At 45.2% G+C, this 72,089-nt stretch overlaps 1 long non-coding RNA gene across 1 annotated transcript; it reads right to left on the bottom strand.

Moving 5' to 3' along the window:
• Positions 1-27,148: 27,148 nt before the first annotated feature.
• Positions 27,149-35,470, bottom strand: LOC134943581 (uncharacterized). Its single transcript, XR_010181622.1, has 3 exons — positions 35,394-35,470; positions 28,285-28,401; positions 27,149-27,768 (listed from the first exon to the last, which is right to left on the bottom strand). It is a non-coding gene; the product is annotated as an uncharacterized LOC134943581 (long non-coding RNA).
• Positions 35,471-72,089: the final 36,619 nt, after the last annotated feature.

Below are 72,089 nucleotides of genomic sequence, written 5' to 3'. Positions count from 1 at the left end.
CCGTCTCCTGATATGGCCGCCCTCAAGGAACCAGCTGATAGGAAGCTGGAAAATATCCTAAAAAGTATATACACACATACTGGTATTATACTGCGACCAGCAATCGCCTCAGCCTGGATGTGCAGTGCTGGGGTGGCTTGATCGGATTCCCTGACTGAAAATATTGATACCCTGGACAGGGACAATATATTATTGACTATAGAGCATTTAAAGGATGCATTTCTATATATGCGTGATGCACAGAGGGATATTTGCACTCTGGCATCAAGAGTAAGTGCGATGTCCATTTCTGCCAGAAGAGGGTTATGGACGCGACAGTGGTCAGGTGATGCGGATTCCAAATGGCATATGGAAGTATTGCCGTATAAAGGGGAGGAGTTATTTGGGGTCGGTCTATCGGACCTGGTGGCCACGGCAACGGCTGGGAAATCCACCTTTTTACCCCAAGTCACCTCACAGCAGAAAAAGATACCGTCTTTTCAGGCTCAGTCCTTTCGTCCCCATAAGGGCAAGCGGGCAAAAGGCCACTCATATCTGCCCCGGGGCAGAGGAAGGGGAAAAAGACTGCAGCAGACAGCCTCTTCCCACGAACGGAAGCCCTCCCCCGCTTCTGCCAAGTCCTCAGCATGACGCTGGGGCCTTACAAGCGGACTCAGGCAAGACGGTGGGGGCCCGTCTCAAGAATTTCAGCGCGCAGTGGGCTCACTCGCAAGTGGACCCCTGGATCCTGCAGGTAGTATCTCAGGGGTACAAATTGGAATTCGAGACGTCTCCCCCTCGCCGGTTCCTGAAGTCTGCTTTACCAACGTCTCCCCCCGACAGGGAGGCGGTATTGGAAGCCATTCACAAGCTGTATTCCCAGCAGGTGATAATCAAGGTACCCCTCCTACAACAAGGAAAGGGGTATTATTCCACGCTGTTTGTGGTACCAAAGCCGGACGGCTCGGTGAGACCCATTTTAAATCTGAAATCCTTGAACACTTACATAAAAAGGTTCAAGTTCAAGATGGAGTCACTCAGAGCAGTGATAGCGAACCTGGAAGAAGGGGACTATATGGTGTCTCTGGACATCAAGGATGCTTACCTCCATGTCCCAATTTGCCCTTCTCACCAAGGGTACCTCAGGTTTGTGGTACAGAACTGTCACTATCAGTTTCAGACGCTGCCGTTTGGATTGTCCACGGCACCCCGAGTCTTTACCAAGGTAATGGCCGAAATGATGATTCTTCTTCGAAGAAAAGGCGTCTTAATTATCCCTTACTTGGACGATCTCCTGATAAGGGCAAGGTCCAAAGAACAGTTAGAGGTCGGAGTAGCACTATCTCAAGTAGTACTACGACAGCACGGATGGATTCTAAATATTCCAAAATCGCAGCTGATTCCGACGACACGTCTGCTGTTCCTAGGAATGATTCTGGACACAGTACAGAAAAAGGTGTTTCTCCCGGAAGAGAAAGCCAGGGAGTTATCCGACCTAGTCAGGAACCTCCTAAGACCAGGCCAAGTGTCAGTATATCAATGCACAAGGGTCCTGGGAAAGATGGTGGCTTCTTACGAAGCGATTCCATTCGGCAGATTCCACGCAAGAACTTTTCAGTGGGATCTGCTGGACAAATGGTCCGGATCGCATCTTCAAATGCATCAGCGGATAACCCTGTCTCCAAGGACAAGGGTGTCTCTCCTGTGGTGGTTACAGAGTGCTCATCTCCTAGAGGGCCGCAGATTCGGCATTCAGGATTGGGTCCTGGTGACCACGGATGCCAGCCTGAGGGGCTGGGGAGCAGTCACACAGGGAAGAAATTTCCAGGGCTTGTGGTCAAGCATGGAAACGTCACTTCACATAAATATCCTGGAACTCAGGGCCATTTACAATGCCCTAAGTCAGGCAAGACCTCTGCTTCAGGGTCAGCCGGTGTTGATCCAGTCGGACAACATCACGGCAGTCGCCCACGTAAACAGACAGGGCGGCACAAGAAGCAGGAGGGCAATGACGGAAGTGGCAAGGATTCTTCGCTGGGCGGAAAATCATGTGATAGCACTGTCAGCAGTGTTCATTCCGGGACTTCCTCAGCAGACACGATCTTCACCCGGGGGAGTGGGGACTTCACCCAGAAGTCTTCCACATGATTGTGAACCGTTGGGAAAAAACAAAGGTGGACATGATGGCGTCCCGCCTCAACAAAAAACTGGACAGATATTGCGCCAGGTCAAGGGACCCTCAGGCAATAGCTGTGGACGCTCTGGTAACACCGTGGGTGTACCAGTCAGTGTATGTGTTCCCTCCTCTTCCTCTCATACCAAAAGTACTGAGAATCATAAGAAGGAGAGGAGTAAAGACTATACTCGTGGCTCCGGATTGGCCAAGAAGGACTTGGTACCCGGAAATTCAAGAGATGCTCACGGAAGACCCGTGGCCTCTACCTCTAAGAAAGGACCTGCTCCAGCAGGGACCATGTCTGTTCCAAGACTTACCGCGGCTGCGTTTGACGGCATGGCGGTTGAACGCCGGATCCTGAAGGAAAAAGGCATTCCGGATGAAGTCATCCCTACCCTGATCAAAGCCAGGAAGGATGTGACCGTACAACATTATCACCGTATTTGGCGAAAATATGTTGCGTGGTGCGAGGCCAGGAAGGCCCCTACAGAGGAATTTCAACTGGGTCGATTCCTGCATTTCCTGCAAACAGGACTGTCTATGGGCCTAAAATTAGGGTCCATTAAGGTTCAAATTTCGGCCCTGTCAATATTCTTCCAAAAAGAACTGGCTTCTGTTCCTGAAGTTCAGACGTTTGTCAAGGGAGTACTGCATATACAGCCTCCTTTTGTGCCTCCAGTGGCACCTTGGGATCTCAATGTAGTTTTGGGGTTCCTAAAATCACATTGGTTTGAACCACTCACCACTGTGGACTTAAAATATCTCACATGGAAAGTGGTAATGCTGTTAGCCCTGGCTTCAGCCAGGCGTGTTTCAGAATTGGCGGCTTTATCCTATAAAAGCCCTTACCTAATTTTGCATACGGACAGGGCAGAATTGAGGACTCGTCCTCAATTTCTCCCTAAGGTGGTTTCAGCATTTCACTTAAACCAGCCTATTGTGGTGCCTGCGGCTACTAGGGACTTGGAGGATTCCAAGTTACTGGACGTAGTCAGGGCCCTGAAAATATATGTTTCCAGGACGGCTGTAGTCAGAAAATCTGACTCGCTGTTTATCCTGTATGCACCCAACAAGCTGGGTGCTCCTGCTTCTAAGCAGACTATTGCTCGTTGGATTTGTAGTACAATTCAGCTTGCACATTCTGTGGCAGGCCTGCCACAGCCAAAATCTGTAAAAGCCCATTCCACAAGGAAAGTGGGCTCATCTTGGGCGGCTGCCCGAGGGGTCTCGGCTTTACAACTTTGCCGAGCAGCTACTTGGTCAGGGGCAAACACGTTTGCTAAATTCTACAAATTTGATACCCTGGCTGAGGAGGACCTGGAGTTCTCTCATTCGGTGCTGCAGAGTCATCCGCACTCTCCCGCCCGTTTGGGAGCTTTGGTATAATCCCCATGGTCCTTTCGGAGTCCCCAGCATCCACTAGGACGTTAGAGAAAATAAGAATTTACTTACCGATAATTCTATTTCTCATAGTCCGTAGTGGATGCTGGGCGCCCATCCCAAGTGCGGATTGTCTGCATTACTTGTACATAGTTATTGTTACAAAAATCGGGTTATTGTTGTTGTGAGCCATCTTTTCAGAGGCTCCTTCTGTTATCATGCTGTTAACTGGGTTCAGATCACAAGTTGTACGGTGTGATTGGTGTGGCTGGTAAGAGTCTTACCCGGGATTCAAAATCCTTCCTTATTGTGTACGCTCGTCCGGGCACAGTATCCTAACTGAGGCTTGGTGGAGGGTCATAGGGGGAGGAGCCAGTGCACACCAGGTAGTCCTAAAGCTTTTTACTTTTGTGCCCAGTCTCCTGCGGAGCCGCTATTCCCCATGGTCCTTTCGGAGTCCCCAGCATCCACTACGGACTATGAGAAATAGAATTATCTGTAAGTAAATTCTTATTTTCAAGAAGTTAGAACACACTTTCTTATGAAGGGCCACCCAAAAGCGATAAATATCATGAAATAAGGGATGATGAAGGACACCTGGAGGAATATAGAAGGATTTAGTGTGAAGAAGGCCACCCGGACAAAATAATGTCTCATCAAGTTTCGAGTCTGTGAATGTGTCCCTTGACAACAGCCAATCTACAGCATATCTAATCATAACCGAGAGAGAATATAGGGCAAAGTCAAGGGCTCCTATGCCATCCAGTTTCCTTAGGCCTTTAGTTTGGGAAGAGCTATCGAGGGTTTCTTGCCCCTCTAAAAAAATTTGGTCATGACATTATCAATATATAACAAATCTTCTTTAGAAAGAGTAGTAGGAAGCATTTGCATCAGATAAAAAAGTTTAGGGAAGAAGACACTTTGAAGGATCGCCACTCATCCCAAGACAGACAACGGAAGTAGTTTCCATGAATCCAACATAGTGACCAATTTCATGATGATGGGTAAAATTGTCTTTTTACAAATTTGTGAGGGATGAAAGTATCTAAACCCCTAAGAGGGTCAATTTAGATTTAGCAATTTTAAAAGGGAAGGGTGAAATTTCAACAAGGGAGGAAGAAGAGGTCACAGGGTAGAGTAAAGGTCAAAGTAAAATGATCTCATGACCTCTGCAATCTCAGAAGGAGAAGTGGTCAGTTACGCAAGGGTTGAGTGGCTGCAGAGGATTGGGTCCCTTTAAGAAAATGAGTAAGTAATCTCCCAGTTTTATCTCCAATCTATGATAGCGATAGTTAACAGAACAAATAGCAGTCACCCTGGGATTGCATGAACTCATCAAAATGGGTTTTGGCCAAAATATATAAATGTTTATTATGGGAAGTGGACCGGCTTTGTACTGCTGAAAAGCTGTTGTCAGGGGTACCCAAAATTCTAAATATTGGTGAATATTTTTTTTATTTGCAGCAACATATGAAATTACATCCCACGTAAGGACTGACTTAGCAGTCATCCAGAATATTAGTTTGTAAATGTACATGGATCGCATCCACATGTTCCAACCAGGCAGACTCCAGACATTTTTTTACATTTATCAGAGGAAGACAAATAGGAAGGAAATTTCCACAGTTCAGGGGCAATAGTTTCTGATGAGACAGTTAATGTAATTATGACAAAGGCATGGTCAAATAATGAGATCAGCTCAATTTGAGCATCAGTTTTTACCTATGGGCTGCAACCCCCCAGGTAAAATCTGCCACCATGCTCACTGTCAGTAAAGCAAGAAGAAGTCCGTAAGACTGCACTGGCTTCACTGAGACTGGCAGTGGCTTTCTATTGGAAGTCCTACCTGCAAGTCACAGGTACTACAGACAGTGCCATTGGGAGGAGTTTCCTCCCTCGGGGACTTCCAGACTGGACTGCACTAGGCAGAGTGCCACATCAGCCCTAGCCAGCTTCTATGAGCTGCCGCAGTCCATAGAAGCCGGTGTTTTTGCATGCAGTCAAGCCGCCACTTGTGCACATGCGCCAGTCACAGCTCTTGTCAGCTTCATCATGCAGGTGCTGTGACCCGGCCAGTGGTGACAGCAACAGCAGGGACCTGCTTACTCCTCTGGTGGACCAGGCAGCGGCAGCATCAGCCCCCCTCCTCCAGATAGGTAGGAGCCACTGCTGGTGACAGTCAGAAATAAGAATTGAGAAAGGAGTACATAATCTATTCTAGAAAGAAAATGGTGGTTGGCTGACAAACAGGTGTATTCCATGTCGACAGGATGAAGGGCTCTCCAGACATCAATGAGCTGTAGGGATATGAGACAAGGCTGGAATACCAAGCTTAGGCAGGGAAGATTGTTTAGTGGGAGTCCCTGACTTGTATAATATATTAGACAAGAGTAAATTAAAATCCCTGCACATTATTAGTTGGAAAGAAATAAAAGGGCTAAGAACTGTTTTGGAAAAACACCTTATAATAAATATTGGGAACATAAACATTGCAAAGAAGAAAAGGATGACCTTTAACTTTAATTGACACAACCACATATCTACCCTCAGTGATCATGTCAATTACCTCTATGGGTAAGGAGCACTTGGCCAGAATAACCACCCTTCTACCCTTTGATTTAAAAAAGCTAGCAGCTAACACAGACCATTGCAGCATTTTGAGTTTTATGATCTTCACTGACAGTAAATGGGATTCCTGAAGAGATGTTAAATCAATATGGCGTTTATTTAAGTAAAGCAGGATTATTCTCCTCTTCACAGGGGAGTTGATCAAACTCACGTTCCAAAACCCTATAGTAAGATCAGCCATCAATTAGCAGAGAGCACAAAAGAGTAAATATAGGCATACATAAAGACATAAATAATATATTAGGCAACACTAAAACATTAGAGCATTAGGAGCAGAGCAATATACAGTAAGTACAGCGAGTACACAGAATAAGGCAGGAAAGTGGGGAAGGGAAGAGGAGGAGGAGGAGGGGGGAAGGAGACACAGACAAGGGAGGGAGTACCATGAACCAGGCATACGATATTCCAGATATGTCCAATCTGATCACTGAGTTGTAACGCATGTCGAGAATCCATCGTGGGGGCTGAGAGAGAGGCAGCAGTCCAGTATCTAGCTTGTGGTAAACCAGAGCAACAGAACGGGAGACCAGGAATAAACGTTGAGAAGAAAACTGTATGAAGACAAGATCACATCAGGTAGGCATTGCCAAGGAATAGATTTATAACAACGCCATAATAGGGAAAGCAGGCATGCATGTGGCAGATGAGGAGGGATCACTGATATCTGCTGACTCGTCACGGGCAGACTCTTTCAAATATGCACTATCATCAGCATGTGAGAGGAAATCCCTGTGGGAAGAGCCGTCATACAAGCATAGGCATGCTGGATACAATAGGCCAAATTTGTGACCCTCAGCAACTAGTTGGGAGCATATAGGGGAGAAAACCATGCAGGCCCTAGTCAATTCCACAGAGTAGTCCTGAAATATAAACAGTTTATAACCCTCCCATTGAATGTCTCCCTTCTTTCTTGAGGCTGACCAAAATTCCATTTTATGCAAGTAAGACAGCGGAAAAGAGTGACCCAGGGACTGGGCTTATTCGGTGCAGGGACTGGGCCAACGCAATGAACACGCTCAATGACCAGGTCTCGGCTATCCTGTTCAATGTCCAGAACAGCAGACAAAGTGTTCCTCACAAAATGAGCCAGTGCAGGGTCTTTACAAAATCAGGTAAACCCACAAGCCTGATATTGTTCCTGTGTGAACGATTTTAAAAATTATCAAGCTTGTTCCGTAGCTGATAATTGTCAGATGTTAACTCTTTAATTGACTGTTGTATCCCTTCCACATCATGCACTACAGAGCTCAACATCGTTTCAGAATGAAACTCTCTCTCTGTGAGAGTTTTAAGCTGGTGAGTGATGTCTCTAACCATCTGAGAAAGGAGGGGGCTCGTGGTTGCTTCAATGGCATCCACCACATCCCCATAGGAGCATCAGGGGAGCTGCATACCTTAGATGCTGCCGAGTCCAGCTCAGCAGTGGTTTTCTTTGATGCAGGGGAGACAGGATTCAGCCCTGTCACCAGCACCATATTGCCCGCCACGTGGCGTTTCTCCTGTTCCGTTGTCTGTGCTCTAAGTGGATCTGTGGGCATCACAAAGTGGCCCATAGGGCTCCATGTCAGTAGCAGTACTGAGCAGAAGGCAAAAGGAGGAAGGAGGCAGGGCCGAAACTAGGGGGGGGCTAGGGGGGCACGCGACCTGGGCGCGGAATGAGAGAGGGCGCCGGCGCCGGCGGTAAGCGGAAACATGCAGTGTAGGACGGCGCAGGGCTGAAGTCGCGCCTCCTCACTCCGCTGCGCCAGGATGCTCCGTTAGAGTCTGCTTCCGGAAACACAGAGGCGCCACTTCACACTCACATAATCATCTGCCAGCAGTGTGTGTGTGTGACGGCCATCTTCAGAAACGGAGAGGACGGGGGCCCTGACTGATCATCACTAGATGTGTGTAAAGGTAGGGAGAGGCGGACAGCTATATATGTATAATATGTGTGTGTGCAGTGTTGTACTTTAACCTAGTGTGTGAGAGCAGGGCAGTGTAACCCTGAGTGAGCGTGTGTGTGTGTGTGTGTGTGTGTGTGTGTGTGTGTTGGAGCAGTGCAGTGTAACCCTGTGTGCGTGTGTGTGTGTTGAAGCAGTGCAGTGTAACCCTTTGTGTATGTGTGTTGGAGCAGTGCAGTGTCACCCTGTGTGTATGAGTGTTGGAGCAGTGCAGTGTAACCCTGTGTGTGTGTGCATGCATGTGCTGGCGCAGTTCAGTGTTACCCAGTGTGTGTCTGATGGAGCAGTGCAGTGTAACCCTGTGTGTGAACTGGAGCAGTGCAGTGTAACCCTGTGTGTGTATGTTGGAGCAGTGCAGTGCAACCCTGTGTGTATGTGTGTTGGAGCGGTGCAGTGTAACCCTGTGTGTATGTGTGCTGGAGCAGTGCAGTGTAACCCTGTGTGTATGTGTGTTGGAGCAGTTCAGTGTAACCCTGTTTGTGTGTGTTAGAGCAGTGCAGTGTAACCCTGTGTGTATGTGTGTTGCAGCAGTTCAGTGTAACCCTGTTTGTGTGTTAGAGCAGTGCAGTGTAACCCTGTGTATATGTGTGTTGGAGCAGTTCAGTGTAACCCTGTGTGTATGTGTAGCAGCAGTTCAGTGTAACCCTGTTTGTGTGTGTTAGAGCAGTGCAGTGTAACCCTGTGTGTATGTGTGTTAGAGCAGTGCAGTGTAACCCTGTGTGTATGTGTGTTGCAGCAGTTCAGTGTAACCCTGTTTGTGTGTGTTAGAGCAGTGCAGTGTAACCCTGTGTGTATGTGTGTTGCAGCAGTTCAGTGTAACCCTGTTTGTGTGTGTTAGAGCAGTGCAGTGTAACCCTGTGTATATGTGTGTTGGAGCAGTTCAGTGTAACCCTGTGTGTATGTGTTGCAGCAGTTCAGTGTAACCCTGTTTGTGTGTGTTAGAGCAGTGCAGTGTAACCCTGTGTGTATGTGTGCTGGAGCAGTGCAGTGTAACCCTGTGTGTATGTGTGTTGGAGCAGTTCAGTGTAACCCTGTGTGTATGTGTTGCAGCAGTTCAGTGTAACCCTGTTTGTGTGTGTTAGAGCAGTGCAGTGTAACCCTGTGTGTATGTGTGTTGCAGCAGTTCAGTGTAACCCTGTTTGTGTGTGTTAGAGCAGTGCAGTGTAACCCTGTGTGTATGTGTGTTGCAGCAGTTCAGTGTAACCCTGTTTGTGTGTGTTAGAGCAGTGCAGTGTAACCCTGTGTATATGTGTGTTGGAGCAGTTCAGTGTAACCCTGTGTGTATGTGTGTTGCAGCAGTTCAGTGTAACCCTGTTTGTGTGTGTTAGAGCAGTGCAGTGTAACCCTGTGTGTATGTGTGTTGCAGCAGTTCAGTGTAACCCTGTTTGTGTGTGTTAGAGCAGTGCAGTGTAACCCTGTGTATATGTGTGTTGCAGCAGTTCAGTGTAACCCTGTTTGTGTGTGTTAGAGCAGTGCAGTGTAACCCTGTGTGTATGTGTGCTGGAGCAGTGCAGTGTAACCCTGTGTGTATGTGTGTTGGAGCAGTTCAGTGTAACCCTGTGTGTATGTGTTGCAGCAGTTCAGTGTAACCCTGTTTGTGTGTGATAGAGCAGTGCAGTGTAACCCTGTGTGTATGTGTGTTGCAGCAGTTCAGTGTAACCCTGTTTGTGTGTGTTAGAGCAGTGCAGTGTAACCCTGTGTGTATGTGTGTTGGAGCAGTTCAGTGTAACCCTGTGTGTGTGCTGGAGAAGTGCAGTGCAACCCAGTGTGTGTGTGTACTGAAGCAGTGCAGCGTAACCCGGTGTTGTGTGTGTGTGTGTATGCTGGAGTACCCAGGGTGGGTACTTAATTTGTATATACAGTATAGGAGGGATGTATTTAATCACAGTGTATTGGGGTAAGTGTATATACAGGTGCATGTATATATATATATGTTTATTTGGGTGGTATGTGTATATTCAGGGGCTGTGTATATATGTACCGTACTGTGTATTGATGTACGGGAGGATGTATTTCTGTATATTGGGGGGGGGGGGGGCGCCAAATGACTGCCTTGCCCCGGGTGACAGAAACCCTAGTTTCGGCCCTGAAGGAGGCATGAGAAGGTTCATCCCGGGGTGCGGTGTGGAGCTCAGGCTGAAGGCGCCCTACTCCATAGACGCCGAAACCGGAAGTCTCTGATTAAAACTTTTTAAACACCTCTTGCATGGGCATGTTTGTGCAAAACTAAGCACATGATGTCACAAGTGCTATATATACAGCACAAAAAATGCAAAATTTCTATACTTTCATAAAAGATCTTTTGCGGTTTATTATATAATTTCTCTTACGTCCTAGAGGATGCTGGGGCCCACATTAGTGCCATGGGGTATAGATGGGTCCACTTGGAGCAATTGGCACTTTAAGAGTTTGAGAGTGTGGGCTGACTCCTCTCTCTATGCCCCTCCTACCAGACTCAGTTTAGAAAATGTGACCGGAGGAGCCGGTCACAGCTAGGGGAGCTCCATAGGAGTTCTTTTAGTTTAATTTTTTTTTAGAGTTTAGGCACAGGGTGACTGCTGGCAACAGCCTCCCTGCTTTGAGGGGCTAAGGGAAGGAGTAGTGTCCGCCCTGCAGGGTCTGAGCCTCTATCTCCGCTGACAGGACACTGACCTCCTGAGGGTATCGAACGTTCGCTGCCACAGGGGATTGCTCACCCCAGCAGCATGCTGCCACCCCATTACAGAGCCTGAAGACTTCAGTGGCGAGTTAGTCACTGGCCCCCCTGGCAAGTGGGGAGCCGGTGTGAAGATGGCGGAAACAGGGTAGGGAGCGCAGTACTAACTGCGCTCCGGGGGCTCAGCGGTACATGGTGCGGCACTGTGAGGGGTGCCCTGAGCCAGCGCCTACACCCTACACTGTCCAGCAAACCTGTTAGGGTCCCAGGATCGCTGCCAGCACAATTCCTCAGGCCAGTAAAAAAACTACAGGAAAGCGGGAAGCAGTGCCATGAAAGGGGGAGGAGCTTCTCAGAGCGGACCCAACAGCGTTCAGCGCCATTTTCCTGCCTGTAGAAGTGCTGACAGGGAGAGCTGTCCCTCTAAGTCAACTCTAGCTATCTTGTATGGTACCAAGGGGTTGTAGAAGGGGGAAAGCTATATATTTGTACTGTGTAGCCTATTAAGGTGCACAGTAAGCGCTGGGTAGGGGCTTCCCTATATCTTAAAGTGCTGTGTGTAGGTTGGCTCCAATCTCTGTGGCTCTCTTGGCATTCTTGGAAGGGAAACTCTGGGGTAAATTTACTAAGCTCCCGATTTTGACCGAGATGCCGTTTTTTCATCAAAGTGTCATCTCGGTAATTTACTAAGCAATAATCACGGCAGTGATGAGGGCATTCGTAATTTTTTGCAAGTCCAAGAAAAAAATTACGAATGAATACACCATCGGTCAAAACGCGGCTGTTTAAGTATGAATCTCGGTAATTTACTAAGAAGTGCAAAGCAAAAAAAAAACAAACACTGCCGTGAAAAATTACAACTCGTAAAAAAGTGCTAAAAAAAAAACAGACCTGCTTTTTTTTTCCGTGATTGGATAGGCATGCAGGGATCCATGAGATCCGTGCATGTATATCAGTGGGAAGGGGTGGGAAAGTTGTTATTTTATTAAAATAAATTGCGTGGGGTCCCCCCTCCTAAGCATAACCAGCCTCGGGCTCTTTGAGCCGATCCTGGTTGCAGAAATATGGGGAAAAAATTGACAGGGGTTCCCCCATATTTAAGCAACCAGCATCGGGCTCTGCGCCTGGTCCTGGTTCCAAAAATACGGGGGACAAAAAGAGTAGGGGTCCCCCGTATTTTTAAAACCAGCACCGGGCTCCACTAGCTGGACAGATAATGCCACAGCCGGGGGTCACTTTGAAATAGTGCCCTGCGGCCGTGGCATCAAAAATCCAACTAGTCACCCCTGGCCGGGGTACCCTGGGGGAGTGGGGACCCCTTCAATCAAGGGGTCCCCCCCCCCAGCCACCCAAGGGCCAGGGGTGAAGCCCGAGGCTGTCCCCCCCCATCCAATGGGCTGCGGATGGAGAGGCTGATAGCCTTTTGTGATAATGAAAAGATATTGGCCCTCATTCCGAGTTGTTCGCTCGGTATTTTTCATCGCATCGCAGTGAAAATCCGCTTAGTACGCATGCGCAATGTTCGCACTGCGACTGCGCCAAGTAACTTTACTATGATGAAAGTATTTTTACTCACGGCTTTTTCTTCGCTCCGGCGATCGTAATGTGATTGACAGGAAATGGGTGTTACTGGGCGGAAACACGGCGTTTCAGGGGCGTGTGGCTGAAAACGCTACCGTTTCCGGAAAAAACGCAGGAGTGGCCGGTGAAACGGTGGGAGTGCCTGGGCGAACGCTGGGTGTGTTTGTGACGTCAACCAGGAACGACAAGCACTGAAATGATCGCACAGGCAGAGTAAGTCTGGAGCTACTCTGAAACTGCTAAGTAGTTAGTAATCGCAATATTGCGAATACATCGGTCGCAATTTTAAGAAGCTAAGATTCACTCCCAGTAGGCGGCGGCTTAGCGTGTGTAACTCTGCTAAATTCGCCTTGCGACCGATCAACTCGGAATGAGGGCCATTGTTTTTAGTAGCAGTACTACAAGGCCCAGCAAGCCTCCCCCGCATGCTGGTACTTGGAGAACCACAAGTACCAGCATGCGACGGAAAAACGGGCCCGCTGGTACCTGTAGTACTACCATAGGTGTGCGCAGGGGGGGTGCCTGGTGCGCACAGGCACCCCCTAATGTCCGGCACCCTGATCTCACATGCCTGATGCAGCGATCGCAGAGCAGGCTGATTACTGTCTCTTCTGCGCTGCACCCTGTCAGGACTGCATTACTGACCGGGCGCCTGGGTTAATCGAGAGTGCCACTGCCACCATCTTTCAAATTCCCAGCTCCACCACCATGTACAAAAACAGCCTGATGTGATGTGATTACGTCATGCTGCTCACATGCCCACCCGTCACACCCACCACTTAAACACACCTCTCTCCTTCTATTCTATGCCAACGCCATCCACTGATGAGGATCAGCATGCAGCCAGCATTCCTCTTAGGAAGACAAATTCAATACTGGCAGGCGGATGGCAGCAGAATCGACACGTCACTCGTTTTTCCAGCAGCGGCAGCAATACCAGTCTGCGACTGTCAGTTTAGTTACTGACTTGTAAGTAAGCTGCTGCAGCTTGCAGGGGAAAGAGAGGGGGAGCCAGACCAGGCTGAGGAGGAGCAGTGTAATTGCAGTGAGTGCCATCAGGGGTGTTTGTACCAATCCTAATAAAGCAGATACATTGTCAGATGTTGTGGTGTGCACCAAACACCCCTGATGGCACTCACTGCAACTTTGTACCAATCCTAATAAAGCAGATACACTGTCAGATGTTGTGGTGTGCACCAAAGGTGGATATTTTATATGCGTTGACCATCAATAGATGGTGCTAAACACGCCCAAAAGGCGGTGCTAGACACACCCCTACGACGGTGCACCCCCTAATAAAATGTGCTGCGCACGCCAGTGAGTACTACTACTAAAAAAATACCCAAAAAAAGACAAGACACACACACCGTGAAAGTAAAGATTTATTACATACATGCACACAAACATACATACATACTTACCTTATGTTCACACGCAGGTCGGTCCTCTTCTCCAGTAGAATCCAAGGGGTACCTGTTGAATAAATTCTACTCACCAGATCGCGGGTCCCAAGCTCCTCGGGGCATCCATTTGTAATCCACGTACTTGCATAAAATAAGAAAACGGAAAGCCGAGCCACGAACTGAAAGGGGCCCCATGTTTTCACATGGGACTCCTTTCCCCGAATGCCAGAAACCCACTCTGACTGATGTCTAAGTGGGTTTCTTCAGCCAATCATGGAGCGCCACGTTGTAGCACTCTCCTGATCGGCTGTGTGCTCCTGTACTGAGTGACAGGCGGCACACGGCAGTGTTACAATGTAGCGCCTATGCGCTCCATTGTAACCAATGGTGGGAACTTTCTGCCCTGCGGTTGACCTAAAGTGACGTCACCGCTGAGCAGAAAGTTCCCAGCATTGGTTACAATGGAGCGCATAGGCGCTACATTGTAACACTGCCGTGTGCCGCCTGTCATTCAGGACAGGAGCACACAGCCGATCAGGAGAGTGCTAAAACGTGGCGCTCCCTGATTGGCAGAAGAAACCCACTTAGACAGAAGTCAGAGTGGGTTTCTGGCATTCGGGGAAAGGAGTCCCATGTGAAAACATGGGGCCCCTTTCAGTTCGTGGCTCGTGTGTCCGTTTTTTTATTTTAATCAAGTACCTGGATTACAAATGGATTTGAAGAGGACCGATCTACACTGGATTTTGTGAGTATAATTTTTTCTACAGGTACCCCATGGATTCTACTGGACAAGAGGACCGACCTGCGTGTGAACATAAGGTAAGTATGTATGTATGTTTGTGTGCATGTATGTAATAAATCTTTACTTTCAAGGTGTGTGTGTCTTGTGTTTATTTGGGTATTTTTTTAGTAATAGTACTACAGGTACCAGCGGGCCCGTTTTTCCGCCGCATGCTGGTACTTGTGGTTCTCCAAGTACCAGCATGCGGGGGAGGCTTGCTGGGACTTGTAGTACTGCTACTAAAAACAATATCTTTTCATTTACAACAAAGGCTATCAGCCCCCCCATCCGCAGCCCATTGGATGGGGGGGGACAGCCTCGGGCTTCACCCCTGGCCCTTGGGTGGCTGGGGGGGGGACCCCTTGATTGAAGGGGTCCCCACTCCCCCAGGGTACCCCGGCCAGGGGTGACTAGTTGGATTTTTGATGCCACGGCCGCAGGGCACTATATAAAAGTGACCCCCGGCTGTGGCATTATCTGTCCAGCTAGTGGAGCCCGGTGCTGGTTTTAAAAATACGGGGGACCCCTACTCTTTTTGTCCCCCGTATTTTTGGAACCAGGACCAGGCGCAGAGCCCGATGCTGGTTGCTTAAATATGGGGGAACCCCTGTCAATTTTTTCCCCATATTTCTGCAACCAGGATCGGCTCAAAGAGCCCGAGGCTGGTTATGCTTAGGAGGGGGGACCCCACGCAATTTTTATTTTTATTTTACACTGTTTAATTTAAAAAAAAAAAAAAAATGAACCCCAGCACGGATCACACAGATCCGGCCGAGATTAATTTTTAAAAAGTCGGCAGTGTTTTGCTAATCACTGCCGTAAAAATAGAAAAAAAAAAACACGAATGACATCGACATCGGAACAAAAGAAAAACCCGAATACGACAGCTTAGTAAATTAGTCGTAATCAATTCAAAAAGTTGCAGTTTTACACTTTCAATGTCATTCGTGATTGAACTTTGACCTTTTTCCGAAAATTACGAATGTTAGTAAATTTACCCCTCTGTCTGCCCTTTCCCTGTGTGTGGAGTGTTTGTTGTCTCCATAAAGCCATATCTAGGGACTCTGTGTCATATGCTGCAGAGGATAATTCCTCTCAGGATGATCCCATTCCATGTATTCAGGATTGCACTGTTTTAGCACAGGTCCCTGCAAGGAAGCCTGAGTGGTTAGCCTCTCTTAAAGGTATGATTTTTCAGATTTCTACTAGGGTTGCACAGAATGAGACTGCAACTCAGGTTTTACAGCACTCTATGGCAGTTTGGTCCGGTTCTGTTCCGTCAGGGCCCCCTAATGTACACTCTCAAAAATCAGATTATGCAAGATGACACAGATACCAATTCAGACACGGCAGACGGTGATGGGGATATGCTGCGGGGGACGGCATCTCTTGCAAAAGGGGTGCAGTTGATGATTGAGGCCATTAGAGATGTATTGAATATTACGGACACAACACCTGAGCAGTTTGAGGAGGCTTACTTTACTGACAATAAGAAAGCCTCGCTAATCTTCCTTGCATCTAAAGAATTAAACGCTATATTTGAAAAATCCTGGGAAACCCGGAGAAAAAATTCCAGATCCCTAGAAAGGTTCTGGTTGCTTTTCCTTTTCCTGAGGAGGATATTCCAGACTCTCAAAAAAGGTGGTTTTACCTGTTCCAGGATCTACCGCGTTAAAAGAACCGGCTGATCACAAGATTGACACTATGCTCAAATCCATATACACGTCTTCAGGGGCTATATTATGTCCTACTATTGCCTGTGCATGGATTTCTAAAGCTATAGTAAAGTGGTCAGGCACCTTACTTGAAGATTCGGATACAATGGATAAAAGTGACGTTGAATTGTTTTTACGTAACATACAGGATTCTGCAGGATTTATGGTGGAATCCATGAAAGACCTGGGTTTGATGGCTGCAGGGATATCTTCCAAGTCTGTCTCAGCTCGCAGAGGACTTTGGCTGCGCCAGTGGTCTGCCGACACGGAATCCAGTAGAGTTGTGGAGAACCTACCCTACACAGGTCAGGCTCTCTTTGGGGAAGCGTTGGATGCGTGGATTTCCACGGCAACCGCGGGTAAGTCACCTTTTCTTCCCTCAGCTGCGCCTGCTAAGAAGAATCCTTTTTCTTCAGGTGAATCACAGTCTTTCAGACTGCCAAATCCAGAAAGACCAAGCCGTCTAACACCTTCTTTAGAGGAGGTCAGGCAAAATCCAAAAAACCTGCTACTACGGGTTCCCAGGAACAGAAACCTGCTTCAGGTACATCAAAATCCTCAGCATGACGGTGAACCACATGCCCTGGAGGTCAGGCTGGTGGTGGCGAGGCTCAGACGGTTCAGCCACGTCTGGGTGTCATCCGGCCTGGACCCTTGGGTGCAGGATATTGTGTCCCAGGGGTAAAGGCTGGAGTTTCAAGAACTCCTGCCTCACCGGTTCTTCAAATCAGGCTTGCCAGCTTTGCTAGCAGACAGGGCTGTCCTACAGGAAGCCACCCAAAAGTTGGCAGAGTCACAGGTCATTGTACCAGTTCCACCTCATCTGCAAAACAAAGGTTATTATTCGAACCTTTCGTGGTACCGAAACCGGATGGTTCGGTCAGGCCCATTTTGAACTTGAAATCACTAAATCCCTTTTTGAGAAGTTCATGTTCAAAATGGAGTCTCTGAGGGCGGTGATCTCAGGTCTGGAGGAGGGGGAATTCCTGGTATCCCTGGATATCAATGATGCGTACCTCCACATTCCGATTTGGCTGCCGCATCAGGCTCTGATTTGCACTGTTAGACAATCATTTTCAGTTCCAGGCACTGCCATTCGGCCTCTCCATGGCACCGAGGGTGTTCACCAAGGTGATGGTGGAGATGATGGTTCTCCTCCGCAGGCAGGGGGTGAACATAATCCCATATCTGGATGATCTGCTAATAAAGGCATCATCCAGGGAGACGCTGTTGCAGTCCATTGTTCTCACAACTCATCTGCTCAGGGAACACAGTTGGATCCTGAATCTTCCAAAATCACATTTGGAGCCGGCCAGGAGGTTGTCTTTTCTGGGAATGATCCTCGACACAGAAGTGCAGAAGGTGTTTCTTCTGAAGGAGAAAGCATTGGTGATACAAACAATGGTACGGGATGTCCTGAAGCCAGCCCGGGTTTCGGTTCATCAGTGCTGTAAATTTCCAATTATTTCTAACAAATATTTAAAATGCCAGCGTCAATATATGTTGTGGATGCAAGGCACATCTTATTACCATATAAGATTAAAGTGCGCTGTACGTTGCAAACACTACATCCCTTAAGAGAAAACAAGTACTCGCACACATTGTACGCTGAGGTCCAACGCTCAGAGAGAGATATATTTGATATTAAAAAGGGTATGCATACAATATAACATATGTACAGTATATCATTCAGTTATAATATATATATATATATATAGTTAGAGTTGCAGTTACACAAGAAGCAGTTGTAGTTACTAATGAATCCATTACAGCCAGCATACATCACCCTGTCCCATGCTCAGTGAACAGTCATCTCCATTTTAGAATCTGCACCAACAGCAATGAAACAGAGCTTCCTGGGTGAGGGGAAATACCTATATACTGTGTATTGGGGGAGGTACATGTCTGGGACTGAGTCTTCTGTTATTGGTCCAGGGAAGGGAGATCTCTCATTCATGATGTGTTATTGGTCAGTTTGAGGGCTTTTGTCCTCGGTTGCTGGCACATGTGTCTTCAGGAAATCCTTTGTATTTATACATTTGGTCATAACTAATCATTGCAATGTGCTACAATCTACTCATAGCTATCAAATTAACACACACATTCTCCTGATCATTTTGACACTAAGCATGATATGTTTAACTTGTTCCATTCCAATAATATATATATATATAATGTTATAAATCTCTTATATAAATACATTATAATGTCTGGTGCTTGACATGTTTAATTTATGTGTTGTATGAAACATGTGTTGAATATATATTTGTGGCTTGTCTGTGTGAATGTGTAGGCTACCATATATCGCTGTGCACGCTGTGTGTATTCGCACGCACAGAGACATCTGTTTGGTGTTTGTATGTTGTGTGTATGTAATATTTTTGACTTCAACAGTGCATTCGCCTTCTGGGGAAGATGGTGGCCTCTTACGAGGGTCTACAGTGCAGAAGGTTTCATGCTCGGCCCTTCCAACTGGATCTCCTGGACAAGTGGTTGGGATCTCATCTACACATGCACCAGAGAATACATAGGTCACCAAAAGCTCTGGAGGGCCACAGGTACGGTATTCAGGACTGGATCCTTCTAACCACGGATGCAAATCTCTGGGGCTGGGGCGCAGTCACTCTGGGGGAAACCTTCCAAGGAAGGTGGTCAAGCCTGGAATCCAGCCTACCAATAAACATTCTGGAACTAAGATCCATCAACAATGGTCTTCTCCAAGTGGCCCATCTTCTGCAAGATCGAGCCATTCAAGTGCAGTTGGACAATGTAATGACAGTGGCTTACATAAACCAACAGGGCGGAACGAAGAGCAGAGCTGCAATATCCGAGGTAACAAGAATCAACCTCTGGGCAGAAAAATATGCATTGGCGCTGTCGGCAGTCTTCATTCAGGGAGTAGACAACAGGGAAGCGGACTTCCTCAACAGACATGATCTCCATCCGGAAGAGTGGGGACTCCATCCAGAGGTGTTCACGGAGGTAACAGATCTTTGGGTGTACCTCAAATAGACATGATGGCCTCTCATCTCAACAAGAAGCTTCGGCGGTATTGATCCAGGTTGACGGACCCGCAAGCTGTGGCGGTGGACGTCCTAGTGACTCCGTGGGTGTTCCAGTCGGTGTACGTGTTTCCTCCACTTCCACTCATTCCAAGAGTTCTAACACTCATAAGGAGAACAAGAGTTCAGGTGATCCTCATTGCTACTGACTGGCCAAGAAGGGCTTGGCATGCAGATCTACTGGATCTACTGCTAGAAGAGCCGAGGCCTCTTCCTCTTTGTGAGTACATGCTGCAGCAAGGGCCATTTGCTTATCAAGACTTACCATGGCTACGTTTGACGGAATGGAGGTTAAACACCAGATATTAGCTCGGAAGGGCATTCCAAACAAGATTATTCTTCCATGAAGATAGAGCTGAGCTCTGGAAACATCAGCAGTTCCTTCCGAAGGTTGTGTCGGCATTTCATATCAACTAACCTATTGTGGTGCCAGTTGCTACTGACTCCTCAATTTCATCAAAGTCCTTGGCTGTTGTAAAGGCTCTGAAAATCTATGTGAAGAGGACTAGTCGTCACAGAAAATCAGACTTTTTGTCCTGTATGATCCCAAGAACTATCCAGCATGCGTATTCTACGGCAGGATTACCGTGTCCTACGTCTATTAGGGCTCACTCTACTCATAAGGTGGGTTCTTCCTGGGCTGCTGCCCGGGGTGTCTCGGCTTTACAGCTTTGCCAAGAGGTTACTTGGTCGGGGTCGAACACGCTTGCAAAGTTCTACAAGTTTGATACCTTGGCCGCTGAGGACCTGAAGTTTGGTCAATCAGTTCTGCAGGAGCCTCCACGCTCTCCCCCCGATTCTGGGAGCTTTTGTACATCCCCATGTTACTAATGTGGACCCCAGCATTCTATTGGACGTAAGAGAAAATAGGATTTTAATCAACTACCGGTAAATCCTTTTCTCATAGTCCATAGAGGATGCTGGGCGCCCGCCCAGCGCTTCGTGATCCTGCAGTGGTTACTTTGTTCAGTAATGCTTTGTAACTTGGTTAAGTAATCTTGGGATATTTTTTATAGAGTAGCTGCAGCACCACTACTCTGCTAGTTACTCTGGCTTCTGAAGCCTTTATGACCTTTAATTTTGGATCAGGACTACTGGTCATATGTTATTTTTCTCCCAGATTGGACTACATCACATTAAAAAAGAAGAACACAATGTTTTATTTTGTATATAATAAAGTAATGAACAAGGATTTTAATAAAAAAAATATAAATATAAATCTCAAAATATTTTTTTTAGAGATATGTGATTTGGTTATATAGGAATCTGAACCCATCCAAATTATGTAGATAAGTACCAAATCGAGTCCCCGTTCAGATCTTCCAAAGGGTCAAAATTAATTGAAATCAGAATTTTGGGTTTTGGATTGCAAAAATTACATGATTTTAGCTTCCATTTTCAAGAAATCCGAAACCCAAGATTCGGATTTTAAATCAGAATTCCGAACCAAGACATGCGAGGGTGGTTTTGCAAACCCAACACCAAAATGCAACAATGAAATTAGAACCAGGACTACAACACAAGACTCCACACACATATCTAGTTTTAATATTGTGTGTTATTTTTTTTAACTAATTTCAGCACAGGGCTGGTAGCATTTTGGTAGGGATAACTCTTTAGTTTTCAAACACTAATATATTAGCACCAGCCCTGCACTGAGATTTTGAGGATTATGATGTTTATTTACTAAGCTTTGTAGAGAGCTAAAGTGGACGTAGACAAAGTACCAGCCAATCAGCTCCTAACTGCCATGTAACAGGCTGGATTTGAAAAATTACAGTTAGGAGCTGGTTGGGTGGTACTTTATCTCCATCCACTTTATCTCTCACCAAGGCTTTGTAAACAGACCCTATTTCACTAAAGCAGCGGGGCCTTCCATGCTTAAGGTCACTCTATTTATGTGGAACACAGCAAAAGAGGTCTAGTGCTCGGACTGTTGGAATATTTGGGAGAAAACACCTGCAATCTTTTAGGTTGTTCTTTTTTTATTAAACAATAGAACATTCATGGTTTGAGTGGTGGTACTCATCAATCACTAACTGTTCTCAACTGTCAAGCACATGAGTTTTCTCTGGATCGGACTAACAGCTACATCACTCAGACCACAGATCAATTAATTAATTGATTAAAGCCTGGCAAATCTAACACGTGTAGTACAATTCTGTGAAGGTGGCAGGGAATTTTAATTTTAACATTTAGGAAACTCACTTGCCTTGCATGAATGAAGTTGTACTGGGTTAATTTTACTTTTTCTGGGTTAATTTAACCCTCTCATGTTACTTGTCTTTCCCTCTTGTTAATTTACCAGAAATGTAGTATGTTACACTACACATAAACTAATTGTAATCGTAATAAGCAACTGGCCTCTTTTGCATTTTACATTGTTTTCTGTTTCGGATTCATAAACCCCTTATGGTCTTTGTCATCTATCCCAAACATCTTCCCTAAAGGGATGAAGAGATGAACCATCTGGTTGAGTCTGGATCAGAGAGAGTCTTTTCCTATTCTGAAAACATTGAACATACGGTGAATTTGTTCAAAGGAAACTAATCTATTATTGAGCAGCTAAATGTTTCTTGTGCATTACTGTAAGGACTTTGCAAACCCTAAATAATTTTGTGAGGGTATGAACACATATCCATCAGCACTAATTGTCCCCAAGAGAGTATGTTTACAGCAGCCTTTTTAATGCTTTTTATTTTCCCATGTGCAATAAAAAGTACATTGCCAACATTTTATTTTAGTTTTCAGCTCATTCAATCTGGGAAGGATGCAACTCTATAATCCCTTTACCTTGATAGTCAATTTTCTAAATGTGATTTTCTGTGTCTATTGCATCATGTCAGCAAACACCTTTACCAGGAAAAGTCCTGGTACATTACTTAGAAAAATGAGTGTGAAGGCTGCATTGATAGAAGGAAACATTGGAAGTGAAATTATGTGTGGTTACAGCACGTTACGAAGAAGTTTTTTTTTTTCATGATATGGTTAAATTACATTTAGATAATTATTTGTATATTGAATAATATACTACAAAAAAAGTACTAACTAAAATCTAAGATTTTCAGAGAATTCATACTTTAATTTATTTTCTTTAGTTCACAATAAGCTTCTGTATGTTTATTTATGTGTTACATACTATAAATATAATTTACATTAATTTCTGCAATTTCTGGATTTTATTTTCTCATAGCTCAACAGTGCATTGTACAAAGTTCTAACTGCAGTGGTTTAGCTAATACTGTATGTTATGAACAAAGTCTAATTTTGCTATACTGCACATACAGTATCTGTGCTGATCCCCCTCGGCTTATCGTTCTTCCAACTAAACAGAATCTTTGTGCAATATTTAGTGTAATTTGTAGTTGAAATACTTGTGCAAACAAAATGGTAAAATACAGTATTATCTCAGACAACTGCTAGGTTTATAACACTACATACTGTACCTTTGAAGTTCTTCTTAATTGACCGTTATTATTTTTATTGCTACATAGCAGGTTACCCCTTATTCTCATTGTATTCCTACTTAAATTGCTAGTATTACATTTATTAATTAATATATAACTTATATTCATGAATATATGACATGAATGGAGGGCAATGTCACAGCTACAACTCGTAGATGTGAAAACTGTTTTTGTGAATGGTGATCTACCAGGCAATGTTTAACCATCCATGTGGGAAGCATGAATTCCTCAAGTTCATCCTAGACATTATGAATTATTGCCTTGAGCTGTGTTGATAGTGATGGCAAAGCAATATGAAGCAAGAGAACATACTCCTCCTTGACATAACTGGCTAGTATGGTAACCTCTATGGAGCAAGCTTTCAAGCTGCACATTTGCAGTTAGGTTCATTTGCAAAATTGTGGTGTGTCAAGATTTTTGCATACTGTAATAAAAACTATAATTGTCATTTATCTGGAGGGATAGGAGAGTTTGGTAATTCCATGTGGCAGGCGACTGAAGGCCTGATTCAGAGTTGCATGCTATGCCAATGTTTCTGCAATTGAGTGATTATTGGCTGACTGTGCCTGTGCAGCAATCACACTGCACATGAGTAAAGGTTCCTTTGCTGGTCCACTCGCAGTGAGAATTTAATAGCAGAGTGATTGACAGGAAGTGACTGTTTAGGGGAGTTGGCAGCAAAAATGCAGTCATGTTATGGTCATTTTGGGGATGTGTATATGCTGTCAGCTGCGATCATGTATACAGAGAAACATGGCATCTGCATCACTACATGTGTAATGTTATTTGAACAGCAACACCCCTATGTTTTACAGCATACAACAGTGTGCTTTTAATTTTTAACAACTGCACCCCTGAATTTTTACAACATACAGGGCCAGCAACACCCCTATATTTTACAGCATACAACAGTGTGCTTTTAATTTTTAACAACTGCACCCCTGAATTTTTACAACATACAGGGCCAGCAATACCCCTATATTTTCCAGCATACAGGAGAGGACAGTGCCCCTGCACCCTGTACAACACAGTGAAAGCCAGTACAGCAACACCCATGTACAGCTGTAGCACATTAAATACCAGAGACAGCCAGGGCAGCAAACACAGCACAGGTACACCACAGTGACTGCAACAGCACCCCTACAGAGCACACACTAAACCCACCCAACGCCACCACCCTCAGAGAGAGACACAGAGGTCTGTCTCCCTCACTCTCCAAGTCCGGAGTGAAAATGGCGGTGACATGCGACTGTTTATTTGGAATCCAAATCTCGTGAGAATCAGATAGCAGGATGATGACGTTTTGCCTTGTTCTGATTTCCAAGTCTCGTGGGAAGTCCCGAGCCGGACTTGGATCCGGGCTCAGAGCGTAATGTTCAGGGGGTTCAGTTCTCAGGGAATCGAACCCGCTCATATTTAGTAAAAGACATATATTATTTTGCAAGTAAAAGATAATAATCAGCAAATAGTATAAGACTTGGGTCCTCGTTCAGCTTCAGTTGCAATTTTGCTAAAAGAGCAAAACTGCCACTGGCTGCAATCACATGCTGGGAGGTGCCCAGCATAGGGCAAGGCCGCCCAGCATGCAAGTGCCTGCCAGCATTGCGATTGCATTGTTCACATCGCTGATTTGTACAAGCCTCCATGCCTCTGCAGCCAGACTGTGAAGGCAGACGCAGGGCGGGCATTTTCTGGGTTGCAGCGGGTGCATGTGAGTGGCTGCCCTAAACCTTCATCCTTTATCATTGCCACTCCTTCTCCTGCATTTTTTCTGCAATGCCTGCGTTTTTCTAAGCACTCCCTGAAAACGGTCAGTTGACACCCAGAAACGCCCACTTCATGTCAATCTTCCTGCGATCGGCCGTGCGACAGGAATGCTCGTTAGACTCTGTGTAAACCAACGATGCTCACTTTACCTGTACAACGTGCCTACGTATTGCGGTACATACGCATGCGCAGAAATGTCAATTTTTAGCCTGATCACTGCGCTGCGAACAGCGGCAGCTAGTGATCAACTCGGAATGACCCCCCCATATAAATATTCTGACCATGTTTATATATTATTTACAGTACATAATGATTGTCAACATATTGTTTATGTTGACATTTTAGTTGTCTACATAAAGTACCTGTTGACATTTTGGTTGTCTAATTTATTTTTTTATTATTATTTGTTTATTGAAAAAATTCCAAATACACAATATACAAAATTAAGTATAAAGTACAACATAAGGGGAATAAGAGCCAACAGGGAATGGTTAATGATAAAAGAAACAGGAAAACAGACCAATATAAAGAGTAACAAACAAATGGGAGGTATGGGAAAGTGAGTAGCCAAAATTATATTTGGGTATCTCCTGGACATATCAGAAATCTTGTTGGTGACCTAAAAGTGACATGTAGGTAAAGGCAAAGGGTGGAAGACATAGAATAGGAAAAGAGGAAAGATGAAGCTACTGTACATAAACAGAGGAAGGAAGGGAGCGAGGGCAGACACACTGTATCGCCACAGTCAAAATATCTGGGACATTAGGTTATAGAGCTGTATCATGTATTATGGAGGTTCTGCCTAAAAGTAACCTGTCCATGGAGACTAAACTTCCATGAAGTGGCCTGGGATATCAAGCAACACAGAGGTGATCCTTTTCCATTCTGTAAATGGACTATATCATATTAATAATGACTTACAGGGAGAGCGGGGACCGGGGAGGATGATTTCCATTTGGAAGCAATATGGCATTTAGCCACAGTCAGATTATTAAATATTGAAGTGGTTGTTGAGTGTGTGTAATGGTCCAGAATGGTAAGGAATGTAATGGAGAATTGGGCATTGGTATACCAGTAATAGATTAAATTAAGTCACACATTTTCCTCCAAAAGGATTTAATGTGAGTGCAGGATCACCAGATGTGCAACAGGGTTCATTGCTGGACACAAAAATGCCAGCATACAGTAACTCTGAGGCAGCAGGATAAATCGAGAGTTTTCCTTTATTCATAAATAAATACAGATCTTAATGACCTCCAGCCTAATTTCAGACAACTTCTCAGGAGTCAGAGTCTTGCCCATGTCTTACAAGAAGGAATTATAAAAGTGGTGGATTTGAAGGAAATGGTAAAATGCCTAATGTGAAATGGAGAACTGAGTCTGTAAGCTAGCAAAGCCAGGGAAGGTTTGCAGAGGTACAATATCCAAATAGAAAAGAATGTTTTGGCATATCCACGAGTGGAATAACCAATGACCAATGATTAAGCCCAGAGGGAACACATGCTTATTCCAAAGAGGAGTTAGCAAGGGATGAAAGGTGTAAAGATGACAGAATTTAGTGCAAAGGTTTTATGTGTGGATAGTGAAGAAGACGGTAAGCAACAAATGAGTGTTCTTAGGGCGGTTTGAGGCTGAGCTCCATAGAAGACTAGACAGGGAGTAGGCGGATAAAATATCAGCATCAATAGTTGTCCATACCCTCTGTACAGGGGAGCATTCCACTGTATACAGTACATGAGACAAAATGCACTGCCCCAAAAATATTTAATGAGCTCAGGCATTCAAACCCAGTGATTTTGCAGGGATAGGTATCAGGAGTGTCTGCCAGAGATAAAGAAGATTAATTTTATCTGCTGCCATATGCCAAGCCACAAAATTAATTGTTTATATTAAGTGGAGAGATCAGATCTGACAGAGAAAACATTCAAGGGAAGTTGGCAGTGTACAATTCTGTGTATGATCTGGTGAGGTAAATCCCTAAGTATTACATTTGTGAGGTTGTTACAGGAATGGGTAGGAAGTATGGAGAAATGTGAGGTCTGCCAGAGGAATATTAAGATCCAATGTTTCAGATTTGTTGGTTTTGACTTTGTAGTTAGAGAATAGACCACAGCAGTCTATTTCCTCAAATAGGCTCGAAAGCGAGCATTGTGGGTTTGTCAAGATCAGGATCACAACAATACAATGTTATCTTGTGATCCGTACTGTTAACGGTGATAACTGAGAAGTTGTTGTGTAATCAGATTTCGGCAGCCAGTGGTTCAATCGCCAAAATAGGATGGGAGAGAATGGATAGCCTGGTCATGGTCCACTATCAATGATGAAAGGATCAGATGATAAGCCATTTACCAGTATGATTGTCTATGTCTTAAATGTTGACATAATATATATATCATTGATGATATAAGAGTCATGAGAATGATGAAAAAAATGAGAAATTATCTCTCAATGGACAAAAATTATTATAAATAAATGGAAAACATAAAATATGGGAAGCATGAATACATATAAATATAAAAGCTAAAAAAATAGACAGATGAAAACAATATAAGAAAATGTGAAAAAAGGCAAAAAAGGAAAAATAGAAAATAAAAAAAAATTATTCTCAACAAATAATACTTTGTAGATATATTATTGATTCATGACAGTAAGAGAATACAATAAAAACAATCCAACATCCTCCTCAAATGGCATTCAATTTAGACTAAAAATGTACCATGATACTGTAGGTGGATTTGGCTGATGGAGAGTGAGTACTACGCCTGTTGGCATGGCATAACTTGCATATCTTGCATGCGTGGAAAGTGGAACATACAGTATAAATAAGTGATTGTATAGTATAGTGCATTATGCATGTTTTGACGATCAGACATGTAGAATTTGTTTGAGAAGGTCATTCCTGCATAAGCCATGTACAGTAAGGGAGTATTCACACAACTGCTGTCCATGTTGTCAAGCAGTTTTGCAGATATACGCAATGAAAGAATGCACACAATTTTCACCAGCAGCATAGACATCATGGTGATGATGATTCAGAGAAAACATGACCTCATCAATTCTCGCTGGATGATTGCCGAGTCACCAGCATACTTGACAATGGTGCTGTTAACACACTCATCCTTATTAGCTGAATGATTGTTCACGTTTGTGTCTCTTTAAAGTGAAGTGATCTGATATTTCGGCTAATGGTCCTTTATTTGTACCATTCATCTTGCTAACTGAGTGATTGCCTGCAAACAGAAATGAAACAATTATGTTGTAATTTCTTCTTTCTACCCTTATATTCAGGGTTGTTTGGAATATATTTTCAAGGGTATTTATTTAACTCTGCAGAAATGTGAGGACATAGGCTTCAAAAGAGCCTGTCCCAGTGAAGGCAAAAGAGTAAAGTGATCACTTACAGGATCACTTTACTTTCAGTTTTGGACCCTAGCAGGGCCGACTCTACCATTAGGCAGCTTTAGGCGGCTGCCTAGGGGCACCGTGCCCTGGAGGGCGCCACTGAATTCGTCTAGCAAAAAATGTAAAATGTATGTGGTCTCCTCCTTTTACACTGCGCTGGCTGCTGCTGCCAGTCTATTCAGGTGCAGCCGTCACTATCAGGCTGTACCACATAGTGCCTCAGCGCATCCTTCATGCCGACACATGTAACATCAAGTCAGGTGAAGGCACATAAGAGGCGGATGTATCTATGACCCCCGAGGGGCACTCACACAGCCACTCCTCATAGCCCTGATGTACTTTACCTCCTCTAGACCTCTGGATCCCAGATCTCCAGCAGCAAGCAGCACCTGACTTCATGTCTGGACCCAGCAGCGTCGCTGTATTGCTGCTGTCATCCTCAAAGGGGAATACTGCCAATGCTGAGGGTAAACAAGAAAATAACTTAAGGTAAGTAAGCCATGGGGGTTTTGGGGGTCCGCAGACAGTACAGATCTTACAGCCCATTGGGTGGTTTGCATTTGCAAACAAGGGTTGGGGCTGTGAGACCTGGCGCTGGCATAAGTTGGTCGCCATTCCAAACCCAACCCCAATTAAATATCCCCAGACCCATATACAGTGTATGTATGTATGTATGTATGTATGTATATATATATATATATATATAAAAATTGAAATTGGCCTCATTGTCCTATACGATTCCTAACATGCTGGCTAGCGTGTATATATAAAGAATAGATGGCACTCAAGGACTTCAAAGTGAAAGCAAAATGTGGTGACTTTGTTACAATATACTTTATCACTTCGAAAGTCTTTGAGTGTTGTACATTTTCTCTGTATATGTATAATGATTCAATTCACCCCAGCCCACCTAGTGGACACCTGCATCTCCCCACCGGGAGGTTGGGGGGGGGGGGGGGTTTGTAGGTTAGGGGGTGATGGGCTGAAGTTTTGCCTAGGGTGCAGCGAGACCTTGCACCGGCCCTGGACCCTAGTGGTGCAAAGTTTTATCCCATAGGTTACAATAGGTTTATAAAGAGCAAAGGAAGAAAGTCCAATCTAGATACTTCTCCCATATTTGAGGTAATCTAGGTTCTAAAACTGATACAGGAGAATTACAATATATGAGGATTGGTTGTCTACCCACAGTCAAATTTATAATGTAAAACAATTAGAGAAAAGAACACTCTTTAGTGTTCGAAGAGCTGTAAGGAAATTGCCTTCAGCTATTTCTTCAGCTGCAGGTAAAAATAAGATTTTACTCATCGGTAAATCTATTTCTCGTAGTCCGTAGTGGATGCTGGGGACTCCGTAAGTACCATGGGGAATAGACGGGCTCCGCAGGAGACTAGGCACTCTATAAGAAAGATTTAGTACTATCTGGTGTGCACTGGCTCCTCCCTCTATGCCCCTCCTCCAGACCTCAGTTAGGATACTGTGCCCGGAAGAGCTGATACAATAAGGAAGGATTTTGAATCCCGGGTAAGACTCATACCAGCCACACCAATCACACCGTATAACTCGTGATATTATACCCAGTTAACAGTATGAAATATAACTGAGCCTCTCAACAGATGGCTCAACAATAACCCTTTAGTTAGGCAATAACTATATACAAGTATTGCAGACAAGCCGCACTTGGGATGGGCGCCCAGCATCCACTACGGACTACGAGAAATAGATTTACCGGTGAGTAAAATCTTATTTTCTCTGACGTCCTAGTGGATGCTGGGGACTCCGTAAGGACCATGGGGATTATACCAAAGCTCCCAAACGGGCGGGAGAGTGCGGATGACTCTGCAGCACCGAATGAGAGAACTCAAGGTCCTCCTCAGCCAGGGTATCAAATTTGTAGAATTTAGCAAACGTGTTTGCCCCTGACCAAGTTGCAGCTCGGCAAAGTTGTAAAGCCGAGACCCCTCGGGCAGCCGCCCAAGATGAGCCCACCTTCCTCGTGGAATGGGCTTTCACTGATTTAGGATGCGGCAATCCAGCCGCAGAATGCGCCAGCTGAATTGTGCTACAAATCCAGCGAGCAATAGTCTGCTTAGAAGCAGGAGCACCTATTTTGCTGGGTGCATACAGGATAAAAAGCGAGTCAGTTTTCCTGACTCCAGCCGTCCTGGAAACATAAATTTTCAAGGCCCTGACTACGTCCAGTAACTTGGAATCCTCCAAGTCCCTAGTAGCCGCAGGCACCACAATAGGTTGGTTCAAGTGAAATGCCGATACCACCTTAGGGAGAAACTGGGGACGAGTCCTCAATTCTGCCCTATCCATATGGAAAATCAGATAAGGGCTTTTACATGACAAAGCCGCCAATTCTGACACACGCCTGGCCAAAGCCAAGGCCAATAACATGACCACTTTCCACGTGAGATATTTCAGATCCACAGTTTTAAGTGGTTCAAACCAATGTGATTTTAGGAAACTCAACACCACATTGAGATCCCAAGGTGCCACAGGAGGCACAAAAGGGGGCTGAATATGAAGCACTCCCTTTACAAAAGTCTGAACTTCAGGCAGTGAAGCCAGTTCTTTCTGGAAGAAAATCGACAGAGCCGAAATCTGGACCTTAATGGAACCCAATTTTAGGCCCATAGTCACCCCCGACTGTAGGAAGTGCAGAAAACGACCCAGCTGAAATTCCTCAGTAGGGGCCTTCCTGGCCTCACACCACGCAACATATTTTCGCCAAATGCGGTGATAATGGTTTGCGGTTACTTCTTTCCTGGCTTTTATCAGCGTAGGAATGACTTCCTCCGGAATGCCCTTTTCCTTTAGGATCCGGAATTCAACCGCCATGCCGTCAAACACAGCCGCGGTAAGTCTTGGAACAGACAGGGCCCCTGCTGTAGCAGATCCTGTCTGAGCGGTAGAGGCCATGGGTCCTTTGATATCATTTCTTGAAGTTCTGGGTACCAAGCTCTTCTTGGCCAATCCGGAACCACGAGTATCGTTCTTACTCCTCGCCTTCTTATTATTCTCAGTACCTTTGGTATGAGAGGCAGAGGAGGGAACACATAAACCGACTGGTACACCCACGGTGTCACTAGAGCGTCCACAGCTATCGCCTGAGGGTCCCTTGACCTGGCGCAATATCTCTTTAGCTTTTTGTTGAGGCGGGACGCCATCATGTCCACCTGTGGCCTTTCCCAACGGTTTGTCAACAGTAGGAAGACTTCTGGATGAAGTCCCCACTCTCCCGGGTGTAGGTCGTGTCTGCTGAGGAAGTCTGCTTCCCAGTTGTCCACTCCCGGAATGAACACTGCTGGACAGTGCTAGTACGTGATTTTCCGCCCATCGGAGAATCCTTGTGGCTTCTGCCATCGCCATCCTGCTTCTTGTGCTGCCCTGTCGGTTTACATGGGCGACTGCCGTGATGTTGTCTGATTGGATCAGAACCGGCTGGTTTTGAAGCAGGGGCCTTGCCTGACTTAGGGCATTGTAAATGGCCCTCAGTTCCAGAATATTTATGTGTAGGGACGACTCCTGACTTGACCAAAGTCCCTGGAAATTTCTTCCCTGTGCGACTGCGCCCCAGCCTCGAAGGCTGGCATCCGTGGTCACCAGGACCCAGTCCTGTATGCCGAATCTGCGGCCCTCTAGAAGATGAGCACTCTGCAGCCACCACAGTAGAGACACCCTGGTCCTTGGAGACAGGGTTATCAGTTGATGCATCTGAAGATGCGATCCCGACCACTTGTCCAAGAGGTCCCACTGGAAGGTCCTTGCATGGAACCTGCCGAATGGAATTGCTTTGTATGAAGCCACCATTTTTCCCAGGACTCGTGTGCAGTGATGCACCAATACCCGTTTTGGTTTTAGGAGGTCTCTGACTAGAGATGACAGCTCCTTGGCTTTCTCCTGCGGGAGAAACACTTTTTTCTGTTCTGTGTCCAGAATCATCCCCAGGAACAGTAAGCGTGTGGAAGGAACTAGTTGTGACTTTGGAATGTTTAGAATCCAGCCATGCTGTTGTAGCACTTCCCGAGATAGTTCTACTCCGACCAGTAACTGCTCCCTGGACCTCGCCTTTATTAGGAGATCGTCCACGTACGGGATAATTAAAACTCCCTTTTTTCGAAGGAGTATCATCATTTCTGCCATTACCTTGGTAAACACCCTCGGTGCCGTGGACAGTCCAAACGGTAGTGTCTGGAATTGGTAATGGCAATCCTGTACCACAAATCTGAGGTACTCCTGGTGAGGAAGGTAAATTGGGACATGCAGGTAAGCATCCTTGATGTCCAGGGATACCATGTAATCCCCCTCGTCCAGGCTTGCAATAACCGCCCTGAGCGATTCCATCTTGAACTTGAATCTTTTTATGTATGTGTTCAAGGATTTCAAATTTAAAATGGGTCTCACCGAACCGTCCGGTTTCGGTACCACAAACAGTGTGGAATAGTAACCCCGTCCTTGTTGAAGTAGGGGTACCTTGACTATCACCTGCTGGGAATACAGCTTGTGAATTGCCTCTAGTACAGCCTCCCTGCCCGAGGGAGTTGTCGGTAAGGCCGATTTGAGGAAACGGCGGGGGGGAGGCGCCTCGAATTCCAGCTTGTACCCCTGAGATACTACTTGAAGGATCCAGGGATCCACCCGTGAGCGAACCCACTGATCGCTGACATTTTTGAGGTGGCCCCCCACCGTACCTGGCTCCGCCTGTGGAGCCCCACCGTCATGCGGCGGATTTGGAAGAAGCGGGGGAGGACTTTTGTTCCTGGGAACCTGCTGTGTGTTGCAGCTTTTTTCCCCTTCCTCTGCCTCTAGACAGAAAGGACCCGCCTTTTCCCCGCCTGTTTTTCTGGGGTCGAAAGGACTGTACCTGATAATACGGCGCTTTCTTAGGCTGTGAGGGGACATGGGGCAAAAATGCTGACTTCCCAGCTGTTGCTGTGGAAACAAGGTCTGAGAGACCATCCCCGAATAACTCCTCACCCTTATAAGGCAAAACTTCCATGTGCCTTTTAGAATCTGCATCCCCTGTCCACTGCCGAGTCCATAAGCCTCTCCTAGCAGAAATGGACAAAGCACTTATTCTAGATGCCAGCCGGCAGATCTCCCTCTGTGCATCTCTCATGTACAAGACTGAGTCTTTTATATGCTCTACGGTTAGCAATATAGTGTCCCTGTCTAGGGTGTCAATATTTTCTGACAGGGAATCTGACCAAGCAGCAGCAGCACTGCACATCCACGCTGAAGCAATAGCTGGTCTCAGTATAACACCAGTGTGTGTATATATAGACTTTAGGATAGCCTCCTGCTTTCTATCAGCAGGTTCCTTTAGGGCGGCCGTATCCGGAGACGGTAGTGCCACCTTTTTAGACAAACGTGTGAGCGCTTTATCCACCCTAGGGGGAGTTTCCCAACGTGACCTATCCTCTGGCAAAAAAGGGAACGCCATTAGTAATTTTTTTGAAATCACCAATTTTTTATCGGGGAAAGCCCACGCTTCTTCACACACTTCATTTAATTCTTCAGATGGGGGAAAAACTATTGGTAGTTTTTTCTCCCCAAACATAATACCCTTTTTTGAGGTACCTGGGTTTATATCAGAAATGTGTAATACCTCTTTCATTGCCTCAATCATGCAACGAATGGCCCTAGTGGACATTAAATTTGACTCATCGTCGTCGACACTGGTATCAGTATCCGTGTCGACATCTGTGTCTGCCATCTGAGGTAGTGGGCGTTTCAGAGCCCCTGATGGCCTTTGAAGTGTCTGGGCAGGCACGAGCTGAGAAGCCGGCTGTCCCGCATTTGGCATGTCGTCAAATTTTTTATGTAAGGAGTCGACACGTGCACGTAATTCCTTCCATAAATCCATCCACTCAGGTGTCTGCCCCGCAGGGGGTGACATCACATTTATAGGCATCTGCTCCGCCTCCACATAAGCCTCCTCATCAAACATGTCGACACAGCCGTACCGACACACCGCACACACACAGGGAATGCTCTTAAAGGAGACAGGACCCCACAAAAGCCCTTTGGGGAGACAGAGAGAGAGTATGCCAGCACACACCAGAGCGCTATATAATGCAGGGACTAACTGAATTATGTCCCCTTATAGCTGCTATAAGTTATACTGCGCCTAAATTTAGTGCCCCCCCTCTCTTTTTTACCCTTTCTGTAGTGTAGACTGCAGGGGAGAGTCATGGAGCTTCCTTCCAGCGGAACTGTGAGGGAGAAATGGCGCCAGTGTGCTGAGGGAGATGGCTCCGCCCCTTTTTCGGCTGACTTTTCTCCCGCTTTTTTCTGTATTCTGGCAGGGGTAATTACCACATATATAGCCTCTGGGGCTATATATTGTGGTTATTTTGCCAGCCAAGGTGTTTTTATTGCTGCTCAGGGCGCCCCCCCCCCCAGCGCCCTGCACCCTCAGTGACCGGAGTGTGAAGTGTGTATGAGGAGCAATGGCGCACAGCTGCAGTGCTGTGCGCTACCTTGGTGAAGACTGAAGTCTTCTGCCGCCGATTTTCCGGATCATCTTCTTGCTTCTGGCTCTGTAAGGGGGACGGCGGCGCGGCTCCGGGAACGAACACCAAGGACGGGTCCTGCGGTCGATCCCTCTGGAGCTAATGGTGTCCAGTAGCCTAAGAAGCCCAAGATAGCTGCAAGCAGGTAGGTTCACTTCTTCTCCCCTTAGTCCCTCGTTGCAGTGAGCCTGTTGCCAGCAGGTCTCACTGTAAAATAAAAAACCTAACATATACTTTCTTTCTAGGAGCTCAGGAGAGCCCCTAGTGTGCATCCAGCTCGGCCGGGCACAGAAATCTTAATTGAGGTCTGGAGGAGGGGCATAGAGGGAGGAGCCAGTGCACACCAGATAGTACTAAATCTTTCTTATAGAGTGCCCAGTCTCCTGCGGAGCCCGTCTATTCCCCATGGTCCTTACGGAGTCCCCAGCATCCACTAGGACGTCAGAGAAACAATGTTACAGTTATGGATTCCAAATACTCATCCAGCTATCAAAATATTTAAAGAGAAACTCTTTTTCATTTTCCATATGGATTGGCTGAAGGCGTCTCTTTAAATAGAGGTCCAAACTAAGAAGTTTTTAGCAACTTGGAAGAATTTCATATAGTTTATTACATTTTCTGCAAAAAAGCTATATCTCAATGTTTTCATAGCACTCTGTGATATGAGACCCGTTTTTTACTTAATGACCCCCCAATTTTCTTTTGACTTTGTATACTATTACATAAGGTTTTTTATAGGCAATGTGCTTATGTGTATCAGTACTGTCATTTTGTGATGACTCTGGAATTTGTAATTTCATATTGTTATGGACTTTGACTTACAGTATATACTTGTATTTTATTATGCTGAAAACTGAATGATCTTCTTGTCACATACTGTATGAAAGCTTTAATAAAAGAAAAATAGTTTAAATAAACAAAATTGTAACTACCTTGTAGTTTCTTTGTAGCCACTAATGAAGAAAATATGCGAGAGTTGGTTATGCTCCCCAGAGTCAGATATACAGTATAATGTAATTCAATTAGAGAAAAGAACACTCTTTTTGGGGGGCACTCTTTATTGTTTATTATTTCACAATAAATAATGCCCCCCAAAAATAGTCTTCTTTCCTCAAATTGTATTACAATAGGTTTATATTGTCTAAGGTCAGTGTTAGCTAAGAAGTCTGAGTTTCAAAAATGTAAGCTTGGTAAACTGCTTCAGACTTCAGTCTCCACTGTGAGAAATGGAACTAGGGAATCCTGTGTTAGTTTGCCTTCTGCTCTAGTGAATTTTAGCCATGTGATCTTACCAACATTATTTAAGTTATTTCGGCATCATTCCCCCTTTTTCATATTTCACATCATTAGTGTTTGCCATAAATATTTGAAAAAAATAAACAAAAAATACGCGTTAATTATTTATTTTTTTGCGTTCTCTTCACCCACCTAAAGGTAACCACATTAATTTGTATTTTCAAACTTGCAACATATAAACCCTCTATAAACTGTTGCTGGTTAAATAAATAAATCCCTGTTTCTATAATAGTGTCTAAAAACGTCAACCAACCCCCATTTAGACAAGTGATATACTGTATGAAATATAAATTGTGTAATTATTATTATTAATAGTATTTGTTCATATAGTTCCAACCTATTCCATTGTGCTATGCAATTGGGGAAAAAAAACTGTAAAAAACTGAGACTGAGTAATATCGGACAAGGAAATAATAATTCTCTGCTCACAAGGCTTGAATTTGATGAGTGCTACATATTGTAAATGGGAACAGCAAGACTGAAAAGCAAAATATTCCTGGTGGGCTATATAATACAGTCGCAATGTTTACAAAAACATTTTAGTTAAGGATGGGATGAGCACAGGAGAAGGGTCTTGTCTGATTTGTGAAGATTTAGGATCAAAAGAAGAAGTAGTGGAGTAGAAAGACTAGAAGAGAGTAAATACTCCATCTTCATTTGTGGGCTCAAATGAAGAGATGGTGTCTTATTGTGACTAGAGAAGAGCAGCAGTAGCGGATCTTGCCACGGGCAAGCAGGACTTTTGCCCGGGGCGCCGCCTTCTGGAGGGCGCAGGGCGCCGCACCAGGGCAAGATCCGCTGCTGCTGTGTGCCCCCCGCTGCCCCCCTGCTGCCGCTGGCCGCTGCCGCTGGGAAGGGAAACTAGACGCGTACGCATCTAGTTTCCCTTCGTGGAGAGGTCCTTTACTGTGCGGTGCGTGATGACGTCACCGCACAGCAAAGTTCCTCTCCACAAAGGGAACTAGACGCTACGCATCTAGTTTCCCTTCGTGGAGAGGACCTTTGCTGTGCGCGATGACGTCATCATGCACCGCACATCATTTCAGTCTGTATAAGGGGGCGTAAATGACCACGCCCCCTGTATGAAGCCACGTCCCCTAATGCCGCCCAGGGCGCCAGAAGCCCCGGAACCGGCCCTGAAGAGCAGGTCCATCTTCATTTGTGGGCTCAAATGAAGAGATGGTGTCTTATTGTGACTAGAGATGAGCAGCAGTAGCAGATCTTGCCACGGGCAAGCAGGACTTTTGCCCGGGGCACCGCCTTCCGGAGGGCGCAGGGCGCCATCCGGAGGGCGCCGCACCAGGGCAAGATCCGCTGCTGCCGTGTGCCCCCCGCTGCCCCCGGTTGCCGCTGGCCGATGGGAAGGGAAACTAGACACGTACGCGTCTAGTTTCCCTTCGTGGAGAGGACCTTTGCTGTGCGGTGCGCGATGACGTCATCACGCACCGCACATAATTTCAGTCTGTACAGTGGACGTAAATGACCACGCCCCCTGTATGAAGCCACACCCCCTAATGCCGCCCAGGGCGCCAGAAGCCCCGGCCCTGATGAGCAGGTCCATCTTCATTTGTGGGCTCAAATGAAGAGATGGTGTCTTATTGTGACTAGCCCGTGGCAAGATCCGCTACTGCTGCTCAGCAGTAGCGGATATTGCCACGGGCAAGCAGGACTTTTGCCCGGGGCACCGCCTTCCGGAGGGCGCAGGGCGCCATCCAGAGGGCGCTGCACCAGGGCAAGATCCGCTGCTGCCGTGTGCCCCCCGCTGCCCCCCTGCTGCCGCTGGCCGATGGGAAGGGAAACTAGACGCGTACGCGTCTAGTTTCCCTTAGTGGAGAGGACCTTTGCTGTGCGCGATGACGTCATCACGCACCGCACATAATTTCAGTCTGTACAGGGGGCGTAAATGACCACACCCCCTGTATGAAGCCACGCCCCCTAATGCCGCCCGGGCCGCCAGAAGCCCTGGAACCGGCCCTGATGAGCAGGTCCAGTTCTCTGAGAACCACACCAACGACACACCCCAACATAAGGGATTTGTGGTGATCAAAGCAACCACTCAGACCTTCCTGCCTACCCCGGATCCCATATCAAGGCAAAACCTCTGGATCGCACTGTCGGATCTTGAGGGTTTGCCTTGGGCGTCAGTCCCATTGAATTCAATGAGCTGACCACTGATTGGCTGAGAGAGGCATCTGTAATGGCTCTCAGCCAATCAGCAGGTCCCCATAGACTATAATGGAGCAAGATGGTGGCCCCAACTGCACTGCCGACACCGCCGTCTGCACTTGTGACACTATCATCCACACTGCCAACACTCCCACATTGCCAACACCCCTGCATTGAGGACACCACCGGCACTTCTGCACTATCAACACAGCATGTACCCCAGCACAGAGGACACCACCAGCCACCCCGCACTGTCCACATTACTGGCACCCTCACAGAGAGGACACAACCGGCATGCCATGCAGCCTACACCAGCAGCACTGCAGTAGACACAGACGGCATCCCAACACTGCTGGCACACCCGCACAGAGGACATAGCTGGCACTCCAGCATAGAGGACACCACAGGCACCCCTGCACTGCCGACATTACTGACACACCTGCACAGAGGATCACCCACACTGCCGACACTGTTTGCATCATCCTCCTCATAAGAATTAGAGATGGACACAGCCATGACAGTTTGGATCAGGCGATTGGTCAAACACCAACTGAAAGCCAGTCTGTGATCACATGATACTCCCAGGCAATCCACAGTCAACCAGGGGTATAAAGATCTTGCAAAAGCACTTCCTGATGTCAGAGCTTTCTTGTCATCTACAGATCTGCAGGGATTCTCTCTGTTAGCTACTTACCTGTGGACTCCTGTGGTGTGTCTTCTTAGCACTCACAGACTCCATCTGATTAGCCATGTCCCAGCTATCCTGCAAACAAGTCCTGCTCTATGATCTGGTTCTCAAGTACTGCAGCTATGTCCCGACTATCCTGAAACTGATCCTTCTCCACAGTCCAGTTCTCAAGCGTTCCAGTTCTTTTTTCCAAGCCACAGTAGCCAGTATCCAGGCTTTCTGCAGTTCTTGTTTCTAAGCCATACTATCCAGTATCCAGGCTTTCTGCAGTCTGTGTTTTCAAGCCACAGTTAATTAGTATCCAGTATCTGCAGGGGATGTAATCAAACTGCTGGCTGAATATGATGTAACCCTTCTGCGGGTTGTGTTTTCTAGTCACAGTTATTTAGTTCCTCATCTTCTGCAGTTCCTGTTTTAAAGCCTCAGCAATCCAACACCACACCGTTTCCAGGCCATCTACACTCTTCAGAAAGCCTAGTGCCCATGAGTAGGAACTATGTGGGGTTTTCAGAGTTGTTAGCAAACCAAAAATATAGCAATTGGGCAAAACCCACACTGTCTGTTACTTGCACAGTTTCCAACCTGCACTTTATTGAACCCACACAGTATCTGACCTACACTTTTAGTAACCTGCACTGTATCTGACCCACACTGTTTTCGGGTTCACTACGGCTGGCCGGCGGTCGGGCTCCCGGCGCCCAGCATACCGGCGCCGGGAGCCCGACCGCCGGCTGACCGACAGTGTGGCGAGCGCAAATGAGCCCCTTGCGGGCTCGCTGCGCTCGCCACGCTACGCGCGCCACACTATTTTATTCTCCCTCTATGGGGGTCGTGGACCCCCACGAGGGAAAATAAGTGTCGGTATGCCGGCGGTCGGGCTCCCGGCGCCGGTATACTGAGCGCCGGGAGCCCGACCGCCGGTATACAGAAGACCACCCCTGTTTTCACCCCACACTGTATCTGATCCACACTGTCTGCAACCTGCACTCTATCAAACTCGCACTGCATCCAATCCACACTGTATCTAACCCACACTGTGTCCGAACTGCACTGTATCCAACCCGCAGGTATGGAACACTATTTTTATGTTTGGGGATATTTTGGGGAACTGCTCAACAAAAAGGCTGATTGATCAGGGCTTTACATCAGTGGCTTAGGGGCCCCAGGAGGAAGGTATAGACTGGGCATTGTGTATAGGCATTTGCTGGAGGCATCCATGTCTGCTGTTGCTATTTTACACATGGTTTAGTTTTTTTTTATAAATACTACTTTAGAGTAATGATATTACACAAGATTATTAGTAAATTTCTGTGTTGACTTGTTTTCTATTGAAAGTACTTGTGAGTTGGTTTGATTGGTTATTGCTAATACATTACTAATTTGCAAAACATTTTTAAACAAAAATAACTGCTGTATGTTTGTGCCACTGCTCTGCTGCTTAGTTTAGCCAGTCAGCCTTTGGCCTATGTTGTAGAACAATATTGTGAGCTGCGAAAAATGACTGAAAATGGCTGAAAATCAAATTTTATTGAGGTTAATACTGTAAGGAAAAAAAAGGCTCAAATTATGTGATTTTACTGTATCTGTTTTTACGATTTTTGTTTTTTAAAAAACAGGTCCGAAACGAAAACCCACAAGGGCAGTTTTGGCAGAATCAAATACAGATAAAAAACATAAAGAAGATACAGACCCAAAACCATAATACATGACGGGGATTGGCACATATCCCTAATTTTGACGTTGTTGCATTTGTTTTTACAATGGGAACTATTGGCTTAAGTGTAGAATGGTAGCAAATAAATAAAGAGACAGGTGGGATTCTTCTTAAGAAATTATGGAACAAAGCAGTTGTGGTCAACATTTGGCTCCCCAGCTTTTGTTAAACTACCCAGCATGCCCTGCCATAGTTTTAGCATTCCCCAAAAGCAAAACTGCCAGGGCATGTTGGGTCTTGTAGTTTCACAACAGCTGTAGAACCACAAGTTTGCCAGGCCTGGAATAGAGCATCAATTGCCGATTGTCTATACTCCTGAGCAAACCGGTGCAAGTGAATAAGCAAACAGTACACTATGGGGGTCATTCCGAGTTGATTGCTAGCTGAAAATGTTCACTGCGCAGCGATGAAGATAAAAAATGGCACTTCTGCGAATGTGTATGTGGCGCAATGCGCACGCGTGACGTACTTTCACAACGGCCAATGTAGTTTTGCACAGGGTCTAGGGATACATTTCAGTCGCACTGCTGACCGCAGAGTGATTGACATGAAGAGGGCGTTTCTGGGTGTCAACTGACCGTTTTCAGGGAGTGTTCGAAAAAACGCAGGCATGCCAGGAAAAACACAGGCGTGGCTGGGCGAACGCAGGGAGTGTTTGTGACGTCAAATCCGGAACTGAATGGTCTGAAGTGATCGCAAGCTAGGAGTAGGTCTGGAGCTACTCTGAAACTGCATAATTTTTTTTTAGCCGCTCTGCAGTCCTTTCGTTCGCACTTCTGCTAAGCTAAAATACACCCCCAGAGGGTGGCGGCTTAGCATTTGCACGACTGCTAAAAACTGCTAGCGAGCGATCAACTCGGAATGACCCCGTATAAGCGAAAGCAAGATGTATTCTGAAGGACACAGGCTTAGACAAATACTTTAGTTTTTGGCAAAATCCATGTCCACAGCCATTTATCTCAAACACTTTCCTACAGTTGCCCTAAAGGACATAACACCTATTGAAGTGTGGTCAAAGAGAAAACCAAATGTAAAACATCTCAGAACTTTTCTAAGTAGTGCCTACATACACATACCAAAAGAAAGAAGGCGCAAGCTGGATTCAAAATCAATAAAGTTCATCATGCATGGCACTGGACATGTCAGCAGCTGGAGATTTATCTGAACCAGTGGCTACCAGCGTGAAAGTTCAGCCACAGAAAAGCTTTTCTGCAAGATCAAATATTGGCAAGCCACATATAAGATATGATGAGGAATTTGCAAATATTGCATTCAGTGACCCTCAAGACATACAGAAGCCAAAGTCATGATGTGACTGGTGTGAGTGAAAGGAAAAGAGACTTTGCAACTTTCAAAAGTCACAGGTGTGAAAGACGTCAAAAATCATGACAGTGACAGCAGTCCTGACTTCATGAGTCCATGCTGTCAGTGACTGATACGTTTGCCAAGAAAACCATAGCAAAGTCACTTGATTTGTTGATGTTTTTTTATGTGCTTAATCCTCAAAAAAATGTTTCAGGTTGCTACAAAGAAGCTTTGACTAAATGTTTGTGTAACAAAGATAAACTTGTATCAATGGAGAGTGCACTACTGCACAGACTCCATGTTGTCCCTTCCTTGTACTAAGTAGGCCACTCACCGAAGTACTTTGAATGTGGTGCATTATCTGTTACGGTATTAGAGTGCCACAGTGGGACACGCTTCCACTTAGCTCCAGTAAGACCCGTGATTACATGTCTAACACACCACAATTCTAGCATCACTGCACTGCTACAAATGGAGCCATACGAATCGTGGCTAAATCTGCGACTTAGTGCGCCTGTCGAGACTGATTTCCCAACATGAATGGGATGCATGTGCGTCGTAGATGCGCAAGCACCCTTTTCAAAGTGAATGGAAGTGTCTCTGTGCACTCGCCGGCATGCATGGGCGCAGGCGCGCCCCGTCACATCGGATGCCACCATCTGTAATGTAGTCACGCTCAATGAGTGTGGCTCCATCTGTACCTGCATCTGCATACACTCGCTGGCTGGTGTGCTGTATAAGCTCCATGAGAATCAGTGTGTGTAACAGTGAGTACAGCTGTACCCATTATTCCTTTTAAAAAAACAACACTCCACTGGTAAAGAAACTGGTCTGTTTAATGTCTAAAGGCACTCATTGGTGTGTACAGAATCTCTACCACCTGTGCACACATATTTCTAACAATGCAAACCTTATTTGTCATCTGAGGACATGTGTGGTATTTTGGTGGCATCATAGGGGTTATGTTAAATGTGACATTCTTCACTGGTAACTATATTTAATGGTCTGATAAGTATTTCAGAATCTTCATTACCCTTCCCCTCTGCATAAACAAATGTGTCAGCCTTGTCGACTGTTTCTACACAATTTAGATTCAACAATGTGTATGCCTGTACCCTCTTTTATTTGTCAGACAGCAAACCATAGCAGTAACCTACTATTCCTTCCAGAATTTGATCCAAGCATCTGAGATGTTGTCATAGAAAAGACATACAATGGATTGATGCATCAGAGACCCTGAGCCATGACACCATGTAGATTATTGTGTATTCAGAATACGGGACAGGATATTGGAGTGCTGCAAAATGTTTCTTGTACTGAGCATGACTGAACTTAAGCTAAAACACAAGATGGTCATTGACACAGTTCCTGAACCTGTAGTGGTTGGCGTGATGCAACTTCTGCCAACCACTGTATCATGCATTTACAATTAGTATCTGATGTATTTTGCTCTGCTGCTTTAAAGCAGCTACAGGCCTAAGACTTTCAAACTTATCTTTATGTCAGAAAATACCACATATTAATTGACAGACAGGTAAGTATCTTACAACCATATGTATTGGAATATGTGAAAATGGGTCTAGTTATTATTTTGGGCATCAGGGTCATGAGAATGTCTAAATTGTGTTGACAAATTGTAGGTTTACAGCTTCTAAATTGTGCCCTGGTATTAGGGTTACCACCTCATCCCTTTTAGGGGCAAACGCACTGCATATACATGCAAACACACACAAATACGCAGCATATGCAAGCTAGCACACAAACACACACAGCATATACACACACACACACACACAAACTAACAGCATACACACCAAACTTGCCTACCTGACCCTCTCCATGAGGGAGAAAATACTCTGTTCCTGGACTTTCCTGGTAATGTATGATTGTCATCATCTGTGGTGAAACACCTTTCTTATCAATTAACTAGCTCACCACAGGTGATGGCAATCATACATTACCAGGAAAGTCCAGGAACAGAGCATTTTCTCCCTCATGGAGAGGGTCAGGTAGGCAAGTATGATTACACAAACATATACAAAGCAATACACACAAAGCATACACACACAGCATATACACACAAAAACAGCATACACACACAGAAACACACAAGCATATACACACACAAACAGCATACACACATATATTACACAGAAACACACACATCATATATACGCATACACACACACACAAAGCATATACACACAAACAGCATACATAAATATCACACAAAGAAACAGACACAAAGCATATACACACGCACAAACAGCATACACAGAAACACACACACAAAACACACACATAGCATATACACACACACACACAAACACTCATAGCATACATACACAGCATATACACACACATCATATACACAAACAGCATACTGTACACACATATCATACACATAGTATACATCCCCCCCCCAAACATCAATACTACTACACCAAGACACCATAATAAGTTATAACTATGCCCCCCAACTGGCTGCTCAGCTGCAGAGGACAGTCACTGGAGTGTCTCCCATCCCTTCAGCTCTGTCCTGAAGCAGCTTGCTCCCACCCCCACATTCACATGATTCATCCATCGGCCAGCCTGTGTCTCCGTGGCCGAGCAGGAGGCAGCTGCCTGCATCGTTTAGAGTTGAGTAAACATCGGACAGCTGATCTGATAGATCGTCAGGCAGGGGGGGGGGGGGGGGGTTTAGGTACTCGGAACCCCCCCTGCGTGCGCATGTGCCTTTAATTCTGGACACATTAATTATACAGGTTCTGTGGCTAATTAAAACCAGGTGAAATTAAGTCAGCCAGCCACAGAAGCTGTGTAATTAATATGTGTCCAGAATTAAATGGATGAGGTGGTAACCCTACCTGGCACGTTCATTTTGAATTGCATATATCTTAAAATATGCCCCACCTTTATGCCAAAAGAAAATAGTAGCATCTATTAGTGATGAGCGGGTTCGGTTCCTCGGAATCCGAACCCCCCCCGAACTTCAGCCTTTTTACACGGATCCGAGGCAGAATCGGATCTTCCCGCCTTGCTCGGCTAACCCGAGCGCGCCCGAACGTCATCATCCCGCTGTCGGATTCTCGCGAGGCTCGTATTCTATCGCGAGACTCGGATTCTATATAAGGAGCCGCGCGTCGCCGCCATTTTCACACGTGCATTGAGATTCATAGGGAGAGGACGTGGCTGGCGTCCTCTCCATTTAGATTAGAAGAGAGAGAGTGAGAGTGAGACACTTGATTTACTGGAGCTTAGGAGTACTCAGAGAGTGCAGAGTTTACTAGTGACTGACCAGTGACCACCAGTGCAGTTTTTTTATTATATTATTATTTAATATAATCCGTTCTCTGCCTGAAAAAAAAACGATACACAGTGACACAGTAACAGTATACCATATCTGTGCTCAGCCTCAGTGTGCTGCATCATCTATGTATATCTGACTGTGCTGAGTGCTCAGTGCTCACACAGCTTAATTGTGGGGGAGACTGGGGAGCAGTAGCAGGAGTACATATTATTTAACAGTGCACACTTTTGCTGCCAGAGTGCCACTGCCAGTGTGACTGACCAGTGACCACTGTCTGACCACCAGTATATTGTGATTGTCTGCCTGAAAAAGTTAAACACTCGTCGTGTGGTGTTTTTATTCTATAAACGCATTCTGCTGACAGTGTCCAGCAGGTCCGTCATTAATTATATAATATATACCTGTCCGGCTGCAGTAGTGATATATATATATTTTTTATATCATTATCATCCAGTCTATATTAGCAGCAGACGCAGTACGGTAGTCCACGGCTGTAGCTACCTCTGTGTCGGCAGTCGCTCGTCCATCCATAATTGTATACCACCTACCTGTGGTGTTTTTTTTTTTTTCTATCTTCTTGATACTACTAGTAGCTTACTTTAGGAGTCTGCAGTGCTGCTGACAGTGTCCAGCAGGTCCGTCATTATATAATATATACCTGTCCGGCTGCAGTAGTGATATATATATATATTTTTTATATCATTATCATCCAGTCTATATTAGCAGCAGACGCAGTACGGTAGTCCACGGCTGTAGCTACCTCTGTATCGGCAGTCGCTCGTCCATCCATAAGTATACTAGTATCCATCCATCTCCATTGTTTACCTGAGGTGCCTTTTAGTTGTGCCTATTAAAATATGGAGAACAAAAATGTTGAGGTTCCAAAAATAGGGAAAGATCAAGATCGACTTCCACCTCGTGCTGAAGCTGCTGCCACTAGTCATGGCCGAGACGATGAAATGCCAGCAACGTCGTCTGCCAAGGCCGATGCCCAATGTCATAGTACAGAGCATGTAAAATCCAAAACACCAAATATCAGTAAAAAAAGGACTCAAAAATCTAAAATAAAATTGTCAGAGGAGAAGCGTAAACTTGCCAATATGCCATTTAACACACGGAGTGGCAAGGAACGGCTGAGGCCCTGGCCTATGTTCATGGCTAGTGGTTCAGCTTCACATAAGGATGGAAGCACTCAGCCTCTCGCTAGAAAAATGAAAAGACTCAAGCTGGCAAATGCACAGCAAAGAACTGTGCGTTCTTCGAAATCACAAATCCACAAGGAGAGTCCAATTGTGTCGTTTGCGATGCCTGACCTTCCCAACACTGGATGTGAAGAGCATGCGCCTTCCACCATTTGCACGCCCCCTGCAAGTGCTGGAAGGAGCACCCGCAGTCCAGTTCCTGATAGTCAGATTGAAGATGTCAGTGTTGAAGTACACCAGGATGAGGAGGATATGGGTGTTGCTGGCGCTGGGGAGGAAATTGACCAGGAGGATTCTGATGGTGAGGTGGTTTGTTTAAGTCAGGCACCCGGGGAGACACCTGTTGTCCGTGGGAGGAATAGGGCCATTGACATGCCTGGTGAAAATACCCAAAAAATCAGCTCTTCGGTGTGGAAGTATTTCAACAGAAATGCGGACAACATTTGTCAAGCCGTGTGTTGCCTTTGTCAAGCTGTAATAAGTAGGGGTAAGGACGTTAACCACCTTGGAACATCCTCCCTTATACGTCACCTGCAGCGCATTCATCATAAGTCAGTGACAAGTTCAAAAACTTTGGGCGACAGCGGAAGCAGTCCACTGACCAGTAAATCCCTTCCTCTTGTAACCAAGCTCACGCAAACCACCCCACCAAATCCCTCAGTGTCAATTTCCTCCTTCCCCAGGAATGCCAATAGTCCTGCAGGCCATGTCACTGGCAATTCTGACGAGTCCTCTCCTGCCTGGGATTCCTCCGATGCATCCTTGCGTGTAACGCCTACTGCTGCTGGCGCTGCTGATGTTGCTGCTGGGAGTCGATGGTCATCCCAGAGGGGAAGTCGTACTCGTAAGACCACTTTTACTACTTCCACCAAGCAATTGACTGTCCAACAGTCCTTTGCGAGGAAGATGAAATATCACAGCAGTCATTCTGCTGCAAAGCGGATAACTGAGGCTTTGGCATCCTGGGCGGGGAGAAACGTGGTTCCGGTATCCATCATTACTGCAGAGGCAACTAGAGACTTGTTGGAGGTACTGTGTCCCCGGTACCAAATACCATCTAGGTTCCATTTCTCTAGGCAAGCGATACCGAAAATGTACACAGACCTCAGAAAAAGACTCACCAGTGTCCTAAAAAATGCAGTTGTACCCAATGTCCACTTAACCACGGACATGTGGACAAGTGGAGCAGGGCAGGCTCAGGACTATATGACTGTGACAGCCCACTAAGTAGATGTATGGACTCCCGCCGCAAGAACAGCAGCGGCGGCACCAGTAGCAGCATCTCGCAAACGCCAACTCTTTCCTAGGCAGGCTACGCTTTGTATCACCGCTTTCCAGAATACGCACACAGCTAAAAACCTCTTACGGCAACTGAGGAAGATCATCGCAGAATGGCTTACCCCAATTGGACTCTCCTGTGGATTTGTGGCATCGGACAACGCCAGCAATATTGTGTGTGCATTAAATATGGGCAAATTCCAGCACGTCCCATGTTTTGCACATACCTTGAATTTGGTGGTGCAGAATTATTTAAAAAACGAGAGGGGCGTGCAAGAGATGCTGTCGGTGGCCAGAAGAATTGCGGGACACTTTCGGCGTACAGGCACCACGTACAGAAGACTGGAGCACCACCAAAAACGCCTGAACCTGCCCTGCCATCATCTGAAGCAAGAAGTGGTAACGAGATGGAATTCAACCCTCTATATGCTTCAGAGGTTGGAGGAGCAGCAAAAGGCCATTCAAGCCTATACAACTGAGCACGATATAGGAGGTGGAATGCACCTGTCTCAAGCGCAGTGGAGAATGATTTCAACGTTGTGCAAGGTTCTGCAACCTTTTGAACTTGCCACACGTGAAGTCAGTTCAGACACTGCCAGCCTGAGTCAGGTCATTCCCCTCATCAGGCTTTTGCAGAAGAAGCTGGAGACATTGAAGGAGGAGCTAACACAGAGCGATTCCGCTAGGCATGTGGGACTTGTGGATGGAGCCCTTAATTCGCTTAACAAGGATTCACGGGTGGTCAATCTGTTGAAATCAGAGCACTACATTTTGGCCACCGTGCTCGATCCTAGATTTAAAACCTACCTTGGATCTCTCTTTCCGGCAGACACAAGTCTGCTGGGGTTCAAAGAACTGCTGGTGACAAAATTGTCAAGTCAAGCGGAATGCGACCTGTCAACATCTCCTCCTTCACATTCTCCCGCAACTGGGGGTGCGAGGAAAAGGCTCAGAATTCCGAGCCCACCCGCTGGCGGTGATGCAGGGCAGTCTGGACCGACTGCTGATGCTGACATCTGGTCCGGACTGAAGGACCTGACAACGATTACGGACATGTCGTCTACTGTCACTGCATATGATTCTCTCCCCATTAAAAGAATGGTGGAGGATTATATGAGTGACCGCATCCAAGTAGGCACGTCAGACAGTCCGTACTTATACTGGCAGGAAAAAGAGGCAATTTGGAGGCCCTTGCACAAACTGGCTTTATTCTACCTAAGTTGCCCTCCCACAAGTGTGTACTCCGAAAGAGTGTTTAGTGCCGCCGCTCACCTTGTCAGCAATCGGCGTACGAGGTTACATCCAGAAAATGTGGAGAAGATGATGTTCATTAAAATGAATTATAATCAATTCCTCCGTGGAGACATTGACCAGCAGCAATTGCCTCCACAAAGTACACAGGGAGCTGAGATGGTGGATTCCAGTGGGGACGAATTGATAATCTGTGAGGAGGGGGATGTACACGGTGATATATCGGAGGATGATGATGAGGTGGACATCTTGCCTCTGTAGAGCCAGTTTGTGCAAGGAGAGATTAATTGCTTCTTTTTTGGTGGGGGTCCAAACCAACCCGTCATTTCAGTCACAGTCGTGTGGCAGACCCTGTCACTGAAATGATGGGTTGGTTAAAGTGTGCATGTCCTGTTTATACAACATAAGGGTGGGTGGGAGGGCCCAAGGACAATTCCATCTTGCACCACCATCTTTGCGTCATGTGCTGCTGTTTGGGGAGTGTTTTTTGGAAGGGCCATCCTGCGTGACACTGCAGTGCCACTCCTAGATGGGCCAGGTGTTTGTGTCGGCCACTAGGGTCGCTTATCTTACTCACACAGCTACCTCATTGCGCCTCTTTTTTTCTTTGCGTCATGTGCTGTTTGGGGAGTGTTTTTTGGAAGGGCCATCCTGCGTGACACTGCAGTGCCACTCCTAGATGGGCCAGGTGTTTGTGTCGGCCACTAGGGTCGCTTAGCTTACTCACACAGCTACCTCATTGCGCCTCTTTTTTTCTTTGCGTCATGTGCTGTTTGGGGAGTGTTTTTTGGAAGGGCCATCCTGCGTGATACTGCAGTGCCACTCCTAGATGGGCCAGGTGTTTGTGTCGGCCACTAGGGTCGCTTAGCTTACTCACACAGCTACCTCATTGCGCCTCTTTTTTTCTTTGCGTCATGTGCTGTTTGGGGAGTGTTTTTTGGAAGGGCCATCCTGCGTGACACTGCAGTGCCACTCCTAGATGGGCCAGGTGTTTGTGTCGGCCACTTGGGTCGCTTAGCTTAGCCATCCAGCGACCTCGGTGCAAATTTTAGGACTAAAAATAATATTGTGAGGTGTGAGGTGTTCAGAATAGACTGAAAATGAGTGGAAATTATGGTTATTGAGGTTAATAATACTTTGGGATCAAAATGAACCCAAAATTCTATGATTTAAGCTGTTTTTTAGGGTTTTTTGAAAAAAACACCCGAATCCAAAACACACCCGAATCCGACAAAAAAAATTCGGTGAGGTTTTGCCAAAACGCGTTCGAACCCAAAACACGGCCGCGGAACCGAACCCAAAACCAAAACACAAAACCCGAAAAATTTCCGGTGCTCATCACTAGCATCTATACTTGGTTTACACCGGGAGAAGCAAAAGCTTAAGCATGGGTCTTAAACCTGAGGCCTTTCAGCTGCTGTGAAACTACACATCTCAGCATGCCCTGCCACAATTTTGCTATTAAGGCATGCTAAACTGAGGCAGGGCATGCTGGGATGTGTAGTGCCACAGCAGCTGGAGGGCTGCAAGTTGAAGACTCATGGCGTAGAGGATTGACAGTGTAAGCATAACTCACTAAGGGAGACATTTACTAAGCAGTGATAAAAGTGGAGAAGTGAGCCAGTGGAGAAGTTACTCATGGCAACCAATCAGCATTAATGTAACATTTTTAATTTGCATACTTTCAATCAAAATATACAGAGCAGCCGATTGGTTGCCATGGGCAACATCTCCACTGGCTCACTTCTCCACTTTATCACTACTTAGTAAATGTCCCCCTATATCAAATGTAGATAGAAGGCATAACCATGTATTGGAAGGGGTGAGTCTGCATCCTGAGGAACTGTAACATGATCAAATCCCAATGGGAGGAGAGGCATTTGATATGCCAGCTGTCGGGATCCTGGTGCTCAGCATACCGGCGCCGGGATCCCGACAGCCGGCATACCGACAACTAATCTCCCTCTTGGGGGGTCTACGACACTCCTGGAGGGAGAATAAATAGCATGGCGCGCATAGCGCATCACCGTGCGCGCTGTGTGGTGAGTGCAATGAGCCTGCAAGGGGCTCTTTTGCACTCACCCCGCAGCCGGTATGTTGGCGGTCGGGATCCCAGCGCCGGCATTCTGGGCACCAGGATCCCGAGCGCTGACATAACGTAGTAGACCCCAATGGGAGTGTGGAATGCTGACTGTTTGCTGTTGGTTACCTCTCCTGTAATGTTGGCACCAGTGATGGTGTATGCAGCATCTGTTTCTTTCTAAACAAATTCAGATGATTTAAATTCTTATATATTTATTTCTAGATTATGCAATTTGCTACTTATGCTTATTTACAGATGTTGAAATGAGGAACATTAAGCAGTAATAAATATACATAATAGTGTTCATCCAAATGCAAAAACATATGGATAGGCAGAAACTAAACAGATGAAGAGCTGATACTTTATTATAACAGAAAAGATGGCCCACTTCCAGTATTAAGTATCTTAATACCAATATTATAACACCAACAATAATAACAATAACACATAATACATGATTAATAACTGAATGTCATAGGCGTGCGCAGCACATTTTATTAGGGGGTGCACCGTCGGAGGGGTGTGTCTAGCACCGCCTTTTGGGCGTGTCTAGCACCATCTATTGATGGTCAGCGCAATATAAAATAGTAGATTTACTCACGTCCGACCGAAGAATTTCCATAGTTGAAGTGATCGGAGTGTGATTGACAGGAAGTGGGTGTTTCTGGGCGGAAACTGACCGTTTTCTGGGAGTGTGCGGAAAAACGCAGGCGTGCCAGGATAAAACGCGGGAGTGTCTGGAGAAACGGGGGAGTGGCTGGCCGAACGCAGAGCGTGTTTGTGACGTCAAACCAGGAACGAAACGGGCTGAGCTGATCGCAGTGTAGGAGTAAGTCTCGAGCTACTCAGAAACTGCTAAGAATTTTCTATTCGCAGTTCTGCTAATCTTTTGTTCGCAATTCGGCTAAGATACACTCCCAGGGGGCGGCGGCCTAGCGTGTGCAATGCTGCTAAAATCTGCTAGCGAGCGAACAACTCGGAATGACCCCCATTGTCAGATGTTGTGGTGTGCACCAAACAAACACCCCTGATGGCACTGCAATTACACTGCTCCTCCTCAGCCTGGTCTGGCTCCCCCTCTCTTTCCCCTGCAAGATGCAGCAGCTTACTTACAAGTCAGTCACTCACTGACACTGACAGTCGCAGACTAGTACTGCCGCTGCTGGAAAAACAAGTGGCATGTCAATGTTGCTGCCGACCGCCTGCCAGTATTGAATTTGTCTTCCTAAGAAGAACGCTGGCTGCATGCTGATCCTCATCATTGGCTGGCGTTGGCATAGCATAGAAGGAAAGAGGTGGGTGTGTGGCGGGTGGGCGTGCGAGCAGCATGACGTAATCACGTCACATCATGCTGTTTTTGTACATGGAGGTGGAGCCGGGAGTTTGAAAGCCGGTGGCAGTGGCACCCTTGATTAACCCAGGCGGTCGGTCAGTAATGCAGTCCTGACAGCAGTGGCGCACCCAGGGGGGGTTTCCGGGCACCCAGAAACCCCCCTCCAGCAAAAAAAAATATTTTTTTTTTATTTTTTATTTTTTTAGCTGCATGAGTATTATTAATGGCTGTCTAGCGTCAGAGTCGGCCATAGGTATAGGCAAACTAGGCAACTGCCTAGGGCATTTGATATGCCTAGGGGCATCAGCAGCTTCTGTTGATTTAAATGATATGCGGCATGCCTATATTCTGTGTGTAGCATTTCATATGCAGATACAGCCACAGTCTCACACAGTATATAGGCATGCTGCATATCATTTTAATCAGCAGCAGAAGCTGCTTGTGCATCCTAGCCACATACCAATGCAAATAAGATACATTTTAATTTAAAAAAGGTGCCTGACGTTAGCATTGAGGCAAGATTTTTGAGGACACATCTGTATCCAAGCAGAGGCAGAGGTCACAGTGTTAGTGGCAGTGTGAGTGCTGTGTGCATGTGAGTGGGTTGGTTGTGCAGTAGTGTTCGGAATATGTGTAAGGAGCATTATGTGTGTCATGTAAAAATGCATTAATAATGTGCAACATATGTGTAAGGGGCACTGTGTGTCATTATGTGTATAAGGGCATTAATAATGTGCATCATATGTGTAACAGGGTACTACTGTATGTGTGTCATTATGTGTATAGGGGCACTAATAATGTGCAGCAAATGTGTAGGGGGCGCTATGCATGTCATTATGTGTATAAGGGCATTAATAATGTGCGGCATATGTGTAAGGGACATTATGTGTAAAAGGGCATTAATAAAGGTTGTCATAATGTGTAAGGTGCATTATGTTTATAAGGACATTAATAATGTGTCTCATGTGTAAGGGGCATTACTGTGTGGAATTATATGTGTAAATGCATTACTAATGTGTGGCATTATGTGTATAAGGTGCTCTACTATGTGGCGTTGCGTATAGAAAGGGCACTACTGTGTCATCTAATGTGAATAAAGAGCAATAGGGTGTAATGTAATGTGAATAAGGGGCTCTACTGTGAGGAGTAACGTTTATAAGGTAAAGTGACAGTACTGTGGGATGTAATATGAATTATGGACACTGTTGCATGATCAAATGTGAATAAAGTTGCAGTACTGTGTGGCGTAATTGAAATTGGGGTTACTATTGTGTGGCCATGCCCCTTGCCCGCAAAAACACACTCCTTTTTGGGCTGTGCGCCAAATGTGCGAACTGTTCCTATTTAAAATATAGGCGGTACAACCCCCAAAATAAGGACTGCTATGGGTGAGGGTTGATGGTGCTTGAAAAGAGGTGCAAGGTCAGAGGCGGAACCAGCGGTGGTGCTAGGGGGCACCAGCCAAAATCTTGCCTAGGGCATCATATTGGTTAGGGTCGGCTCTGTCTAGCGTCCTCTGCAGCCTGCTGTCTTCCTGGTGGCACTTGTAAGTGCTTAATAAAAGTTTACTTTATTTTAATTATAGTACATATATATCCATGTGCATACATATATACACACACATACATATGATATATATACATGAGTATATACGTGTACTGTATGTATGTATATATATATATATATATATATATATATATATATGCATGTTTAACATGCTATGTGTATATGTATATATGTATATATGTATTGTGTGTATATATATATATATATATATACACACATGTGTGTGTGTGTGTGTATATATATATATATATATATACAGTATATATATATGTGTGTGTAGATAGATAGATAGATAGATATATGCATACCTCCCAACTCTCCCGATTTTCGCGGGACAGTCCCATTTTTTGGGGACTGTCCCGCAGTGTCCCGCGGTGGGGGGGGGGCAGTTGGGAGGCTCTGCCTCTCTGCCCTGCTTAGCAGAGCAGCAGTGAATAGACGCTGTGCGCATGCGCACAGCATCTATTCACTGGAGTTAGAGGGAGAGGGGACATGCCAGCGGCTCACAGAGCGCTGGGCATGCCCCATTAGTGACTAAAATGGGGGCGTGGCTCGCAATCGCGGGTCCTCCCACGAAGCCACGCCTCCTTTTCTTAGGTTACACCCCTTTTCCGGGAGCGTGTGTCCCTCCTTCCAGATATGAAAAGTTGTGAGGTATGTATATATACACACAGACACACTAGTTTTACGGACCCAGCATATACTGGGTCACCTCAGTCCCCACCCCCGTGCTTGGCTCCACCCAGTTCTGGAAACCCCCCCATGCAAATCCTGCATTTGCCACTGGACAGGGTGCAGCGCAGAGGGGACAGTAATCAGCCTGCTCGGCTAGCGCTGCCTCAGGCATGTGAGATTGGGTGCTAGACATTAGGTGGTGCCTGTGCGCACCAGGCACCCCCCCTGCGCACACCTATGCTGAATGTAATACATTTGTCTGTTAACAAATTGCTGTCATCTATAAAAATGTAAAGTACAATACATTTACGTTATAATGGGGCAGATGTATTAACCTGGAGAAGGCATAAGGAAGTGATAAACCAGTGATATGTGCAAGGTGATAAATGCACCAGCCAATCAGCTCCTAACTGTTAGTTTACATATTAGAGCTGATTGGCTGGTTCATTTATCACCTTGCACATATCACTGGTTTATCACTTCCTTATGCCTTCTCCAGGTTAATACATCTGCCCCCCTGTTCTTATGCGTTATTATGTAAATACTAAGCAGGTCACCATTAAGCATAACAGGCCTTTATTCGGTTTAAAATAGAGATATGCGGTGGACACTTTTCGTGTTTTGTGTTATGGTTTTGGATCTGCAACCCCGCTCGTGTTTTGTATCTGGATTGGTTTTGCCAAAACCACCCTTTCGGGTTTTGGTTTTGGACCTGGATAGCTTTTGAAAAACAAACAAAAACAAACAGCTAAAATCACAGAATTTGGGAGTCATTTTGATCCTATGGTATTTTTGACCTTAATAACATTCATTTCCACTCACTTCCAGTCTATTCTGAACACCTCACACCTCACAATACTGTTTTTAGTCCAAAAGGTTGCACTGAGGTAATGGATGACTAAGCTTAGCGACACAAGTGGGTGGCACAAACACCTGGCCCATCTAGGAGTGGCACTGCAAAGGCAGACAGGATTTAAAAAATGGGCCCCAAAGAGCACATAATGCAAAGAAAAAAAGAGGTGCTGTGAGGTAGCTAGATTACTAAGCTAAGCGACACAAGTGGGCAGCACAAACACCTGGCCCATCTAGGAGTGGCACTGCAGTGGCAGACAGGATGGCAGTTTTAAAAACTAGGCCCCAAAGAGCACATAATGCAAAGAAAAAAAGAGGTGCAAGATGGAATTGTCTTGGGCCCTCCCACCTACGTTTATGTTGTATAAATACAGGTGGTCATTCCGAGTTGTTCGCTCGGTAATTTTCTTCGCATCGCAGCGATTTTCCGCTTATTGCGCATGCGCAATGTTCGCACTGCGACTGCGCCAAGTAAATTTGCTATGAAGATTGGTATTTTACTCACGGCATTACGAGATTTTTTCTTTGTTCTGGAGATCGGAGTGTGATTGACAGGAAGTGGGGGTTTCTGGGCGGAAACTGGCCGTTTTATGGGAGTGTGTGAAAAAACACTACCGTTTCTGGGAAAAACGCGGGAGTGGCTGGAGAAACGGAGGAGTGTCTGGGCGAACGCTGGGTGTGTTTGTGACGTCAAACCAGGAACGACAAGCACTGAACTGATCGCACTGGAAGAGTAAGTCTAGAGCTACTCAGAAACTGCACAGAGAAGTCTTTTCGCAATATTGCAAATCTTTTGTTCGCAATTTTGATAAGCTAAGATTCACTCCCAGTAGGCGGCGGCTTAGCGTGTGCAAAGCTGCTAAAAGCAGCTTGCGAGCGAACAACTCGGGATGACCACCATAATGCACAGTTTAGTAAACCCATCATTTCAGCGACTGGTGGTCCCCCTGGAAAAAGCTTGGCAAGTTCTCTGAATCATAGCTAGCTACAAACATTACACCTCCATTTTTGATGACTTTTCACATTATGAGAAGAGGCAAGGGAAAGAGGACAGTGTCAAGAAGGTGATTAAAAATTAGAGAGGCACATGCAATCAGGAACAACACAGAGGCTTTCACCTCCAATCCTATATTGGTGTGGAACAGAAAGGACTTCAATCAAGCAAATATATAATTATTAATTACCACATTACTTGACAAACTTAAAAACTAGGGGCAAAACCCTCCAAAATTGTACCCCCTCTTCCATTTTCAGGGATTAAGATAATCTCGGATTTAATGCTGGGATGCAAATAAACTGGTGTATACCACAGGATTAAGATTGGATATTTTCCCCTCCACGGAATCTAGAGACATATTTTGTGAAAATCACATGGGTTTCTTTTTAATTTCCATTTTTTTATTCCATTTTTATTCACATATTTTGTGGCAGATGCCTTATTTTTGTTTTTCACAGCTCCCAGTTACATGCATGTGAGCATACCTGTGTGTCCCAGTTACACGCATGTGAGCATACCTGTGTGTCTTCTTTATTTTATTCATATTTTATTTTTAAATAAAGCAGCCCCTTAGATGTTTTAGCAGCCTCTCCTGTGCCCCCACAGCAGTCTCGGATGGGACAAGTTAAATTTGGGTGGGTTCAGTAAAGTACTAAGTACGACTGTGCAGTAAATTATTTTGTTGTTGAGCCCAGGCCCTAGTGGAGTTTACCACGCTACAGTCCAAACTCATTTCATACTATAAGTAGGACTGTGGGAGGAAGCAATGCTAACCTCTGTGCCCACAGCATACCTCAGCCTGGCAAGCCAGACATCTTCCTGGCTGTAAGCCACCATGAGACTTCATACTGGGCCTTATTCAGTAACTGTTTGTGCCTCACAGGAGCTCCTGGCCCATCTAGTGCTGCAGTGCAATGGAAAGCTGATGCAATGCAAGATCACTGAAACTCTGTTCTTCTAACACCGCGAGGTCTTGCGATAACCTTACACATCCCTTAGGAAAAGAAGATCCTGGTACAACAAATGCGCATCTTCTAGATAAATAATCCCAAAATGTGGAACATCAATAATAAATCAAAATTAAGGTTGACTAATTGGAGCCATTCATTTTAGTGAGTCCCTAACATTAAATAATTAAGAAGAACCTCTCTCTAATGCTCTGGCAGAAATTATCACTTTTACCTCTCCAGCAGTTGCACTGGATTATGATTCAGTCTCTTCTGAGTCACACTGACTTTGGCCACAAATGTTGTCTCTCCCCACATTATTTAAAAACACTTCAGCAATTTCCATTTCCACCATTGTGGCTAATGTAGACATATCTGTTTGTGATGCTGAAGCTTGTTTCATATCTGCTCTAGGCTTTCATTTAAACCTAGGATCAAGAACAGCAGTATCCCTGGACCTATACAGCATGGGCAACACCCCTGGAGAATTACACAGCACAGCAGACAGGCAAGAGCAGCCCTGGACATAAACAACAGTGAGGCAGCACTCCTGGACTGATAGGGCAGTGGGGCAGCACCCCATATATAGCAGAACCCCTGGAATGATCTGGCAAAGAAAAGACGTGTAAGATGGAAATGTCCTTGGGCCCTCCCACAGAGTCGTCTTTTTATATGGGCTAAATGGGCACTTGTCCAAGGGCCCCAAGAGTATAAGGGCCCTAGGCTGATAGCCTTTTTTCTAGGGGTACCAGATTTTTGAAAATCGTCCCTGGGGAACCGGAGATATCTGACTTCAAAGCAGTGGTCCCCATCCAAACCTGTTAATTGCTCTTCCCAGCCAGATATCTCTGGTTCTGTCTGATTTAGAGTTTTTATGATGATATAATCCAAAATCTTGGACTCTCCCCTTTCGGTGGACATTTGCAGCTTTTCTTTACTATGCCCAGAACCAGAGATATCAGCCTTCAAGCCTCTGGTCCCTGCTCCAGCTCCAAACTTCTAGTATGCAGTTTTATATTTTCATTGGTGGATTGCTCTGGAGCCTGAACTCTGATCCCAAGTCCTGAATAGCTGCTGAAATGTGGAACTCTCTAGTGTTTTACCAGATTAAAAGCTAAAATACCTATTTCAGGGAAATTAAGATATCTGCAGTCAAGCAAGTTGCCATCCTAATGGAAAATGATGAAAATTAAGCCCACTCTACTATCCACCCTCCCCTATGTATTAAACACCTCCTACCACACTGGAAGTCATGTGCACTGACTCCTTCATTCAATCCGATTCCCCCTTCTAGAGTTTAGTGTTCTCCCTCCCATTCCATCTCCCAACATCTGTGCAGTAAAGGAGTAATTAGCAGAAATGAATGCTCCAGGACCAACATGCTAAGCTGAAGATAGAACACCCCCTACCGCCCATGGGAAATCAAAGCTGCTGCTGATAGCACCCTCCGCCGCTACTGCTGGACGATAGGTAGGGGTCCCAGTGCATTGCTTTGCCCAGGGGCCTACACTGTTGTTAAGACGGCCCTGCCCTCCCAACCATGTTGTATAAACAGGGCATGCACACTTTAACAAACCAATCATTTCAGCGAAAGGGTCTGCCACACAACTGTGGCTGAAATGATTGGTTTGTTTGGGCCCCAACAAAAAAAGCAATTAATCTCTGCTTGTACAAACTGGTTCTACAGTGGCAAGATGTCGTACTCATCCTCAGATCCCCCCCTTCAGTGTTTACATCCTCATCCTCACAGAGAAACAATATTTAAACAAAACCACATCATTTAGGTGTCAGTGGACTGTTTACGCTATTACCCAAAGTTTCTGAACTTGACAATGACATGATCAATGTGCTGCCGGTGACGTATTAGGGAGGATGTTCCTAGGTGGTTAATATCCTTACCCCTACTTATTATGGATTGACAAAGGCAACACATGACTAGACACCTGTTGTCTGGATTTGTGGAGAAATAATTACACACCGAAGAGGTGGCTTTTTTTTTTGTATTTTGCCCAGACATGAAAATGGGCTTTTTCATCTCATGGCCAACAACTGTCTCCACTGGTGCCTTATTCAAACAAACCCCATCACTATCAGAATTATCATCATCAACTTCCTCTGCAGCGCCAGCTACACCCATATCTTTCTCATCCTGGTGTACTTCTACAGTGATATCCTCAATCTCAATATCAGCAACTGGACTGGCGGTGCTCCTCCCAGCACTTGCAGAGGGTGTGCAAATGGTGCTAGGAGCCTCCTCTTCCCATACAGTGTTGTGAAGGTCAGGCCTAGACATTGCAACTGCGGACAGTGCCAGCACCCCTGTATTTTCACAACACCCTTGTAATTTTACAGCATAAAAGACAAGGTCAGTGTACATTGATTTTCACTGCACCCTAGAATTATTACAGCATACAATACAGGGCCAGTGTACATTTATTTTCTCTGCACCCTAGAATTATTACAGCATACAAGACAGGGCCAGTGTACATTTATTTTACTGCACCCCTTAATTTTTATAGCAAATAGTGCCTGTGTAATGTTATTTTAACAGCAGAACCACTATATTTTACAGCATACAATAGCAGTGTGCTTTTAATTTTTAACAACTGCACCCCTTAATTTTTACAGCATACAGGGCCAGTGTAATGTTATTTTAACAGCAGCACCCCTATATTTTACAGCATAAAGGAGCAGTGTGCTTTTATTTTTTTTAAACTGCACCCCTTAATTTTTATAGTTTACAGGGCCAGTGTAATGTTATTTTAACAGCAGCACCCCTATATTTGACAGCATACAGGAGCAGTGTGCTTCTAATTTGTAACAACTGCACCCCTGAATTTTTACAGCATACAGGGCCAGTGTAATGTTATTTTAACAGCAGCACCTCTGTATTTTACAGCATAAGGAGCAGTGTGCTTTTAATTATTAAAAACTGCACACCTGAATTTTTATAGTATACAGGGCCAGTGTAATGTTATTTTAACAGCAGCACCCCTATATTTTACAGCATAGAGGATCAGTGTGCTTTTAATTTTTAACAACTGCACCCATGAATTTTTACAGCACACAGGGCCAGTGTAATGTTATTTTAACAGCAGCACCCCTATACAGCATACAGGAACAGTGTGCTTTTAATTTTTAACAACTGCACCCCTAAATTTTTGCAACATACAGGGCCAGTGTAATGTTATTTTAACAGCAGCAACCCTATATAGCATACAGCAGCAGTGTGCTTTTAATTTTTAACAACTGCACCCATTAATTTTTACAACATACAGGGCCAGCAGCACCTCTATATTTTACAGCATACAGGAGATGGACAGTGCCCCTGCACCCTGTACAAAACAGTGACAGCCAGGACAGCAACACCCATATACAGCTGCAGCACCTGGCCATAACAGAAACACCAGTGACATCCAGGACAGCACCCCTAACACAGCACAGGTACACCACAGTGACTGCAGCAGCACCCCTACAGAGCACACAATAACCCACCCCCAACACCACCACCCACAGAGAGAGACAGAGGTCTGTCTCCCTCACTTTCCAAGTCCAGAGTGAAAATGGCGGCTACACGCGGCTGTTTATATGGAATCCAAAACCCGCAAGAATCTGACAGCGGGTTGATGAAGTTTTGCCTCGTTCTGGTTTCCGAGTCTGGAGGGAAGTCCCAAGCCAGACTCTGATCTGGGCTCGGAACGGGATGTTCGGGTGGGTTCGGTTCTCTGGGATCTGAACCTGCTCACCTCTAGTTTCAAAATGTTAAACTTTAAACTCCTGTTGTCTGTAATTTACTTGTGGAGCAATGTCAGGTGAGGAAGATTTGAACTGTTTTCTCTTTATAAATAAGCTGTTGCAATGCGACTATTTATGTATTATTGTTTTTCAGCTCTGCTGCATTGTAAAATATCATTTTCCTCTCAGAGCTGATGGCGATGTATTTGCATAAGTGCTTAATAACTCGCTCCCTAGCAGAGAAGGTCAGAAACAAGCCATTCTTTGGGAAAAAAATTAACAAGCTCAGGTCACTAGAACTTCACATCATGGTCTAGATGAGACAGGTGGTGAAAGTCTGTACACAGGGTGTGTGTTTTTTATTTTACTATTTACAAGCTATTGTTAATTATCTCTAGTTTGTATGGTAATCCATTCCCTTGTGTATCTTTATTCTGCAGCATTAGAAAATTTAGATTCTTAGTTTCACTGCACATTGGTGATTTATATTGCAATACCAGAAGGAAAAAGAGTTTTACTGTGATTTGGCTTCCATATGTTTAATTAACGCAGACTTGCTTATGCAGCTTAAATTTCCTCCTTCTTAGAAGGCAAAATTAAACTCCATTTTTGAATAAAAGAAACTCAGGGCTAAAGTTTTAGCCACATAAGCATGATCCAACGGCAGAAGGCGAGCTGGACTGCTACCGAAATATATGTAAATCACTAATGCACAGGATCTCAAACTCGGTCCTCAGGACCCCACACGGTGCATGTTTTCCAGTTCTCACAGAATCACACGTGAAGTCATTAGCTCCACCTTTGGACCTTTTTAAATGAGTCAGCAAGTAAGAAATACTGTACACCTGCTGGATTACCTGGAAAACAATGACTGTTTGGGGTCCTAAGGACTGAGTTTGAGAACCTATGTACTAATGCAGTGGATCCTCAAAGCACCCTAATGCTCCAGGTTTTAAGTAGAGATGAGCGGACCTGGTTCCGAAAACCGTACCCACCTGAACTTCACGATCCGAGTGCAGATCTGAATCCGGCTCGGGATTTCCCACCATACTAGGATACCAAATCAAGGCTGAACGTCATCATCCCGCTGTCTGATTCTCACAGGTTTTGGATTCCATAAAGGTCCCTGGTGATTGGCGCCATTTTCACTCCGGCTGTGGAAAGTGTACTGGGTGGACATGTACATCTCAGTACTGTGTTATATTGTGTGGGGCTGGTGCTCTTCCTGCTGTTTCTGAAAAGGGTGCTCTGTCTGCTGTATCTGTCCAGGGGTGTTATGCTGTATCAGTCCAGGTGGAGTGCTCTGTCTGCGTATCTGAAAGAGGTGCTCTACTATATCAGTCCAGACGGGGTGCTCTGTCTGCTGTATGAGTCCAGTGGTGCTTTGTCTGATCTATCTGAAAGGGGTGTTCTGTCTGCTGAATCTGAAAGGGGTGATCTGTGCATCCATCCCAGGGCTCTGCCCCAGTGTAAAATTGAAATAATAAAAGCTAAAACCAAAAAGCCTAAAAATATAATTATATAAAAAAAATGTTGTTTGTGTTGTACCCCAGTGTACTATACATTTTTTTTTTTTTTTAGAAATACTATGACACTGCCGGTCAGACTGTAGTATATTATTGAAGGAAAAGGTTGAAGAACTGCGCTGTTCCTACACACAACTCCCTCTAGCTGGTTGCTGCTGTATAACACTGTATGGGTATACTATTGGATCCCACTTAAGACGTGACAGATATGATAAATGTAGTGTAAAGCGCACCCCTAGCTAGGATAAATTTTAATAAATATCAATATAAAATATGCACAATAAAACAGAAATCTGATTAAAATCTCAATTTATTTGTATAAATAAATGAATAAGTGAATAAAAAGTGAATAAAAAATTCAAGTGAATATTCAATGAATAAATATATATGATTTTTTCTATGTTGCTTTTAATTATAGAAATTCTCTAGTACCGGTACACGTGACAAACATTAACATGACAAAACATAAAACACATGGACAAACATATAGGTCGCTTGTGGGCACACTGAATAGCGTTTTACCCCACAAGTGTTGTATTAATGAAAAAGCTACTGGTTATATCACAGTCTCTGTCCAGAGGGAAGTTTTTTCCGTGTCCTGTATATATTACATGCAGTGTTTGATATTGGTCCCTTGGAAAAGAATTTCCTATAATATCAAATCTAAGTGAAGTCGAATTGGGAATCCTACAGAAAGGGCTTAAATTTGCACCAACCAACAAAATAAATAAATTCAACACTTTTATAGACTTACAAAAATTCATCAGAAAATTAACCCTAAAGAAATTCCATGGAAAATATTTAGCGAAAAAAGAAGAAACAAACTTAAAGGAGGAGGTCTATTTTCACTCTGGCTTGAAGGAACAATCATCCTTCTATCCACAACATCTAAAAGGTCCATTCATCAAAACGTTTCAGAGATTAATCGAACAAGTTATAGAAAAGATGACAGAAGAAATACCCAGACAAACGTGGAATATTACCAAAGAAGAGAAGAAAGCCTTGACATCGCTGAGCAGAAATTCTGATATCATTATTAAGCCAGCGGACAAAGGGGGAGGAATAGTCATCATGGACAGGTCATCATATGAGGAGGAAGCCCTATCTCAATTGAGGGATGAATCTACTTATCGAAAATTGAAAACCAACCCCACAATGCAGTTTATGGGGAAATTGTCACCACTCCTAAAGAAAGGATTAAATTTGGGCATTTTAAATAAAAAAGAACATGAATACCTCCAGCAGAAGAATCCTATTACACCAGTTTTTACCATTTACCAAAAATCCACAAAGACCTACAACATCCTCCAGGTAGACCAATAATTTCCGGCATTGGATCCCTCACTGCAAACCTTTCTGGATATGTGGATACTTTCCTACAACCCCGTGGTTACAAAACAAAGAGGATACATAAAGGACACCACTCATGTAATAAATTTGATCAACAACATAGAATGGGAAGAAGATCTAATATTGGCAACCTGTGATGTGAAATCATTATATACGTGTATACAACACAAGATAGGATGCGAGTATGTGAAGAACAGGTTAGAAAAAGACACAGATCTAAAAGAGGAACAGATAAAATTTCTGGTTGAATCAATGTTATTTATATTACAACACAACTATTTCCAATTTGGTGAAGACTTCTATGTCCAAGTAAAAGGTACCGCAATGGGAAGCAAATTTGTGCCATCCTATGCTAATTTATTTTTAGCAGAATGGGAGAAGAAGAACGTATGGGAAAATGACAAGGCAGAACACCATTTGATACTATGGGCAAGATTCATAGACAATATCTTAATTGTATGGAAAGGAGAAGAGGAGGAATTGAGGGTATTCTTAAAACAGCTGAATGAAAATACTGTCAACTTGGAGTTTACATCAAATATCAGCAAAAAATCAATTGACTTCCTGGACTGGACAATCTTTTCAGAAAACAACCAATGGGAAACGAAAACCTTTGTCAAACCAACGGACTGCAATGGCTATTTGAATGCAAATAGTAATCATCATAAAAGATGGATAAGGAATATTCCAGGGGGACAGCTAAGACGAATAAAAAGGAACTGCTCAAGGAAGACAGATTATGACACACAAACTAAAAGTATGATAGAGAACTTCAGTAAGAAGAATTATGACACACAGCACCTTGAAAAAGAAAAAGATAAAATAAGTAAAATTAAATGAGAAGACCTATTAAAGTATAACACTAAAAAACAAGAGGAACAGAAGAATGTCCTCTTCATATCAGACTATTCTACACAGAGCAAATTACTCGAGAAAAGTATCAAGCGGCATTGGCACGTACTCCAAGCGGATGAGGAACTGAGAGACACAGTACCACCATATCCCCGGGTAGTCTATAGGAGGGCACCTACCATCAAGCCATCTCTAATTAAGAGTCACTTTTCCATAAAACCAGCAGAACAACGACACCACAAAAATGAAGGCTTTTCACGCTGTGGGAACTGCACAGCATGCAAAAAGAATAGGCAGAATTCAGTGAGAATAATAAAAGAAGTGACCGCCTTTTCCAACAAGACAACAATTAAAGTGAGGGGAAGAATTAGCTGTCAAACAACAGGAGTGATATATATGCTTTGGTGCCCATGCGGCCTACAATTTGTAGGCAAAACAAAAAGAAAACTACATATTCAAATACAGGAACATCTTTGTAACATAAAGAATAGCCGAGATAATCACAGCATACCAACACATTTTAAAGAAATCCAAAACTCGGATCCAAGCCTACTGCAGTTCATAGGATTAAAACATGTTATAAGACCCTGGAGAGGAGGAAATATGGAGGATATCCTTGCAAGAGAAGAGACCAAATTGATATATGAATTGGGCACTTTATCTCCAAAAGGTCTAAATATTGATATGGAGATCATTCCCTTTCTGAAGTAATGACACATAACCAATAGATACAGTAATTTATTATATTAAAATAGCATAAGAACCCGTATATTTCTTTTAAATTTATAACAATTGAGGTACAGCAATCATGCCATGAATAGAGAAACCCTCCTTTTTAATCAAAGCGAAACAGGTATTAGAAGATGGGGAAATAACGGAGGATATTCCTCATACTAATAACGGAATATTTTGAAGAATGAGACTAGTTATTAAAGTTGACCCATGATCTCCCTAAAAATAATGTAAGAAATAAACAACTATATGTATTGAAATAAATATGTGAATATGAATATAATTAAAAATAAATAAATAAAAAATTAAGTTCATGAGTAGATGGATTTCTTTTTATTTATTTTTTTATTTTATTAAATTACTCTATTATTAAATTCTTTATAAATCTCCTATGTACATAGAATATATATTGATATGTTTATGTATTTTTTATATATTATATATATTTTTTCATCCTTTAAAATACATAAGTATAATTGACCCTTAGAAAGGATTATATGAAGTATCAGGAAAATAAAATAAACCCAGAACAAGGGTTTATAGCATTTTTTTAGGGTTATAAAATAATTATAAAATAATTATATATATATACAACTATGAAGCGTAGAATTTGTTCTATGTTTGTCCATATGTTGTCCAATGTGAAATATGTGAAAATAGAATACGTAGTAACGAATAGAACGATGTAAGGGCAAGAATGCAGACAGAACCATCTTATTAGAGGGCGGAAGTGTAAGGACGCGGCCGCAGCAAATAAAGAGAGAGAGGAACTGCAGATCGATTATGCAGCCATCCTGAGGAAGCCTATTGCCAGACGAAACGCGTTGATTGCAGATTCATCGATCCCACTCCAGTGACCGTACAAACGAAGACACGGAGCGACGGAAAGTCTGCCGGCAGACTACAGTTCATCTCAACACACCACCAACGAAGGAATCCCCCATTGAAGCAGCAGGTGTTAGGCGCCGGGGTCCGCTCGTCGGTGCGGCCCGGCGCCTAGCAACCAGGGACGCCGTGCGCGTACAGCCGCCGGCTCCCTGGCAACGCTAGACGCCGGGCGCACGGAGCCGCACGGACCCTAGCAACGGGGACGCCACTGGCGGACCGCGTTCCCCGTTGCTGGGTCCATTTAAATTAATAGGGCACCTGTTTCCTGGCCGTGCAGCAAGGCAGCTGCACGGCATTTAATCCAATCAGCCTCTGAACAGCTGATTGGAGGACTCCCTCTTAAGTACACTTCCAGGGCTTCTCACAGACGCCGGTAATAGCTTCCTGCATGCTGTATCTGTTTGCTGAGAGTGTTTCCAGTCCTGCTGTACCCGGTCGTTCCTTTCCTCAGTTGTCCTGTACTCGGAAGTCGTCATCTGTTCCTGGAGTCCTGACTGAGCACCTTTAAACATCCAGTGGTGTTCGTGAGTCACGGCGTAGCCGTGTGTTGCGGCTTGGCCGCTTTATTATTATTTATTATTTGTGTTTCGGAGCTTTTGCGGAGGATTCCGCTCCCACAGATCCACTCTGGTATCCAGCGGTGCTGGGTAGGAGTAACGGACTAGTGGATTTTGGTTGTCCTTTTATCTGGCGGTTTTTCCGCGCATACTTCTGGTTTGGTTAGTCAGCTTGTTGCCCCTGGCCTGTTGTCAGTCAGAGGTCCTCTTGTCATCATCCTGCCTCGGATTTCCCTTTGTCTCTCACTAAGACCGGGGGGCACCGGAGTTGGGCAGACATAATCCGCCTTTCAAACGTGGCTGCCAGGGGCTCAAGAAACCATAGTCTCGCAAGGGATTTTCGATAGCACGAGTGAGACAATAGAGTTAGGGCGCCAGGGGCAACTAGTCTTTCTAGCTCCCGTAACCAGCATTCCCCTTCCAGTACTCTGGCCATTGTCATTAGATCTCCTCCGGTCAGGAGTACTGGAATCATAACATTATTACCGGCCATACCAAAACTTAAAATTAAACAGGGTTTGATTTTTTCCTTATTCAGTTTTGTAAGAGTTATCGGCCTCATGAATCCCACAGGTTTAGGGCCAAATCCTGGCCAGCTCCTAGTCAGCCAGATTCAAGAACTTACTCAGATGGTTCAGGATCTTTCCCTTCGGGTGAAGTCGCAGGAAGATCTTTTACGAACTTCCCCGAGGGTAGTCCCTGAACCAAAAATGCACTTGCCTGACCGTTTTTCTGGTGATAGGAAGGAGTTTTTTAATTTTAAAGAATCCTGTAAACTTTATTTTCGTTTAAGACCGATCTCCTCAGGTACTGAATCTCAGCGGGTCGGAATTATTATTTCTTTGCTCCAGGGGGATCCTCAGACCTGGGCTTTTGGTTTAAAAGCAGAGGATCCGGCATTGTTGTCAGTAGACGCCTTTTTGGGTTCTTTAGGGCTTTTGTATGATGACCCTGATAGAGAGGCATCCACTGAGAGTCAGTTACGCGCTCTCAGACAGGGTAGAAATCCTGCAGAGGTTTATTGTACAGAATTTCGCCGTTGGTCGAACGACTGTGGCTGGAATGACCCAGCCCTGCGCAGTCAGTTTCGCCTCGGCTTATCTGAGTCTATAAAAGACAGTCTCCTTCAGTATCCCGCTCCTGAGACTCTCGATAAACTCATGGAGCTTTCTATTAAGATTGATCGTCGTCTCAGAGAGCGGAGGGCTGAAAAAGGAGCACCTGTCAGGTCTACTCCATGTGTATTTTCCATTCCTGAGGACATAGAGGAGCCCATGCAGATGGGTCTCTCCCGGCTGTCTCCAGAAGAAAGAGCCAGAAGGCAAAACTCTGGTCTTTGTTTGTACTGTGGGGGTAAGGGACATTTTGCCCGTAATTGTCCGAACAAGTCGGGAAACGCCTCGACCAAGTGAATTGTGAGGGGGTTCACTTTGGTCTGCAGCTTATCTCCTCGAATAACTCCCTTTTAGTCCCAGCTAAAGTTTCCTTTGGCAGCCTCAGTTCTTCGGTGTCGGCTTTTGTTGACAGTGGAGCTGCAGGGAACTTTATGGACTTAACGTGGGCCAAAGCCTTAGGTATTCCTCAGTTAGCCTTGGGTAGGTGTATCACCATGCATGGTTTAGATGGGAGTCCCTTGTCCAATGGGGTTATTTCCCTCCGTACACCCCCTATACTACTTACGGTAGGAGCTCTTCATTCCGAAAAGATCGAGTTTTTCCTTACCCATTGCCCAGCAGTTCCAGTGGTTCTGGGGCACCCTTGGCTGGCCTTTCATAATCCCATCATTGATTGGCAGTCGGGGGAGATTTCACAATGGGGTACCATCTGTAATAAGGAATGTATTACGTTTCCCGTCAGAATAGCTGCTGCCATTCCCGAACTCATTCCCGTGGAATACCAGGACTTTGTTGATGTGTTTTCCAAGGGCAATGCGGACCTTCTGCCTCCCCATCGGCCTTATGATTGTGCTATTGAGCTAATTCCTGGTGCCACATTGCCAAAGGGAAGGTTATATGCATTATCCGGGCCAGAAACTGCGGCCATGAATGAGTATGTTAAGGAGAGCCTAGGGAAAGGATTTATCAGGCCATCTAAATCCCCTTTAAGTGCAGGCTTCTTCTTTGTGGAGAAAAAAGATGGATCACTCAGACCTTGCATTGACTTTAGAGCCCTGAATAAGATCTCAGTTAAAAATACTTACCCTCTGCAGCTGATTTCTGTCCTCTTTGATCAGCTGCGTTCGGCTGTGATTTTTTCTAAAATTGACCTGAGGGGAGCGTATAACCTCACCTGAATCAAGTCGGGAGATGAGTGGAAGACAGATTTCAGTACTCAGTCGGGTCACTACGAGTATCTGGTGATGCCGTTTGGCTTGTCTAACGCTCCGGCAGTTTTCCAGGATCTCATTAACGATGTGCTCCGTGATTTTCTAGGAAGATTCGTGGTCGTTTATTTAGACGACATCCTGATCTATTCTGACTCAATTGAACAACATGTTACCCAGGTGCGTCAGGTTCTTCAAAAATTACGTAAAAATCACCTATATGCCAAGCTGGAGAAGTGGGAGTTTCATGTCACGGAGGTATCCTTTTTAGGGTACATTATTTCCCCTCGAGGATTCTGTATGGAACCTAAGAAGCTCCAAGCCATCCTTAGTTGGGCGCAACCCACCAACTTAAAAGCAATTCAGCGCTTTTTAGGGTTTGCAAATTATTATAGAAGATTTATTCATTCTTTTTCCGACCTGGTTGCTCCCATTGTGGCACTGACTAAGAAGGGAGCGGATCCTACCAACTGGTCACGTGAAGCTGAGTTATCCTTTCAGGCCTTGAAACAAGCTTTTGTGTCAGCTCCAGTCCTCAGACATCCCAACCCAGAATTGCCCTTCATTGTTGAGGTTGATGCCTCGGAGGTTGGAGTGGGGGCTATCCTATCTCAGAAGGATCCGGACTCTCTGGAACTACATCCTTGTGCCTTTATGTCCAGGAAATTCTCATCTGCTGAATCCAACTACGATGTTGGTAACCGGGAGTTACTGGCTATTAAATGGGCTTTCGAGGAGTGGAGGCATTGGCTTGAGGGAGCAACACATACCATTTCAGTATTGACTGACCACAAAAATCTTCAGTACATCGAATCAGCTAAGCGGCTGAATGCCCGGCAGGCTCGTTGGGCTTTATTTTTTACTCGTTTCAAGTTTATTATCACTTTTAGGCCAGGTTCCAAGAATACCAAGGCGGATGCCCTGTCATGCAGTTTTCTTCCAGTTCATAATAACAGTCCTGTTACTCCCATACTTCCGTCTTCAGTCATTTGGGCAGGCCTCACACTAGATTTGTTTACCCAGTTAAAGCAGCTTCAACATCAAGCTCCTGGAAATACTCCTGCTGGTCGTCTTTACGTCCCTGAGTTTTTGAGAGCTACTGTTTTGACTGAGTTTCATGATAGCAAAGTTGCCGGGCATCCGGGGATCTCTAAGACTTTGGAATTAGTCTCCCGCTCAGTATGGTGGCCTGGTCTTTCTAAAGACATTAAGGAGTTTGTTTTTTCTTGTCAGGTCTGTGCACAGCATAAGGTTCCCCGTTCCTTGCCTATCGGGCAACTTATGCCCTTAAATGTTCCTCTCAGGCCATGGTCTCATATTTCCATGGATTTTGTGGTAGACCTCCCTCTGTCAGCCGGATTCCGAGTCATTTGGGTGGTAGTGGACCGTTTTAGCAAGATGGCCCATTTCATTGCTCTTCCCCGACTGCCATCTGCCCAGGGATTGGTTGTTTTGTTTCTCCGCCATGTTTTCAGACTTCATGGGTTGCCCACTGATATTGTTTCTGATCGGGGTCCACAATTCATTGCACAATTCTGGAAGTCTTTTTGTGCCTCATTAAAGATGAAATTGTCTTAAACATCCGGCTATCATCCCCAATCCAACGGGCAGACCGAGCGAGTTAATCAATCATTAAAACAGTATTTGCGTTTGTACTCAGCCAAACTCCAGAATGATTGGTCCGAGTTTCTTCCTTTGGCGGAGTTTGCTTACAACAATTCTTGTCATTCCTCCACTAATGTGTCTCCATTCTTTTCAGTTTTTGGTTTTCACCCCAGAGCTAATTCTTTTTTTCAACATTCCTCTGTTTCCTCGCTAACCTTAACCTCTCATCTCAGAGTCATTTGGAAAAAAGTGCACCTTGCTCTCAGAAAAGCGGCATTTTGAGAGAAAAAGTTTTCTGACAGGCTCCGGCGTCCTTGCACTTTTAAGGTGGGAGACAGGGTATGGTTGTCGACTCGTAACATTAGACTTCGACAAACCTCAGCTAGATTGGGCCCCAAATTTATTGGACCATTTCATATTATTAAAAAAATCAATCCAGTTGCTTTCCGGTTACGTTTACCAAGAGCTCTCCAAATCGGAAATACGTTCCATTGCTCCCTGTTGAAACCATACGTTTCTTCCAGTAGATTTCCTCGGAAGATCTCTCAGGGGAAATCACCAGTAGATGTACAGGGACATCAGGAGTTCTTGGTGGAGAAGGTTCTCGATTCCAAATTGTCCCGGGGTCGGCTTTATTTTCTGGTGCACTGGAAGGGCTATGGTCCAGAGGAAAGGTCTTGGGTCCTGGATAAGGATCTCCATGCCCCGAGGCTCAAGAGGGCATTTTTTCGGGAATTTCTTCGGAAACCTGGCTTTAGGGGTTCCTTGACCCCTCCTCAAGGGGGGGGTACTGTTAGGCGCCGGGGTCCGCTCGTCGGTGCGGCCCGGCGCCTAGCAACCAGGGACGCCGTGCGCGTACAGCCGCCGGCTCCCTGGCAACGCTAGACGCCGGGCGCACGGAGCCGCACGGACCCTAGCAACGGGGACGCCACTGGCGGACCGCGTTCCCCGTTGCTGGGTCCATTTAAATTAATAGGGCACCTGTTTCCTGGCCGTGCAGCAAGGCAGCTGCACGGCATTTAATCCAATCAGCCTCTGAACAGCTGATTGGAGGACTCCCTGTTAAGTACACTTCCAGGGCTTCTCACAGACGCCCGTAATAGCTTCCTGCATGCTGTATCTGTTTGCTGAGAGTGTTTCCAGTCCTGCTGTACCCGGTCGTTCCTGTCCTCAGTTGTCCTGTACTCGGAAGTCGTCATCTGTTCCTGGAGTCCTGACTGAGCACCTTTAAACATCCAGTGGTGTTCGTGAGTCACGGCGTAGCCATGTGTTGCGGCTTGGCCGCTTTATTATTATTTATTATTTGTGTTTCGGAGCTTTTGCGGAGGATTCCGCTCCCACAGATCCACTCTGGTATCCAGCGGTGCTGGGTAGGAGTAACGGACTAGTGGATTTTG

The sequence above is a fragment of the Pseudophryne corroboree genome, chromosome 7 (assembly GCF_028390025.1).
Source record: "Pseudophryne corroboree isolate aPseCor3 chromosome 7, aPseCor3.hap2, whole genome shotgun sequence".
Classification (NCBI taxonomy): domain Eukaryota; kingdom Metazoa; phylum Chordata; class Amphibia; order Anura; family Myobatrachidae; genus Pseudophryne; species Pseudophryne corroboree.
This window is presented reverse-complemented; position numbering and strand designations above follow the sequence as displayed.